Source organism: Oncorhynchus masou, chromosome 26, assembly GCF_036934945.1.
Source record: "Oncorhynchus masou masou isolate Uvic2021 chromosome 26, UVic_Omas_1.1, whole genome shotgun sequence".
Taxonomy (NCBI): domain Eukaryota; kingdom Metazoa; phylum Chordata; class Actinopteri; order Salmoniformes; family Salmonidae; genus Oncorhynchus; species Oncorhynchus masou.
In genome coordinates this window covers 22,779,049-22,839,996 of record NC_088237.1, presented here as the reverse complement: position 1 = coordinate 22,839,996, position 60,948 = coordinate 22,779,049, and the positions used below count along the sequence as shown (strand labels likewise).

The 60,948-nt window shown below is 42.6% G+C and overlaps 1 protein-coding gene, 1 pseudogene and 5 gene segments (V, D, J or C); 4 read left to right on the top strand and 3 right to left on the bottom strand.

Annotated features, from left to right (window-relative positions):
- Positions 1–19,773: 19,773 nt before the first annotated feature.
- LOC135515128 (Ig kappa chain V region K29-213-like) lies at positions 19,774–20,270 on the top strand. The segment is given in 2 exon segments: positions 19,774–19,822; positions 19,936–20,270. Coding segments are annotated over 2 exon segments (384 nt in total).
- A 2,224-nt stretch (positions 20,271–22,494) lies between these two features.
- LOC135515127 (Ig kappa-b4 chain C region-like) lies at positions 22,495–23,135 on the bottom strand. The segment is given in 2 exon segments: positions 22,495–22,823; positions 23,132–23,135. Coding segments are annotated over 2 exon segments (318 nt in total).
- A 1,330-nt stretch (positions 23,136–24,465) lies between these two features.
- Positions 24,466–24,962, top strand: LOC135515126 (Ig kappa chain V region K29-213-like). The segment is given in 2 exon segments: positions 24,466–24,514; positions 24,628–24,962. Coding segments are annotated over 2 exon segments (384 nt in total).
- Positions 24,963–26,840: 1,878 nt separating this feature from the next.
- LOC135515125 (Ig kappa-b4 chain C region-like) lies at positions 26,841–27,782 on the bottom strand. The segment is given in 2 exon segments: positions 26,841–27,528; positions 27,758–27,782. Coding segments are annotated over 2 exon segments (339 nt in total).
- Positions 27,783–29,172: 1,390 nt separating this feature from the next.
- LOC135515124 (Ig kappa chain V region K29-213-like) lies at positions 29,173–29,669 on the top strand. The segment is given in 2 exon segments: positions 29,173–29,221; positions 29,335–29,669. Coding segments are annotated over 2 exon segments (384 nt in total).
- A 1,592-nt stretch (positions 29,670–31,261) lies between these two features.
- Positions 31,262–32,477, bottom strand: LOC135515123 (Ig kappa-b4 chain C region-like; annotated as a pseudogene).
- A 19,744-nt stretch (positions 32,478–52,221) lies between these two features.
- On the top strand, positions 52,222–59,295 carry LOC135515056 (zinc finger protein ZFP2-like). Of its 2 annotated transcripts, none has more exons than XM_064938869.1 (9): positions 52,222–52,601; positions 53,088–53,154; positions 53,238–53,440; positions 53,536–53,640; positions 53,746–53,844; positions 54,027–54,137; positions 54,887–55,007; positions 55,118–55,387; positions 56,105–59,295. In XM_064938869.1, exons 1-9 carry the CDS (start codon positions 52,302–52,304, stop codon positions 56,992–56,994), a joined length of 2,166 nt encoding a protein of 721 aa, XP_064794941.1. In that variant the 5' UTR covers positions 52,222–52,301; the 3' UTR covers positions 56,995–59,295. The 2 variants fall into 2 exon arrangements, with proteins under 2 accessions (XP_064794941.1, XP_064794942.1); XM_064938870.1 differs by lacking the exon at positions 52,222–52,601 and adding an exon at positions 52,611–52,886.
- The last annotated feature ends 1,653 nt before the right edge of the window (positions 59,296–60,948 follow it).

The window sequence follows — 60,948 nt, the reverse complement described above, 5'->3', positions numbered from 1 at the left end:
TCCTAGGGTCCATTTGGACTCGACCGGGTTCCACTACAAATCCCAGGAATTGTACTCGGGATGAATGGAATTCACATTTTTCCGGCTTAACGTACAGATGGCTGTCTAGGAGGCGTTTGAGTACTTGTCTGACATGCTTAGTGTGTTCTTGAAGGGAGCTCGAAAAGATGAGGATGTCATCCAAGTAAACGAACACAAATATGTTAAGCATATCCCTAAGCACATCGTTTATGAGCGCTTGGAACACCGCTGGGGCGTTGGTCAGGCCGAAGGGCATCACCAAGTATTCATAGTGACCAGTAGGCGTGTTGAAAGCGGTCTTCCACTCGTCACCAGGTCTGATCCGCACAAGATGGTATGCGTTCCGCAGGTCAAGCTTAGTGAAAACAACTGCTTCCTGGAGCAGCTCGAAGGCTGTGGCCATAAGGGGTAGCGGGTAACGGTTACGGACGGTTATGTCATTGAGTCCCCGGTAGTCGATGCAAGGACGTAATCCACCGTCTTTCTTGGCCACAAAGAAAAACCCTGCTCCCGCCGGGAGGTGGATGGACGCATGAGGCCTGCTTCCAGAGCGTCCTTGATGTAGGTATCCATAGCAGCTCGTTCGGGTGGAGATAGGGAAAAGATCCGACCCCTGGGGGGGCAAGTGCCCGGAAACAGGTCGATGGGGCAATCGTAAGGTCTATGGGGTGGTAGCATGGTGACCCTCTGTTTGCTAAACACCAGTTTGAGGTCATGGTAACACTCGGGAACTCGGGTCAGGTCGATGGATTCTAAAGACTCGGGAGTAGAACTCGGGGAATTCTGGAAAATACAAGTAGCTTGGCACGTAGGACCCCACTGCTTGATAGTGCCCACAGACCAGTCGATGTGAGGGTTATGGCTGTGAAGCCAGGGGTATCCAAGGACGAGAGGGAACTCGGAACAGGAGATCAAATGAAAGTTCATCAATTCCTGGTGTTGTGAAACTGAAAGTCGCAAGGAGGTAGTGACATGAGTGACAAGTCCAGATCCCAAAGGGCTTCCATCCAATGTAGTAACCCTCATGGGGTCACTTAGAGGTTCAGAGGGAACGCCATTCTCCTTCGCCCAGACACCATCCATGAAGTTACCTGCGGCTCCAGAGTCTACCAAGGCTTGAAGGTGAAGCTTGTGGTTGTCCCAGGAGAGGGTGACTGGAATGAGCAGACGGGAGTTGGACGGATGGGAGGAGGTTATGTTTCCCGTTACAGTTCCCCCCGGTCTGTACGGGACAGAGCGTTTCCCTGGAGCCCGGGACACGTGGAACGGAAATGGCCCGGTTTGCCGCAATATAGACAGCGTCGCTCCCTCATCCGGCGGTCTCTCTCAGCCTGGGAGATGCGTCCAATCTGCATGGGTTCCGGTGGAGCCAGCGATGATAAAGGTGGGGACTCGGAGCTGGAACTGATAGGGGCTAGAGGTCTACGGTTGAGTTCTCTCTCTCTCAGACGCTGGTCAATGCGTGAGGCCAACTTGATCAGGGACTCGAGATTGTCCGGTGGTTCCCGAGTGGCCAGTTCATCTTGGATAGTGTCGGAAAGGCCTTTCAGAAAGCACACCGTGAGCGCCTCGTTGTTCCAGCCACTCGCTGCTGCCACCGTGCGGAACTGGATGGCATAGTCCGTCACGCTGCGCCAACCTTGATGGAGAGTCAGGAGCTGTTTGGCTGAGTCAGAACCACTGCTTGGGCCTTGAAACACTCGTTTGAATTCCTCAGCAAAGGCAGAGTAGCTGGCACACCAGGAACTATGGGCATCCCACACAGCAGTAGCCCAGGCCAGGGCTTTTTCCGACAGCAGGGTGATGATATATGCGATCTTAGACCGGTCGGTGGGAAACGACGAGGGTTGCAGCTCAAAGGAGAGAGAACATTGAGTGAGAAACCCTTTACAAGCACTTGGATCACCTGAGAACCGTTGGGGAGGTGGAAGACGAGGTTCAGCCAGGGGGTTAACTGCCATGGGTACGTGAACCTGAGGTACTGGGACGGGAACTGTTGCCGGGGTAAGTCGATCAGATATTTGCTTAATGGAAGTCAGCATCTCCGACAGAAGATGAGAATGTCTAGCCATTAAGGCCTCTTGCTGAACCAGGGCGGCTTCGTGGCGTTGGACAGTCTCCTGGTGGTGGGACAGCGTGGCAAAAGGTCCTGGGAACTGGCTGCCTCTGGGTTCATTTTGGCTCTGTGTTTCTGTCAGGACCCGGTTTACATTTACATTTAAGAACCTGGGTCTCCATCCAGTGGAACAGCCACTTTACAATAGATCTAAGTCAAACAGTCAAGAGGTGGGGTTTCTTAACCAACTGAGCCACTGAATAGTCAGCAGAACCCAGAAGATGAGGCAGACACAGCAGTACTTAAGACGGTGTATTTAATAAAGAAAAATCCTTAAATACAAAAAATGGCAAATCCAAAAGGTGGTAGGAAAAGCACAAAAAGGCCTCAAAAGAAACTCACAAAAAATAAACAAAAACAAAAAACAGAATACCACAAGAGCGTCACCCGGAATCGACAAGAGTACACAGAACACTAGGGCAGGGTGCTAACATACAAACACAGAGCACAGAACTGAGGGAAACTAAGGGTTTAAATACAATTAGAGGAAACGAGGCACAGGTGCAAATAATTAATGGGGATCAAGGGAAAAACATAAGGACAAAAAGCACAATGGGGGCATCTACTGACCAAAACCCGGAACAACCCTGGCCAAATCCTGACAGTAACAGTAACTGTTCAACTGCTGGACTGGTAGCTGTGGGAGTGAAACTGAGATTTACATAGACAGGGCTGGGTGGTTCTGCTTGTCCCAGAATAGAGCAGTACTGTCACCAGATGTTCAGCTTGTCCCCAGGAGGTTAGAGATAGTTCTCTCTATGACAATCTTGATTCTCTGATACTTGTAATATATGTGGATAACTTTTTTTAAATGTAGCTTAAGGTGTGATCATCACATTGTTGAGAGTCCAAGATATTGATATCGAGTTGAGGAGCTGACCTGGCTAGGCCTCAGAGATTTGGGAGAGGACAGGGAGTACTTCTCAAGGTCTCCCTAATCTCGGGGGAATGGAACTGTCGGATGGGTAGTGATACAAGTGGTGAGAACTGTGGAGAAGGATAAATCTCACCTACTGTTTGTGAGGAAATATGTGCGCAGCTATAAAATGTATGTTTTTGTATTCTTGACTTTAGAATAAACTGTACTAGCCTTTTGCATAAGCTGAGTATTTGACTAATTATTATTAAACCCATGGTCTTACAAACCTCAGAGATTGGTAAAAGCTATTGATTATCATTGGGATTGAAAATTCCTGGTGACACGAGTTTAACAACGTCTAGTACAGACAAGGATGACAGGGAGGGTAGTGGTTGTTCTGGGACAGGTTCAAGGAGACATGCCATTCCACTGAACCTGTCCTGGAGATGGTTCCCTAGCCACTGAAGATCCTCCTCTGTGGGCTCTTAGAACAGAGGTCTTCAGACGGGTGCAGGTCCTCCACTGAAAGCACCTGGTTGGGCATAACTGGCTTCCTCCACTCGCATTCCACATCCGTACGGCCGATATTGTGAACCGCCAACATATGCTGCGTGGCTACATTTTTGAGCTCCACGGAAGCATTCACATGTGGTTGAGAGAATCCCCTATTCCAGGGATTCTTCAACTTATCTGCCTGGGACTCAAATTAGAAATTCTGTGTTTTCCTGGGACCCAAGCTTATGAAAACATGCAACTATACGTAAATATCGTTACATTTCATTTCCCTTATGCCTAAAACAAATGCAATATAGAAAACAAAATAATTATGAAATACCAATAAATATCTTTTCATGTTTATTTTTCCCCATTAATAGCACTCTTACATAGCTTTCTAGGTTGGAACTGTTGCTGTTAAAATACAATAAATGATTTATATTCTTAACTGGAATATACTGATTGATCACATCACACAGATGTAGACCAGCACACACACATACTCCTAATGAGAGGTGTGGCTGGTTGAAGTTTAACAAGCAGGTCTATTCTGGGCTCAGTTTGACAGTGCAACCCTGAGGTCATGTTCAGCATTGAGTCTGTTTCTGTACTTGTTTTTAAAGTATGCCAGAGTTGAGAACCCTGACTCGCATAGGTATGTGGTGCCAAACTGGACCAGATCATCTACTGCTTTCTCAGACAGGCAGGAGACACCTTCCTGCTGTAGATGAGCAACCCAGGACTGTGTGAGTGTGTTTGCATCAAAAAGCATCTTGTAGTGTCACTAAAGCCTCCATCTCTGGCAGACTTAGTCAGAGAGACGTATGCCAGAGTGGCAGACGTATGCCAGAGTTGAGAACCCTGACTCGCATAGGTATGTGGTGCCAAACTGGACCAGAACATCTACTGCTTTCTCGGACAGGCAGGAGACACCTTCCTGCTGTAGATGAGCAACCCAGGACTGTGTGAGTGTGTTTGCATCAAAAAGCATCTTGTAGTGTCACTAAAGCCTCCATCTCTGGCAGACTTAGTCCTAGGTCTGATGAGGACACTGCTTGAAAGGGATACCTCACCCATTGAAGTTTGAGATCTCTGTGGGTTAGAAAAGTATGGGTCAAAGTTCTGCTGCAGGCTGGCCATGTGCTCAGCCATGTCCTTCTTCACAGCTTCACATAGGGGGGAATCTATCTGCTGCATGTGAGCTGACAGAACAGGGAACATGCCATATGCTCCAGCCTTCAGCTGTGACTGCCACAATCCCAGGGGTGCAGTGAATCCTCTGATGCCATCTTCAGGCTCCAAAATGGTTGATTCCTTGCCCTGGAGGCTTGTGTTTAACTCATTGAGCCATCTGAAAATGTCAACCAGGGAAGCCAGCCTAGCCAACCACAGTTTGTCACGGAAGAGGTCTGCAAGGTCGCTGTCCTCTTTCTCTAGATAGGCCAGAACCGCCTCTCTCAGTTCCAACAGCCTCTCCAGGACCCTCCCCCTGGACACAATGAAAGAGCAGGTGCTCATGGTCTGCTCTCATCTCCTTGCAAAGCTCTGTGAACAGCCTTGTTTGAAGAGGTCTCTTCTTGATCAGATTCACCATCTTTACGACTGAGTCGAAAACAGCCCCTTGGTTAGGTTGTAATGCTTTGCTGGCCAAAGACTCCCTGTGCAGAATACAATGTGTCAGTTTCACACCACTCTGCGGACATGAGCTATGAATCCGGAGTTGGACCCAGTCATGCATCTTGCACCATCAGTGCAAATCCCAACACAATTTGCCCAGTCAATTTGTAAGTCTTTCAAATGAGTGTCTACCACCCTAAAAATGTAATCTCCCCTTTTTGTTGTTTGTAGATGGTCACAGAAAATAAATTCCTCCTGGATATCATCATCAAAACGCATCTTGCATATACCACCAACTGTGGAATTTCAGCCACATCTACTGACTCATCTAATTGAAGAGAGAATTTCTTGTGCGGTTTCATCTTTTCTATCACAGATGCTGGTATGTCAACTGGCATCTCTTACTCTTTTGCCCACTGTGCCATTGGAAAGTGGGACTGAGTCCAATTTTTTTGCTGCCTCCTCACTCAGAGATACACAGACATCCCTCAGGCAGGGTTTGATGAGCTCCTCTCCTATAATGTGGGGCTTCGTTGCCTTGGCTATATTTAGGTTCACCTGGTATGAAGCTTTGAGGATAGCTCTGTTCCCTTTGAATGCCTGTTAGAGGGGCAGAGAAAGCCTCGTCAAAAATCACCTACAACAAACTATTTACATTTTTTTTAAATCTAAATATGAACTACTCTTGATTTATCTTATCAGCTGTGTGTGTGTTATGGTCTACATCTGTGTGATAATTTTTCATCTTCATCTGTACTGTTACTTAGGGTTGCACTATCAGTATCTTGCTAGCTTGCTTTGGGTAATGTTAGATATTAGCTGAGTATGAGTGGATCGTTTGAAAGACAAACTCACATCTACTTCTATGAGAGATGGTGCTCCCTTATTTCTGCTTATCATCACCTGTTATTAAATGACAACAATGCCTTGCAAGTTGACTTACTCTTCCACTGTCGAAGCACTGTTTCTTGAAGCATTCTACCCTGTTCTGAAAGAACTCCCTGGGTTTACCGTCGTACTGTGGATGTTTGGTCAAGACGTGTCGTTTTAATTTGTTCGTTTTGAAAGACTCATTACTTAGGCACTTCCCCGCAGAAAACACATTGCGGGCAATCCTCGTTATTTCTCAAAGCTTGTACAAAACCAAGCGAGAAACTTATCACTGTATTTGCGTTTCATGACGATTGAGCTCAGTCAGAACTTGCAGCTAGCTTGAGTCAATTTGATGACAGAGGTAAGTGATGGCGAGTGAGAATGACAAGTCAGCACAGTGTTGCCAACTCCTCAGTAAGGAAAATAGCTATTGGCTGTCCTAAAAGTCGCTAAATGACGTCATCACCTAGTTTGCACAATTGGCCATGTGCATGTAATTGTGATGGACGCTGTAGGAGAGAGTAATCAAGTTGTGGGAGAGACAAAAAGTGAGTAAAAAACACCCTAAATATGTTTAGAACTACAAATGAACTTTCTGTCGATTCTTGGTTTTTTTAATGTCACAATTCCAATCCTCCTCCTTTATCCGGGCTTGGGACCGGCAAAAGCAACACAAAAGAGACACTCTGGCAGAGTTTTTTTACAGTTCAGTTTTCTTAATTTTGTTTGGTTTTTAACCTTATGGTCCACTTAGGAGCCTACAACAGGTCACAGTAAAACATGAACATTTTTAACCATTACATTTTATTTTATTTTTTGTATACAATCTATATTAACAATCTAAATGGACCAAAAAGAGACAATAGAAAAAACTGTCAATGGCAATGTGAGAATTATGGTAACTAGTCTGGCCCTAATTCAGGTTAATAGATTTTTTTTCCAGACCCCCCTCCACACACACACAGGCTGTGCTGGCTCACAGAAAGAGTGGGTCATCGTCATTTTGGTCAGGGCTCTCAATGGCAGGTTCAGCAACTGAGGGAGCTGACTTAAATAAGTAAGCAGCTGATGTGCCAAAAAGCTGCAAAACATTATCAGGCAGCTGGTGCTCATAGCAAGCCTCACCAGACAGCTTCAGTCCATATCAAATGTACAGGATGGAGTTAAGGGTCTGCAAGGACATCCGATTTCTAAGTTCGCTTTTTACCACACTCATCTGGCTGAATACACTCTCGACTTCAGCATTCGAGTTTGGCAAGGACAACACAGATACAGCAGCCATGGCAAGTTCTTGAAACGGGTTGATATCAGCTGCATCCCTGAACTTCCAAATCTCACTCCAGAAGCCCAGTGTATTTTTGGTTTCATTCCATTTACTAAGATGGATGGCACGCCATTGCTGGACAATCTTGTCTATCTCTGCAGGGGAGTAGCCAAGGAGCTTGGCTATGTTTTCTATTTCTCCAGGGTTCTTCTTGTGCTTTAGAGTTTCCTCCACATTGAAAACTGACATGTACTGCAATGCTTTGATGTTGTCCAGCAGTCTCACCCTCAACTCATTAGTGAGGGAGATGGTGAAGGCTATACACCGCTTTCTGACATTGTTTTTATCCTCGGGTGCAAGGTGGAACTCAGCTGCCTTTGACTCAAAAAGGTAACCAAGGTACGGTTTGGGATGGATGTATCCATCTATTGGCCCTTTGAGTACATAAACATTTGCCAGTGGATTCACCATCCTGCTGCTCACAGACTTGATCAGGCGAACCAAGCTGTCAAGTAGCTTAAGAGGATCTACTTGCTCTCCTCTTTGAGGATCACTGTACATAAAGTAGAAAACCTCAGCCATGGTGACTGTGAAATGCAGCCTAAGCTCCTCCCACTGGTCCAAAATGCGTGAAACCGCGAATTCAATGGAGAGCCAATGTGTGGCACACACCTTGGTTATCTGTAAAGATTTCTCCCCACAGTTGATGGTCTCATATATGGACTTGTAGGCCTCCCTGCGCTCTGGAGACACTGAAAACCAGTTAGAAGTTCTCCACACTACGGGGGATGGTGTCATTGGAAGCATGACTTACAGCAAGCTGCAGAGAGTGGAACACACAGCGAATAAGAAACAGATATTTGAGGCCATACTCCTCCTTCAGCACTTTATGGACCCCATTGTTAATCCCCGTCAGAACAGAGGCATTGTCAGTCCCTATCCCCAGGAGTTTCTCTTTAAGACAACACTTCTCGAGGAAAGCCACAACAGCACAGGCTATAGATTTGGCATCTCCTCCTTCCAACACAACAAGCCCCAGAAATGTTGATACAGTTGTCTGCTTGGTGTCACTAAAGTACCTTATCACAACCCCCAGGTACGTAGAAACACTTGCATGCATGCACTCATCGAGGAGGCTGAAACGCTGGTCACCCACATCTGTGACCAACTTTTTCAGAAAGTATGGTGCTGGAACACCGTTAATCATTTCTGTGCACTTTGTCCTGTGCATTTTGAAGTGGATAGCAGAAGTGGAGTCTGAGAAAGCAGCTCTACATGCTTCTCCAATGTGATCACATGCCAGCATGGAACAGTGTTCAGCGATAGCTAATGCCATGGTGGCCTCAGCCTTTTTTGCAGAGTCAATTTTTTAACCATAAATGGCAGCTTGTTTTGGGTGGACCCGTTATAAGGATTTGCCTTTTGAGTATGTTTTTTACATCACTAAGTTTGGCGTAGAAGTCAGCCTTACAATACAGGCAGTATGCCTGTGTATCATCTACAATAAATGGGTTCAAACAGCCTTTGAATTCAGGGTTTGATTCCCACTCCTTTCTGTATTTTTGTCACGACTTCCGCCAAAGTCGGTCCCTCTCCTTGTTCGGGCGGTCGACGTCACCGGCTTTCTAGCCATCGCCGATCCACTTTTCATTTTCCATTTGTTTTGTCTTTGTCTTACACACCTGGTTTCAATCCCCCAATTACTTGTTCATTATTTAACCCTCTGTTCCCCCATGTATGTTTGTGAGTGATTATTGTATTGCAGTCCATTATTGTGGCCTTGGTTTATTTACGTTTATTATGATTATTTTGTTGGAGTAGAATTGTGTACATTACTCATATCTGCTGTCCTACGCCTGACTCATCTACACACAGATGCATTACAATTTGAGTGTACAGTTTAGACTGATGTTAGAGGTATGTAAATTCGAATCTGGTATCAGGATAAATATAACCGATTTTATACTATGTATTTTTTATTAGCTAAGTAATAAATGGCAAATGCAACTTTCGTATATACGGGCTCACTGTAATACCACGCAGGGCAGAACAGGGAACTGACAAGATGTATGTGAACAGTATTCTTTATACTGTGATAGGCCAACAGACGGGTTGGAACTGTCTATCACAGTAGAGACTGGGCGTGGTTTAAACTTGCTCAGCCTATTGCAGGCGCTCAGGCAGATCCCCGCCTCTTGGCGCTTCTGTTGATAGATGTAACTGTTGCTGTGAAGAACATCCATGCGCTCATGCTCCATACCGTTATCTCACACCTGGCTCCTCTTATCTAACAAAAGACCGCTTGTTCTGCAACCCCACGCTCTGAATGTGCCACCCTCCAACTCATTGCACAGTTCCTGTCTTTTTTCCATCATGAGAAAGGCCCATGGCGCTGAAGCTTTTAACAATGTTTCAAGTCAGCTATGTTGCATAACACATACATCCACACAAGCCAACACCAGATTATATTCAATCATATAAATGGTAATGGCTATAATGTAAAACACAGGATCCAACAATCCCCCCTTTTTCACACCCCCAAGGGTGTGAACAAAAATTCAGCAATGAATCATATAACAGTTAAAGTTTAAAATACCTTTATGTCCTCCATTCGATCCCACTATGTACTTGATTGGCTACCAGCCACCTAAGAACTTACAACTCTCATGTCAAAAGAGAACAGCTCAGTTAAAAACAGAACAAAAGAAAATGGTGTGAAATTTAAGTCCCCCTTTTGACACCCGCTAGGGTGTCACTCATTGTCCTTTATTTCAGCGTTCCCAACACAGTAATATGTTAATAGCATTTCATGAAAATAACAAAGTTTATTATTAATAAAACAATTACTTTTTTTTAAACAAAAACAAAATCAACCAAGAAAAAATACGATATGCTTTTGTGTCTTCCCCTACTGACAAAAACAGGATAAGACATTGTTTATTGACATGTAAGATGTAGGATAAAACTTTGGTAATGGAAAACAGAGCAAAGCATTATTATAAACCATCTGGTCCTCTCAGCTACTTCTATCCTGCACCAGGTAGGCACCATGCCACCCAGGGACTCCAAACCTTCACAACAGGGAAAAACAAACATACTGGAAAGAAAACCTATCATAGAAAATGTAAAACAAGGAACCGTGGTGGTGTAATATTTATTCTACTACCTCACCCACAGCATACCATGAGTCATCCTCAGTCAGTCTCATCCTCCCCTGAAAGCTTGATTCAGTATCAGCATCTCCAACTGGAGCATCAAGCAAAGACATCATGCCTGAAGCCTTCACCACATCTGTAACAGACTTCTTAAAACACGGTATGATGCAAGCAGCACAACACATCAATAACAAAACTACAAGAATTAGGGTCAGAAATCCAGTAACCACCATACCAGTGTTCTTACCAAACCAGGCTCCCAACCAAGAGAACAGTCCAGACTCCTCCACCCCCGCCATGGTCCTCATCTCAGCAGATAGTGCATCAAGCCCATTAAGGGCCTTACATATACTACCATCTGGACTGGTGTTATTAGGAATATACGTGCAACATTGTTCACCGAACATCTTGCAGACACCCGACTGGCAAGAAGCATATACAAAGCAAGTCTATACTGGATACCCTAGATGTGGCCTCCAGCTGTTCAGACATAGCAGTGAGTGCATCACGGGAGTAATTCACAAAACGCTGTTGATTATAGTAGATCTAATTAATCCATGCAGTCTGTCTTGCATCCACTATGGCTGGACCTATAATAGGTAGTAAGTGCCAGAGTCCATCATTCCTACCCAAGGCCTGAAACTCATGAGGAACCCACTGGCACTCCCAACAGGTTAGTGTGTATGTCAACTACATCCTCTGTCCATGGAGCACTACGTCTATGTCTCCCATGGGATGGAATGTTTTCAGGTCCCCTGGATACAGAACCCAACAGCTGCTCAGCAGTAACATCAACAATGGTCAGTGGAATTATCAAACTGGTCAGAGCACACGTACCTTGCCAGTCACCTCTAAGAATGGGTCTCAGCACTCTTTTGGGTCCACAGATCCACCACACATCAGCCAGACCACTAGTTTGGTTTAGGCCTGTAACTGGCCAAGTGGAATTAATGGTTATGTTACTACTGGCAATCAGCTTCAGACAATCTCCCATAATCAATGCCATTACCTGTACCCGTGATGCAACTGTAATTGCCCCCATATGCCTTAACACCCCAAGGGGCCCGATGAGGGGGTACTGTAGGAAACACAAGGCTCAAAGAGGAACAGAGTTGAATTGGGCTGAACCTGGTAAAAACCTCTCAGAATACACAACCACCCCTCTCCTTCTCCTATAGCAAATGGGTGTGTAGCCAGAACAGGTCTAGCATGACCAATGTTTCATGTAACTCATGCAGTCCTTTCTTTTCAGGGTCTTAGCTGTATACCTCATAAGACAGCCACAAATTGTCCCTACCATCTAAACCAGTCTCCGTGCCTAATTGATCAATAGCTGAATAGTCTCTAACGTTAATTACCTGAATGAGATTTGACACAATGGTGGCAGGTTCGACCCAGGGGTGGTAGAGGAGTGTGTCTGGCTCTGGTTCATCTGGGACCTCTGTGGTTTTGGCAGCACCTTAATAGAAAACACTCCCATCGTGTCTGTCCTGGTCCTTTGTAGTCCGAGGGTGTGAGTGCCTGCATCAGAGAGCTTAATAGTTGGTTAGTAGGATGTCATCACCTTTACAGAGTTCAACTGTGCTCCCAGGTTTCCCCCATATCATGGAAAACCTATCCACCTTTTGGGATCCCCCATGCTATAAGGATACCCTCTTCTCCAATCCTAGAACTGTCCCAAGTTGGTTATCATGTAATCCCCATACGGACACCCTCCCCCATTACACAGGTACACTGGCACTCCTGTACACAGGTGTTTAAACCAAACACAAATATCTCAATGTCTTCCCTGTCCTGTTGGCTCAAAATATGTCCCAAATACTTAACATGAGTCTACCATAATACAAACTTATCCTAGCTAATTTTCACACCACGTTCAGAGAAAATATGACAGTAAAATGTAAATTTCACTGCCTTTTTGTATTAAATTACCTTAATATCAGTATTACAAATGACCCTAGATTCTCCATCCAAATGGCTTTCCAATGAGGCTGATCAGACCACAAAGGAAAGTTACAATGGAGGTTGTTGTGGAATAATCAGAATTTGTTTAACATATGTAAGATGTTTTATATTCATCATATGTTTGTAAGTTACTTCTCATCAAGAATGGTATTCTTGTATAATACTGTGGCGAGGTAGCAGTTCTGTTCTATGTCAAGACTAAGTTGCATGGGCCGCAGAGAGGGGAGAGGTCAAAGTGTCATCATGTGTAAACATATCTTTTGCTCCACAATGTCTGTGTGCCTCTGATCTTGTTCAGGATTGGTTGTATCTAATGACAATTTGATATATGCATGTTGATATGGAGGATTGGTTTATGGTTCTGAGTTTGAGAAAGGAGACAAAACTGAACGATAATTTATAGCCAACTCTGTCTGGCTAGGGGATACTCAACTCTGAAGTAAAGTCTTTCTTTGTGTAAGTTCCTGGGACCTGTGGATTGTCATGTCATCTAGGGGGGGGTGGATCTTCGCTATAAAGGATCCCATTTGCCATTGTGTGGGGGCTCTCAACTTTTCAGTAGAGATACTGAACTGTTGAGAGTCGCAGAAAATGCTATAGAGCTCATATAATTAAAGATGGACTTTGATAACTAACTCTGACTTGTGTGTGTGGTTTGCTCCCATGATTTGGTAAATAGAGGAAATTTCCACGACAAGGTCATAAGTCATACCACCCCTCCAAAGAAGTGTTTCTTACTATATTAAAACATTCCTTTATCAAAAGATTTCACCTATTTAATTAAGACTCATAATATTCCATATGTGAGTGTACCCCTTTAAGAGATCATGTCTCTGGGAACATGGGAATCCCCTTAACCCAAAAACAAAACCTAATAATAATCCCCTCAAACAATTAGTCTCGATGTTTCATGTCATACATTCCTGTTTCTCCAAATTGTCTCCCCAAAATACCCTGCCATTAGACACGCACCTGTGACAAACGTACACTGTCCCTTTTAACAAAATAAAATCAGCCTGCAATCCACTCTGCGGGCCTTTCATTGTTCCCCATAATGAAAACAGATTCTAATGTTACTATACCTTAACCTCCTGTTTAATTTCAATGGTGTTATCTGAACAATCAAACCAAAATCAATAACCGGGAAGTACTTGTGTAAATTAATTAAAATAAAATAAATCTACCTTATTTCTCAGCACTTGGTTAGAACACCACTCCCTTCTTTCATCAACCACACCCTACACCCCGTCTCCCGTACCTAGTGTATATCTTATCTATTACTCAGTGGCTCAATTAATGTTTAACGTAAGTATGTTCAGATGTTGATTATGTAATTCTACAATATTAGTATAGTTCAAACCTCATGACATGAATCTACACACAGAATTTTACGTTAATAGAGTTGAACACTTTTTCCAACAGTCATGCACACCCCCTCAATATTCAATGATATAACTCTGTGCAAACGTCTCATTTGCAAGTCCGCAACTTTTTAAACATTTTCCCCGGTACCAGCTCCAACTGTAATACCTAATGTACCACACTCGCTTGGTCCCCGCCCTCATTCATACCGATATCAAGCGTATTTCATGCACACGATTTGAGTCTCACAAATCTTCATTCACGCCAGTAAGCTTCAACTTACACCATACACACAAATCTTCATTCACTCCAGTAAGCAGACCAGTAGGAGACGCAATGGCCCCGCCTTCTATCCATTCTCTGTACAGCTTCTCCCCCCGTCTCTTCCACTCCTTACCCTCTCTGCCTTCATTCACTTCTAGAGTGGACTTCAGCGTTTAACACCTTTTCTATTTCCAACAACATGTTATATACACTACAATACTGTCAACAACCTACGCCTTTACTCAAACCCAAGTGGTACCCTTTCCATACTGCTAAATCGGCCCCCAATTAGGTCTAAAGTAAGAACTCAATTATGCACTGTGGGTCCCCGAGGGTATTAAGTAGTCTAGTGTCCCCCGGATTATCACCTTTACTTCAATACCAAATGTACAAAATAAAAAATGCAATCACTCTGTATGACTAATGTGTCAACCAGATCACGTTTCTAGAACAACTTAATGTCTCACTCAAACTTGGTAGTCAGTGTGCCGACTTTACTCCCCGATGTACTCCACACACACCTATGCTTTGTTGGGACCTTAGAGAGACCCTCTCCATAGTGCTAAATCGGTCTCAAGTCCAAGTAATCCATTTAATTATCCGTCATTCACACTTGGCCCTGCCTAGTACATCACATTCGCATCATATGGCTTTCCATCTCAGTTAAACCACGTGATGACCACCCCTCCCTATCACAACTTTGTAAGATACAGCAAGTCACACCATGTGCTCAATATTGTTACATACAAACACAAGGACAAAGCATCTGCTGGGCTGTTATCTACCGTTTTGCTACATGCAGGTCACACCATGTTACTCAGTTCTTGTCACACACAAACAGGCAAGTAGCAAGCAGTTGTTTAATCTCATAATGATGCTCCAGTGCACAAATGCAGACACCTCACACAACCATCAGATAATAATCATATCTAATGGCTATAATGTAAAATACAGGATCCAACAGTGTGTGTTTGTACACAAGTAGAAAAAAACATGTTGACTCACCCTACTCTGGGACTCCATCCTCCTCTTTCATGTTGCATAAACGGTCTATGACTCTGTCATCATACAGTACACAGTTTTAGTTTGTTGTTCTAGGCTACCTGGTTAAAATGCCAGGCCAGCTAGTTCAAATTAGCCTACTACATCTAGCAACATGTGGATCTTCCATCCTTTCAGTCCAGGGGCACAATGTATGAATTTATAGTTGGATCAGAATTGCAATTATCATTGGCCAGTACGGAGAATTAAGTAAAACTACAAGTCCAAATCCCTAATTCCATTTATGGCTTATTAAATTAGGAAATTGACTATTTTAGCTAGCTAGCAAACCACCGGAAGACAACACAACGAGATGCAACAATTCAAGTTTTCTGTAAATTACTTTTGGGTTTTGGGGTGATGTGATTGGTCTGAAGCCAAATCCAAACTGGTTTCTCTTTACACTTTATTTTGGTGCACCAGGACCATTCACTGAGCTCAATTCTGATTGGCAATTTGAATCAATTTTTTTAATCAAGTGAGATCAAATGCTTGCTGGCTTCTCTTGTATTCAATGTTACGGGCTGCAACAATGTCATATGTTACTGACCAGACCGCTTCAGATTGATGTGCTTCACAGAGAGGCAATGTTTCTCTCACGAGGTTGCTTTCTCCACTCTATTTTCTGGTCAATGTTTTGGGGAAGCCTGGCTTCCTTTGGCATCCATGAATACATTCACCTAAGAAACTACATCAAGTAAAGTTACAGTAAGAGCTTATCTTCAGCAAAGTACACAAAAATAAAGTGACTTGGAAATGCCTTCCAGTGAACATTAAAATTTCATTGGTCAAAGTAGTAAAAAAACACTAAACGTAATATGATACAGTACAAAGCAGATTTATGAACCAAACAAGTATAAAGTGGTAAAATAAGAGTTACTAATCATATGGTGGCAGTTATACATGTTATACAGATATTGTTTAGGAATGGATCTGATCAGAATAGCCTACTTGTCACGATCATCGTAATAACATTCGGACTAAAGCGCAGCGTGATATGGGTTCCAGATGTTTATTGAATGAAACGCACAAAAACAATAAAGAACGAACAAAACATGAAGTACACAGAAACAAGATCCCACAAAACACAGTGGGGAAATGGCTGCCTAAATATGATCCCCAATCAGAGACAATGAAAAACAGCTGCCTCTGATAGGGAACCATACCAGGCCAACATAGAAATAAACAACCTATAGATTACCCACCCTAGTCACACCCCGACCTAACCAAAATAGAGAATAAAAAGGCTCTCTATGGTCAGGGTGTGACAGTACCCCCTCAAAGGTGTGGATTCCGGCCGCAAAAACTGACTCTATAGGGGAGGGTCCGGGTGGGCATCTAGGGTCGATGGCGGCTCCGGTGCGGGACGAAGAACCCACTCAGTTCACGGATCTAGCCATGGACCCGGGCTGGCCAGCGTGCCTGGACTGGGCATCGGCGCAGAGGAAAGCTCCTGCCATGGAGCGGGACTGGACGCCGTGCCTGGACTAGGCAGCGGCGCAGAGGAAGGCTCCTGCCATGGAGCGGGACTGGACGCCGTGCCTGGACTAGGCACCGGCGCAGAGGAAAGCTCCTGCCATGGAGAGGGACTGGACGCCGTGCCTGGACTAGGCAGCGGCACAGAGGAAAGCTCCTGCCATGGAGCGGGACTGGACGCCGTGCCTGGACTATGCAGCGGCGCAGAGGAAGGCTCCTGCCATGGAGCCGGACTGGACGCCGTGCCTGGACTAGGCAGCGGCACAGAGGAAAGCTCCTGCCATGGAGCGGGACTGGACGCCGTGCCTGGACTAGGCAGCGGCGCAGAGGAAGGCTCCTGCCATGGAGCGGGACTGGACGCCGTGCCTGGACTAGGCAGCGGCACAGAGGAAGGCTCCTGCCATGGAGCGGGACTGGACGCCGTGCCTGGACTAGGCAGCGGCGCAGAGGAAGGCTCCTGCCCTAGAGCTGGACTGGACGCCTCTCCTGGAAACCCTCGCTGGGGTTTCTGGACCGTGGACCGTCGCCAGAAGCTCTGACACTACTTATATTTATAGTATTTGCAGAATATAAACATAAATTACTTTTAATCACGTCAACCATGTTCGATCATGAGGTTGGTTACGAACATAAATTACTTGGTACATTCAACAGCTCACTAAAATATTTCAACTTAATTAAGCTGGGCTTTTTATTAAGGAACAAGTCTTGTTTTTAATTTCAAAACTAGAAAAGTCCTTGTTGCAGCTACTTTCTAGCCTTTGTTGGACTATAGTGATATTTTGGAATGTTCCAGGATCTTACCTGCACACGCTAGACACGCTACAATGCTGTTAGAGTAGTAACCAACACAAACCCTCTAACACATCACTGTACCTTAAATCAGTTAGCAGGATGGCCATCCTATAAAGACCAATGCTGGAGATGAGAAGCAGGTATGGGAACAGACTGGTAACAAGACAGGAACAGCGTCAGCACACGGGTAACGACATACGAACATTAATGCAACAGCAAGAAACAGAGATGGGGAACTGACAAATATAGGGGAGGTAATGAACAGGTGATTGAGTCCAGGTGAGTCCAATAATACGCTGATGCACGTGACGGGGAAAGGCAGGGCTTTTAGATTTTCTGCCCCATCATCATTTTAAATCCTAGATTGGAGGACTACTGACCAATGACTGCATATGTTTTTTCATTTTCTCTTTCAAACTCTGATGCATTTTGCATTGTTTTAACTTCCATTCTTTGTTATGTTTTATGTGGTGTTGTGTCTCACATGTATACTGTATGCTGCTCTCTTGACCAGGGCTCACTTGAAAAATATAGAAATATCAATGTGATTTCTCTGGTTAGATAAAGGATAAATAAATACAATGAATTCTTAAGATGTAGAGGAGATGCTGGTTTTCATGTATTGTAATGATTGCCTGCAGAGCCCCAGTGTGTCTGATCAGAGAAGAAGTAGGGAGCTGATTCAGTCAGGAACAGAGTAGCAGTCCTGCACAGTGGAGCCCCTCTTCTCTCAGTGACAGTCCAATAGTCCAGTAGTACCCCCTTCCATACCAGCAGCATACCCCCCTGCATACCACTGCTGCCTTGCTTCTGATACTAAGCAGGGTGGGTCCTGGTCAGTCCCTGGATGGGAGACCAGATGCTGCTGGAAGTGGTGTTGGAGGGCCAGTAGGAGGCACTTGTTCCTCTGGTCTCAGCTCATGCTTTTTCTAGTCTGGAAATGCCCTCTAAACAGGAATGTAGACGTTAGATAGTTTAAAAGATGTGGAGAAAACACTGAAGTAATATGATACAAAGCAGATTTATGAACCAAACAAGTATAAAGTAGTTAAGTAACTAGAGCTACTAGTCATGCGGTAGCAGTTATACATGTCATACAGATATTGTTTATGAATGGATCTGATCAGAATAGCCTACTCATATTCATATTATTTACAAAATCTGAGCATAGATGAGTTTTAATCACATATCAACCATGGTAGATCATGAAGTCTGTTGCAAACATTACTGAGACCTGTCTCTGTCCAAACTTAGATCTAACAACATTCTCCATCAGGGGGGGCTAACGTTCCGTTTTTGACAGGGGAGAGTACAGAAAAGGAACGTTTGCGACCCCTGACTGAGAATTCGGCTACCTATTGACCAAAAGTTGTATCTTTAGATGAAACGAAGAATTTGGTCATCTCCTCATCAAGCTTTTTTCACATTCACCTCAAACACTTTAATTGAAGGGAAAGTGCAAGTGGCCTTGGTATTCTTGTGTCGTCATTTCTGCGATTGGAGCTCTTGGTACGATGATACCACTGCTGCCTTGCTTTTGATGCTAAGCAGGGTTGGTCCTGGTCAGTCCCTGGATGGGAGACCAGATGCTGCAGGAAGTGGTGTTGGAGGGCCAGTAGGAGGCACTTGTTCCTCTGGTCTAAAAAATATCCCAAATCCCAGGGCAGTGATTGGGGATACTGCCCTGTGTAAGGTGCTGTCTTTCAGATGGGATGTTAAATGGGGGTCCCGACTCTCTGAGGACATTAAAGATCCCATGGGACTTATTGTAAGAGTAGCGGTGTTAACCCTGGTGTCCTGGCTAAATTCCCTATCTGGCCCTCAAACTGTCACAATCACCTAATAATCCCCAGTTTACAATTGGTTGGCTCGTTCATCCTTCTCCCCTGTAACTTTTCCCCAGGTTGTTGCTGTAAATGTGTTCTCAGTCAACATACCTGGTAAAATAACAAATACATAAAAAACATTATTCAATCCACACAGCTCACTGCACTAACACTACTCTCCCTGCAGGGGGTGACACATTAGCAATAATCACTGGGAGGTGGAAAATGAATGATATTCCTCTTTTCCATAGATATGTTACCATTATTCATTAAGATTTTGTCTTGTTAAACAGTAATAGTGATCATATGTGATAGCCCTTAAACCAATAATATCCATTCTATTCATACACTTTTATTCACTAAACTTATTTACATATTAATATGGACCTTTATGATTATTTGGTGACAATTGTTGGCGCAAGATCAGATTGCAATGGAATCTCAGTTCTAATCTGATGGATCCTTAGAGGTCTAAATTTACTGACTAGCGGTGGATGGGGAGAAGACCAGAAGATGATTTGCATAGTGATGATGCTCTGCATCGACAGCACATGCTTCAGTGGTCTGGGAGTGTTTATATCCCTATGAGTTTAACACTTCATGACTGAGAGCCGTCCTTCATGACAACAGAACACACAACAACCATGACTTTTATCACCATCTTCATCTGGACACTTGCTTTCTGCTTCAAGGGTAAAGAAAATGAAGTTCCATGTTTGTATAATGAAAAGTCAATGAGTGAACTTAAAGGTTGTTAACTTAAGAATGTTTTATTAATACTTGGTGATATTTGTTCTCTGTTGCAGAATCTAGAGGACAAATCACTGTGACTCAGACACCTACAGTGAAAACTGTTCTCCCCGGACAGCCAGTCTCTATGAACTGTAAAGCCAGCAGTGATGTGTATCCTGACTGTTGGAGTACAGGTAAACCATGTTTAGCCTGGTATCAACAGAAACCTGGAGAAACTCCTAAACTACTGGTCTACTATGGAAGCACCCTCTTCTCTGGGACTCCATCTAGATTCAGTGGCAGTGGATCTGGGAGTGACTTCACTCTGACCATCAGTGGAGTCCAGGCTGAAGATGCAGGAGATTACTACTGTCAGAGTTTACACAGTGGTAATGTGTTCACACAGTGATACAGAGTCGTACAAAAACCTCCCTCAGTCAGACTGCACAGTGACTGTACTGCTACAGCTGGGACCTACTGCAGGTGATGAGGGGAAGAGACAGTGACATGGAACACTGATCAGTAGATGCGGTCAACTGTGGCATGACAATATGGTTAGAAAGCAATCATTCTATCAAGGCACAAGGCGAGACCCAGATGTAGACACAAGAGGCAGATGGTTGGAGTCTTACAATGTTTATTAATCCAAAAAGGGGTAGGCAAGAGAATGGTTATGTACAGGCAAAAGGTCAAAACCAGTTCAGAGTCCAATAGGTACTGAAGGGCAGACCGATTCAAGGTCAGGGCAGGGAGGATGATCAGGCAGGCGGGAAAGTAGTCCAGAGTCAGGCAGGGGTCAAAACCAGGAAGACTAGCAAAAGAGAATCAAAAAGGAGTACGGGGGAAAAACACGCTGGTTGACTTGACTAAACATACAAGACGACTTGGCATAGAGAGACAGGAAACACAGGGATAAATACACTGGGGGAAATAAGCGACACCTGGAGGGGGTGGAGACAATCACAGGGACAGGTGAAACAGATCAGGGCGAGACACATTCAGATCACATGACCCTCATCATCATCATGGTTATGACTTATAGTATTTGTTATCATGACCTATAAAAGTTATTTGATGTTTTGAAACACAATACCTGTCCATTTGCAAAGCAAGATCTCCAGAAGTAAAACAAAGGTTGTTATGGCCTCAACATTAGTTCAAAGTTACATTCACTTTAGGCCCCAAAACAAGTCCTCATATGAACCTCAACCAAATGTCTGATTTAAATGGATGTGATCTTCTAACATTATATTAACTAATTTAATGAGCGGGTTAGTGACTGTTAGATCTGTGAATGAGACATGATGCTGGGCTCAACCATCACTACACTACTGGTGGGAGGAGCTATATGTAACGGATGTGAAATAGCTAGCTAGTTAGCGGTGGTGCGCGCTAAATAGCGTTTCAATCGGTGATGTCATTTGCTCTGAGACCTTGAAGTAGTGGTTCCCCTTGCTCTGCAAGGGACGTGGATTTTGTGGAGCGATGGGTAATGATGCTTTGTGGGTGACTGTTGTTGATGTGTGCAGAGGGTCCCTGGTTTGCGCCCGGGCAAGGGAATGGTCTAAAGTGATACTGTTACATATATACAGTATCTACATAAAGTATAATAACAATTGTTTCTGTCATTAATTGCATGGTGGCATATCATTTATGTCTTCCTCCCTGAGTCCACCATAAAGGTTCAAACCAGTCCACTCCCTCATCTGGCCCAGTCCAGGGTATTACAGATAGTGGTCTACTGCTAGACTGGTAGCTGTGGGAGTGAAACTGAGATTTACATAGACAGGGCTGGGTGGTTCTGCTTGTCCCAGAATAGAGCAGCACTGTCACCAGGGGGTTGGAGTGAGAGAAGACTCTATCTTGAAGATGTGATACTTGTAATATTATTTTGACAACTTTTTAGATAAATATAGGAGTGGTCACAAGATATTGATCAAAAGTCTAATTTTTGAAAAAGACAAGAAAAATATTTGCTCCAAAGGGAAACCTTTATTTTCATCCATTAATCAAAGCATCAAAGCAAACATTCCTGTAGTATCTAATAGTAATAAAACAGAACACATCACATCTCACACTGATACTGTCACATCCTGATCTGTTTCACCTGTCTTTGTGATTGTCTCCACCACCCTCCAGGTGTCGCCCTTCTTCCCCATTATACCCTGTGTATTTATACCTGTGTTCTCTGTTGGTCTGTTGCCAGTTCATCTTGTTTGTTTGAGTCAACCAGTGTTTTGTGTCTCAGCTCATGCTTTTTCTAGTCTCTCTTTTCTTGCCCTCCTGGTTTTGACCCTTGCCTGTCCTGACTCTGAGCCCGCCTGCCTCTGCCTTACCCAGACCCTGAGTCCACCTGCTATCCTGTACCGTTGCCGACCTCTGGTTTTCTGACCCCTGCCTGCATTGACCTGTCTACTGCCTGCCCCTGTTGGAGCACTGAACTATTGTTTATTCAACATGGTCTGCATCTGGGTCTTCTCTTCATACCTGATAGATACAACCTCAGTCTACAGAGAGGAATGACACATGAACTCAAGAAAAGCCCACTGTTAGTCTACATATCAGTGATCAATAAGACAGAGAACATCTGAACTCAGAACAGAGTCAAAGCAGAGGAACTCTCCACAGGGGTGTGTGACTGGTGGGTCCTACCCAGAACAGTCAGCCTTCCTCAGGGTCTTGGTGACTGGAGTCTGGGATTTCTGCTGGGCTTCACAGGTCACCTCTCCTGCCTTGGTCCACTCCTGGGCAGTGAGAGTCAGGGTGCTGCTCCAGCTGTACAGGCCGGCCTTCTCCAGGACCCCGGGATTGGCCTCCTGCTTCTGGCTGGTCCCGTCCACATTCCAGCTCATGATCCAGTCTGAGGGGAAGCCCTTGTTGGCCAGACACGTCAGTGTGGCTGTTGTACTGGACAGCTCCTCGCTAGAGGGGGGCAGGACGGTGAGGGTGGGGGCACTGTTACCTGGAACAAACAGAACATATCATCAACTAAGTAACTACATCAAATACAACTACAGTAAGAGATTATCTTCAGCAAAGTACACATCAAAATAAAGTAACTGGAAATGCCCTCTAAACAGGAATGTAGAAGTTAGATAGTTTAAAAGATGTGGAGAAAACACTGAAGTAATATGATACAAAGCAGATTTATGAACCAAACAAGTATAAAGTAGTTAAGTAACTGAGCTACTAGTCATACGGTGTCAGTTATACATGTTCTACATGTCATACAGATATTGTTTATGAATGGATCTGATCAGAATAGCCTACTCATATTCATAGTATTTGCAAAATCTGAGCATAGATGAGTTTTAATCACATATCAACCATGGTAGATCATGAAGTCTGTTGCAAACATTACTGAGACCTGTCTCTGTCCAAACTTAGATCTAACAACATTCTCCATCAGGGGGGGCTAACGTTCCGTTTTTGTCAGGGGAGAGAACAGAAAAGAAACGTTTGCGACCCCTGACTGAGAATTCGGCTACCTATTGACCAAAAGTTGTATCTTTAGATGAAACAAAGAATTTGGTCATCTCCTCATCAAGCTTTTTTCACATTCACCTCAAACACTTTAATTGAAGGGAAAGTGCAAGTGGCCTTGGTATTCTTGTGTCGTCATTACTGCGATTGGAGCTCTTGGTACGATGATACCACTGCTGCCTTGCTTTTGATGCTAAGCAGGGTTGGTCCTGGTCAGTCCCTGGATGGGGAGACCAGATGCTGCAGGAAGTGGTGTTGGAGGGCCAGTAGGAGGCACTTGTTCCTCTGGTCTAAAAATATCCCAAATCCCCAGGGCAGTGATTGGGGACACAGCCCTGTGTAAGGTGCTGTCTTTCAGATGGGATGTTAAATGGGTGTTCTGACTCTCTGAGGACATTAAAGATCCCATGGGACTTATTGTAAGAGTAGCGGTGTTAACCCTGGTGTCCTGGCTAAATTCCCTATCTGGCCCTCAAACTGTCACAATCACCTAATAATCCCCAGTTTACAATTGGTTGGCTCGTTCATCCTTCTCCCCTGTAACTTTTCCCCAGGTTGTTGCTGTAAATGTGTTCTCAGTCAACATACCTGGTAAAATAACAAATACATAAAAAAACATTATTCAATCCACACAGCTCACTGCACTAACACTACTCTCCCTGCAGGGGTGACACATTAGCAATAATCACTGGGAGGTGGAAAATGAATGATATTCCTCTTTTCCATAGATATGTTACCATTATTCATTATGATTTTGTCTTGTTAAACAGTAATAGTGATCATATGTGATAGCCCTTAAACCAATAATATCCATTCTATTCATACACTTTTATTCACTAAACTTATTTACATATTAATATGGACCTCTATGATTATTTGGTGACAATTGTTGGCGCAAGATCAGATTGCAATGGAATCTCAGTTCTAATCTGATGGATCCTTAGAGGTCTAAATTTACTGACTAACGGTGGATGGGGAGAAGACCAGAAGATGATTTGCATAGTGATGATGCTCTGCATCGACAGCACATGCTTCAGTGGTCTGGGAGTGTTTATATCCCTGTGAGTTTAACACTTCATGACTGAGAGCCGTCCTTCATGACAACAGAACACACAACAACCATGACTTTTATCACCATCTTCATCTGGACACTTGCTTTCTGCTTCAAGGGTAAAGAAAATGAAGTTCCATGTTTGTATAATGAAAAGTCAATGAGTGAACTTAAAGGTTGTTAACTTAAGAATGTTTTATTAATACTTGGTGATATTTGTTCTCTGTTGCAGAATCTAGAGGACAAATCACTGTGACTCAGACACCTACAGTGAAAACTGTTCTCCCCGGACAGCCAGTCTCTATGAACTGTAAAGCCAGCAGTGATGTGTATCCTGACTGTTGGAGTACAGGTAAACCATGTTTAGCCTGGTATCAACAGAAACCTGGAGAAACTCCTAAACTACTGGTCTACTATGGAAGCACCCTCTTCTCTGGGACTCCATCTAGATTCAGTGGCAGTGGATCTGGGAGTGACTTCACTCTGACCATCAGTGGAGTCCAGGCTGAAGATGCAGGAGATTACTACTGTCAGAGTTACCACAGTGGTAATGTGTTCACACAGTGATACAGAGTCATACAAAAACCTCCCTCAGTCAGACTGCACAGTGACTGTACTGCTACAGCTGGGACCTACTGCAGGTGATGAGGGGAAGAGACAGTGACATGGAACACTGATCAGTAGATGCGGTCAACTGTGGCATGACAATATGGTTAGAAAGCAATCATTCTATCAAGGCACAAGGCGAGACCCAGATGTAGACACAAGAGGCAGATGGTTGGAGTCTTACAATGTTTATTAATCCAAAAAGGGGTAGGCAAGAGAATGGTTATGTACAGGCAAAAGGTCAAAACCAGTTCAGAGTCCAATAGGTACTGAAGGGCAGACCGATTCAAGGTCAGGGCAGGGAGGATGATCAGGCAGGCGGGAAAGTAGTCCAGAGTCAGGCAGGGGTCAAAACTAGGAAGACTAGCAAAAGAGAATCAAAAAGGAGTACGGGGGAAACACACGCTGGTTGACTTTACTAAACATACAAGACGACTTGGCATAGAGAGACAGGAAACACAGGGATAAATACACTGGGGGAAATAAGCAACACCTGGAGGGGGTGGAGACAATCACAGGGACAGGTGAAACAGATCAGGGCGAGACACATTCAGATCACATGACCCTCATCATCATCATGGTTATGACTTATAGTATTTGTTATCATGACCTATAAAAGTTATTTGATGTTTTGAAACACAATACCTGTCCATTTGCAAAGCAAGATCTCCAGAAGTAAAACAAAGATTGTTATGGCCTCAACATTAGTTCAAAGTTACATTCACTTCAGGCCCCAAAACAAGTCCTCATATGAACTCAACCAAATGTCTGATTTAAATGGATGTGATCTTCTAACATTATATTAACTATTTTAATGAGCGGGATAGTGACTGTTAGATCTGTGAATGAGACATGATGCTGGGCTCAACCATCACTACACTACTGGTGGGAGGAGCTATATGTAACGGATGTGAAATAGCTAGCTAGTTAGCGGTGGTGCGCGCTAAATAGCGTTTCAATCGGTGATGTCACTTGCTCTGAGACCTTGAAGTAGTGGTTCCCCTTGCTCTGCAAGGGCTGTGGATTTTGTGGAGCGATGGGTAATGATGCTTTGTGGGTAACTGTTGATGATGTGTGCAGAGGATCCCTGGTTCACGCCCGGGCAAGGGAATGGTCTAAAGTGATACTGTTACATATATACATTATCTACATAAAGTATAATAACAATCGTATCTGTCATTAATTGCATGGTGGCATATCATTTATGTCTTCCTCCCTGAGTCCACCATAAAGGTTCAAACCAGTCCACTCCCTCATCTGGCCCAGTCCAGGGTATTACAGATAGTGGTCAACTGCTAGACTGGTAGCTGTGGGAGTGAAACTGAGATTTACATAGACAGGGCTGGGTGGTTCTGCTTGTCCCAGAATAGAGCAGCACTGTCACCAGGGGGTTGGAGTGAGAGAAGACTCTATCTTGAAGATGTGATACTTGTAATATTATTTTGACAACTTTTTAGATAAATACAGGAGTGGTCACATTGGTGAGTCCAAGATATTGATCAAAAGTCTAATTTTTGAAAAAGACAAGAAAAATATTTGTTCCAAAGGGAAACCTTTATTTTCATCCATTAATCAAAGCAAACATTCCAGTAGTATCTAATAGTAATAAAACAGAACACATCACATCTCACACTGATACTGTCACATCCTGATCTGTTTCACCTGTCTTTGTGATTGTCTCCACCCCCCTCCAGGTGTCGCCCTTCTTCCCCATTATACCCTGTGTATTTATACCTGTGTTCTCTGTTGGTCTGTTGCCAGTTCGTCTTGTTTGTTTGAGTCAACCAGTGTTTTGTGTCTCAGCTCATGCTTTTTCTAGTCTCTCTTTTCTTGCCCTCCTGGTTTTGACCCTTGCCTGTCCTGACTCTGAGCCCGCCTGCCTCTGCCTTACCCAGACCCTGAGTCCACCTGCTATCCTGTACCGTTGCCGACCTCTGGTTTTCTGACCCCTGCCTGCATTGACCTGTCTACTGCCTGCCCCTGTTGGAGCACTGAACTATTGTTTATTCAACATGGTCTGCATCTGGGTCTTCTCTTCATACCTGATAGATACAACCTCAGTCTACAGAGAGGAATGACACATGAACTCAAGAAAAGCCCACTGTTAGTCTACATATCAGTGATCAATAAGACAGAGAACATCTGATCTCAGAACAGAGTCAAAGCAGAGGAACCAGCAGCCTCTCTCCACAGGAGTGTGTGACTGGTGGGTCCTACCCAGAACAGTCAGCCTTCCTCAGGGTCTTGGTGACTGGAGTCTGGGATTTCTGCTGGGCTTCACAGGTCACCTCTCCTGCCTTGGTCCACTCCTGGGAAGTGAGAGTCAGGGTGCTGCTCCAGCTGTACAGGCCGGCCTTCTCCAGGACCCCAGGATTGGCCTCCTGCTTCTGGCTGGTCCCGTCCACATTCCAGCTCATGATCCAGTCTGAGGGGAAGCCCTTGTTGGCCAGACACGTCAGTGTGGCTGTTGTACTGGACAGCTCCTCGCTAGAGGGGGGCAGGACGGTGAGGGTGGGGGCACTGTTACCTGGAACAAACAGAACATATCATCAACTAAGTAACTACATCAAATACAACTACAGTAAGAGATTATCTTCAGCAAAGTACACATCAAAATAAAGTAACTGGAAATGCCCTCTAAACAGGAATGTAGAAGTTAGATAGTTTAAAAGATGTGGAGAAAACACTGAAGTAATATGATACAAAGCAGATTTATGAACCAAACAAGTATAAAGTAGTTAAGTAACTAGAGCTACTAGTCATGCGGTAGCAGTTATACATGTTCTACATGTCATACAGATATTGTTTATGAATGGATCTGATCAGAATAGCCTACTCATATTCATAGTATTTGCAAAATCTGAGCATAGATGAGTTTTAATCACATATCAACCATGGTAGATCATGAAGTCTGTTGCAAACATTACTGAGACCTGTCTCTGTCCAAACTTAGATCTAACAACATTCTCCATCAGGGGGGGCTAACGTTCCGTTTTTGTCAGGGGAGAGAACAGAAAAGAAACGTTTGCGACCCCTGACTGAGAATTCGGCTACCTATTGACCAAAAGTTGTATCTTTAGATGAAACGAAGAATTTGGTCATCTCCTCATCGAGCTTTTTTCACATTCACCTCAAACACTTTAATTGAAGGGAAAGTGCAAGTGGCCTTGGTATTCTTGTGTCGTCATTTCTGCGATTGGAGCTCTTGGTGCGATGATACCACTGCTGCCTTGCTTTTGATGCTAAGCAGGGTTGGTCCTGGTCAGTCCCTGGATGGGAGACCAGATGCTGCAGGAAGTGGTGTTGGAGGGCCAGTAGGAGGCACTTGTTCCTCTGGTCTAAAAAATATCCCAAATCTTCAGGGCAGTGATTGGAGACACAGCCCTGTGTAAGGTGCTGTCTTTCAGATGGGATGTTAAATGGGTGTCCTGCCTCTCTGAGGACATTAAAGATCCCATGGGACTTATTGTAAGAGTAGCGGTGTTAACCCTGGTGTCCTGGCTAAATTCCCTATCTGGCCCTCAAACTGTCACAATCACCTAATAATCCCCAGTTTACAATTGGTTGGCTCGTTCATCCTTCTCCCCTGTAACTTTTCCACAGGTTGTTGCTGTAAATGTGTTCTCAGTCAACATACCTGGTAAAATAACAAATACATAAAAAAACATTATTCAATCCACACAGCTCACTGCACTAACACTACTCTCCCTGCAGGGGGTGACACATTAGCAATAATCACTGGGAGGTGGAAAATGAATGATATTCCTCTTTTCCATAGATATGTTACCATTATTCATTATGATTTTGTCTTGTTAAACAGTAATAGTGATCATATGTGATAGCCCTTAAACCAATAATATCCATTCTATTCATACACTTTTATTCACTAAACTTATTTACATATTAATATGGACCTCTATGATTATTTGGTGACAATTGTTGGCGCAAGATCAGATTGCAATGGAATCTCAGTTCTAATCTGATGGATCCTTAGAGGTCTAAATTTACTGACTAACGGTGGATGGGGAGAAGACCAGAAGATGATTTGCATAGTGATGATGCTCTGCATCGACAGCACATGCTTCAGTGGTCTGGGAGTGTTTATATCCCTGTGAGTTTAACACTTCATGACTGAGAGCCGTCCTTCATGACAACAGAACACACAACAACCATGACTTTTATCACCATCTTCATCTGGACACTTGCTTTCTGCTTCAAGGGTAAAGAAAATGAAGTTCCATGTTTGTATAATGAAAAGTCAATGAGTGAACTTAAAGGTTGTTAACTTAAGAATGTTTTATTAATACTTGGTGATATTTGTTCTCTGTTGCAGAATCTAGAGGACAAATCACTGTGACTCAGACACCTACAGTGAAAACTGTTCTCCCCGGACAGCCAGTCTCTATGAACTGTAAAGCCAGCAGTGATGTGTATCCTGACTGTTGGAGTACAGGTAAACCATGTTTAGCCTGGTATCAACAGAAACCTGGAGAAACTCCTAAACTACTGGTCTACTATGGAAGCACCCTCTTCTCTGGGACTCCATCTAGATTCAGTGGCAGTGGATCTGGGAGTGACTTCACTCTGACCATCAGTGGAGTCCAGGCTGAAGATGCAGGAGATTACTACTGTCAGAGTTTCCACAGTGGTAATGTGTTCACACAGTGATACAGAGTCGTACAAAAACCTCCCTCAGTCAGACTGCACAGTGACTGTACTGCTACAGCTGGGACCTACTGCAGGTTCTGAGGGGAAGAGACAGTGACATGGAACACTGATCAGTAGATGCGGTCAACTGTGGCATGACAATATGGTTAGAAAGCAATCATTCTATCAAGGCACAAGGCGAGACCCAGATGTAGACACAAGAGGCAGATGGTTGGAGTCTTACAATGTTTATTAATCCAAAAAGGGGTAGGCAAGAGAATGGTTATGTACAGGCAAAAGGTCAAAACCAGTTCAGAGTCCAATAGGTACTGAAGGGCAGACCGATTCAAGGTCAGGGCAGGGAGGATGATCAGGCAGGCGGGAAAGTAGTCCAGAGTCAGGCAGGGGTCAAAACTAGGAAGACTAGCAAAAGAGAATCAAAAAGGAGTACGGGGGAAACACACACTGGTTGACTTTACTAAACATACAAGACGACTTGGCATAGAGAGACAGGAAACACAGGGATAAATACACTGGGGGAAATAAGCAACACCTGGAGGGGGTGGAGACAATCACAGGGACAGGTGAAACAGATCAGGGCGAGACACATTCAGATCACATGACCCTCATCATCATCATGGTTATGACTTATAGTATTTGTTATCATGACCTATAAAAGTTATTTGATGTTTTGAAACACAATACCTGTCCATTTGCAAAGCAAGATCTCCAGAAGTAAAACAAAGGTTGTTATGGCCTCAACATTAGTTCAAAGTTACATTCACTTTAGGCCCCAAAACAAGTCCTCATATGAACCTCAACCAAATGTCTGATTTAAATGGATGTGATCTTCTAACATTATATTAACTAATTTAATGAGCGGGTTAGTGACTGTTAGATCTGTGAATGAGACATGATGCTGGGCTCAACCATCACTACACTACTGGTGGGAGGAGCTATATGTAACGGATGTGAAATAGCTAGCTAGTTAGCGGTGGTGCGCGCTAAATAGCGTTTCAATCGGTGATGTCACTTGCTCTGAGACCTTGAAGTAGTGGTTCCCCTTGCTCTGCAAGGGCTGTGGATTTTGTGGAGCGATGGGTAATGATGCTTTGTGGGTGACTGTTGTTGATGTGTGCAGAGGGTCCCTGGTTCACGCCCGGGCAAGGGAATGGTCTAAAGTGATACTGTTACATATATACAGTATCTACATAAAGTATAATAACAATTGAATCTGTCATTAATTGCATGGTGGCATATCATTTATGTCTTCCTCCCTGAGTCCACCATAAAGGTTCAAACCAGTCCACTCCCTCATCTGGCCCAGTCCAGGGTATTACAGATAGTGGTCAACTGCTAGACTGGTAGCTGTGGGAGTGAAACTGAGATTTACATAGACAGGGCTGGGTGGTTCTGCTTGTCCCAGAATAGAGCAGCACTGTCACCAGGGGGTTGGAGTGAGAGAAGACTCTATCTTGAAGATGTGATACTTGTAATATTATTTTGACAACTGTTTAGATAAATATAGGAGTGGTCACAAGATATTGATCAAAAGTCTAATTTTTGAAAAAGACAAGAAAAATATTTGCTCCAAAGGGAAACCTTTATTTTCATCCATTAATCAAAGCATCAAAGCAAACATTCCTGTAGTATCTAATAGTAATAAAACAGAACACATCACATCTCACACTGATACTGTCACATCCTGATCTGTTTCACCTGTCTTTGTGATTGTCTCCACCCCCCTCCAGGTGTCGCCCTTCTTCCCCATTATACCCTGTGTATTTATACCTGTGTTCTCTGTTGGTCTGTTGCCAGTTCATCTTGTTTGTTTGAGTCAACCAGTGTTTTGTGTCTCAGCTCATGCTTTTTCTAGTCTCTCTTTTCTTGACCTCCTGGTTTTGACCCTTGCCTGTCCTGACTCTGAGCCCGCCTGCCTCTGCCTTACCCAGACCCTGAGTCCACCTGCTATCCTGTACCGTTGCCGACCTCTGGTTTTCTGACCCCTGCCTGCATTGACCTGTCTACTGCCTGCCCCTGTTGGAGCACTGAACTATTGTTTATTCAACATGGTCTGCATCTGGGTCTTCTCTTCATACCTGATAGATACAACCTCAGTCTACAGAGAGGAATGACACATGAACTCAAGAAAAGCCCACTGTTAGTCTACATATCAGTGATCAATAAGACAGAGAACATCTGATCTCAGAACAGAGTCAAAGCAGAGGGACCAGCAGCCTCTCTCTGCTGGAGTGTGACTGAGGGGTCCTACCCAGAACAGTCAGCCTTCCTCAGGGTCTTGGTCACTGGAGTCTGGGATTTCTGCTGGGCTTCACAGGTCACCTCTCCTGCCTTGGTCCACTCCTGGGCAGTGAGAGTCAGGGTGCTGCTCCAGCTGTACAGGCCGGCCTTCTCCAGGACCCCGGGATTGGCCTCCTGCTTCTGGCTGGTCCCGTCCACATTCCAGCTCATGATCCAGTCTGAGGGGAAGCCCTTGTTGGCCAGACACGTCAGTGTGGCTGTTGTACTGGACAGCTCCTCGCTAGAGGGACGGTGAGGGTGGGGGCACTGTTACCTGGAACAAACAGAACATATCATCAACTAAGTAACTACATCAAATACAACTACAGTAAGAGATTATCTTCAGCAAAGTACACATCAAAATAAAGTAACTGGAAATGCCCTCTAAACAGGAATGTAGAAGTTAGATAGTTTAAAAGATGTGGAGAAAACACTGAAGTAATATGATACAAAGCAGATTTATGAACCAAACAAGTATAAAGTAGTTAAGTAACTAGAGCTACTAGTCATGCGGTAGCAGTTATACATGTCATACAGATATTGTTTATGAATGGATCTGATCAGAATAGCCTACTCATATTCATATTATCTACAAAATCTGAGCATAGATGAGTTTTAATCACATATCAACCATGGTAGATCATGAAGTCTGTTGCAAACATTACTGAGACCTGTCTCTGTCCAAACTTAGATCTAACAACATTCTCCATCAGGGGGGGCTAACGTTCCGTTTTTGTCAGGGGAGAGAACAGAAAAGGAACGTTTGCGACCCCTGACTGAGAATTCGGCTACCTATTGACCAAAAGTTGTATCTTTAGATGAAACGAAGAATTTGGTCATCTCCTCGTCGAGCTTTTTTTCACATTCACCTCAAACACTTTAATTGAAGGGAAAGTGCAAGTGGCCTTGGTATTCTTGTGTCGTCATTTCTGCGATTGGAGCTCTTGGTACGATGATATTTACGTCACTTCCGTCTATAGCTGTTCTTGATCTAGCCACAGCAAGAACAATGAGACAGATATTTCACCGGGTGTTTAAATGTGAAGCATTCGCTTGGCGTTTCCACTTACTACCAAATATGGTAGTGAGAACAAGCCCAGTGACCGTTAGGGGGAGAAGATGGAACGAGATGGATTTTGGCCCAAATTCTGCACATTTTCTCATCGATAAAAACATTTGATCTCAATACAACTTTCAGTTCCCAAAACTGTAATCTGTTACGAACAGAGTGGACCAAGATTTGTAGACTTGTACTCCATTTCTAAAACGTGTGTTGTTTCGCAGGAGTGACAATAACGAAATTAGTTAATACATACGCATTTCACAGAGAAGGCGTTCCCTAACGGAAATATGCAACGTTGCTAGAATGCGCCAATAGGATCTCGCTAGTTCGTGATTGGCTCTGCCTCATCTCCTTGCTTGTTCTGCCCACTATGACTAATTTGTTCCCATTGGAAACGACAGGGTGTGGTCTGTCTCAGTTATAAAAAAAATCTTTGATCTTAGCTACAACACGGGAGACCTTTATTTTGAAGACTCGTGATTTGTGGTCACAACAAACATTACTGACACCTACCCATGAGCCCACTCTTTTTCCATTTACTATAACAAGCATCCTCAACCACTGAGCACCGACCAACACTGGATGTCCCTGGACGTTGAAAAGTAGTTGATATTTGGTCAGTCCACCCAGGCCTTGATGTTAACGTCCACAGACGTACTGGATTGAAACAAATGGATAGCGCAGTACAGTGTGTAGAGCACAGTACAGTACAATACAGTACTGTGAGTAAAGCAGTACAGTAAGTAGAGCACAGTACAATACTACTGTGATTAAAGCAGTACAGTGAGTAGAGCACAGTACAATATTGTACAGTAAAGAAAAGTAGAGTACAGTATATTGTACTGTACTGAAATATACTCTACTATACTGCACTGTACTGAACTCTATTCTACTCTGTTGTGCTGTATTGTACTGCGCTCTCCAGTGCTGCGCTGTGATGTCAACTTGTAAAAGGAGAATGACATTAATATCCATAATTACACATTTCTGTGTAGTACAGTAATTCTGTACAGCGGAATCGCCCTTCATTTTCAGTCATTTTAAATTAATTATCTGTATGCCCATTTCTTCTTGAACAATATAACTTATACATGCCTCATTAGCTTAGTTCAACTTAGCTGCAGATTGTTACACCAGATAATGTAATTTAACCAAATATTTTTGATATCTATTACTAGGAGTTACAGGATAGGTACTGTTGGTGTTGCACAGAGAATTTCCGACCAACCTTAGCCTGGCTATACGGTCTTCGTCCTGGATTCGTGGAAACAGGAGTCTCATAAAATGCCTGTCTAGTTGCAGGGGTCCGTATTAATTTGATGGTTGTAAGTTATGTTAACAAATTCCTCACTTTCGTTTTCATGACAGGTCTCAATCTCGCTCTATCCTCCTTGTGTCTCCTGGTTCCACCAATACGCTTAATGTCAGCATCCATGTGACACGTGGCTGAGCAGCGTAATGTGATGCAGTATGGGAAGCTGGAGGAATTTGTTACTTTGGTGACAGAGATGGTTCCAGAGCTGTTAAGCTCCAGGCAGAGGACCAAACTCATTTTAGGACTGAGAGCAAGGGTGAGAGAGGTGGAAATGTTGAAGGTTGGGAGGATGTAAAAGTGACCAATGTGGGGTGAGATTCAGAACTTAGTTCCTCATAAGCCCCTGGATCTTGAAGGCCAGGGATTTGGACCAAAGATTGTTCTCGTCACATTTTCATGATCAACTTCTGTTGTCATTGACTTCTTAGTTTGTGTCCCCTTTGTCTTAAATGGTCAGCCCCCCCCCCCCCCTTATGAACATTTCTCCCCACCCCTCCAATGGTCCCTTAACTTACCTGCTGCTCCTCCTGTGGATATTTCACCCACCCACCCCCTCAAATGACTTTTACTCTGTGCCCATCCCAATTATACTGACCAAAAATATGTGTGCAACATGCAACGATTTTAAATATTTCAGTCAATTGAAATAAATTCATTATGCCGTAGTCTATAGATTTCACATGACTGGGCAGGGGCGTAGCCATGGGTGGACCTGGGAGGGCAAAGACCCACCCACTGGGGAGCCAGTCCCAGCCAATCAGAATTAGTTTCCCCCACAAAAGGGCTTTATTACATACATAAATACTCCTCAGTTTCATCAGCTGACCGGGTGATTGGTCTCAGATGATCCCACTGGCGTGGTTACACGTGATCTGTTGTTCTGAGGCCAGTTTAATGTACTTCCAAATTCTCTAAATCAATGTTGGAGGTGGATTATGGTAGAGAAATGAACATTCAATTCTCTGGCAACAGCTTTGTTGTCAATTTCTACAGTCTGCAGCCAATTGCGCGCTCCCACAAAACATGAGACATCTGTGGCATTTTGTTGTGTGACAAAACTGCACATTTTAGAGTGGCCTTTTATTGTCCCCAGCACAAGATTAAACAACGTGTAATGATCATGCTGTTTAATCAGCTTCTTGATATGCCACACCTGTCAGGTGGATAGATTATCTTGGCAAAGGAGAAATGCTCTAACGGGATGTAAACAAATTTGTGCACAAAATTTGAAAGAAATAAGCTTTTTGTGCATATGGAACATTTCTGGGTTCTTTTATCTCAGCTCATGGAACATGGGACCAAGACTTTACATGTGTTTATATTTTTAATCAGTATATACTCATCACTGTTACAGTTGTTAATATGTATATTATTACCTTTTTATTATAATTGTTATCGTTTTTATTTCACTTGGTCCCCACACCTGCTCAATGGTAATTTAGTCTGCCTGCTGCTCCCCTATGGTCATTCCCCCTTTCCCCTCTACAGTCTTTACTCTGCCTCCACCCCAATGGACACTTATTAATTCATCTCTGCTACAGTTGTTATTGTGTATATAGTTCTATTTCTATTGTTTTTCCATTACCATTTTCATTATTTTATTTCACTTTCTGCATGTTGGAGCACGGAGCCTAAGATTTTCACTGAACCCTGCAATCACACCTGCTACCCTGTACATTAAACACTCTGACTCTGAATCTATAATGTTTCCATTCCTGCTTATTAAAGTGTGCCTGCTATTTCAGCTGGGTCTTGAGTTGTGCTGTGGTAAAGAGGACATGGTGGACCATCAAACCATCCAACGCCACTTGGATAGAATCCAGTCATGCACAGTAAAGCACAAAGTGGTAAGTTGTGTGCAATACACCACCACAGAGTATGTGGATTGTTACATTTTTTTTATTTTTTTTATTTTAGTTCTTAACTTAAACAGTTCTTAAAGAGGGAGCACTTTCTTCAAGTGAGGTAATATCAAACATCTAACTTTTCACAATTGGGTAGTTCTGTGTCATAATCAAGCAAAAGTTTTGGATAAACCTGAAGAAAAAGCAGGCAGGCATGTACCTGAAAAGGAATATAATGCTCCCAAGCATGTGATGTTTGTGTTGTGTGTCAAGTTGGGTACTGTGACAAATATAAAGAATATTCATGCAAATGGATGAAACAAGTATTTTATTAAACTAATGCATATTGACTGTAACAAGTGTTATAGGCAAGACCATTCACCTCACTGTGTAATGGCTCTCTACATTTTCATTAAAGGAGGTGTTCCCAGTGCTGTACGGCACTAAGTATGACACAGCACTGCAGATTCTGGTGTGGGAGTTCTTCTCCAGACTGGAGGAGTTGCTGCTGGTACCCAGCTTTACACAGGTACTGATATGACTGCATCTTCATCCTATCAATTCAAATGTGAAAAATGTTGCGTTTACAGTTATGAATGAATGAACCCCCTTTAATAAATGAATCAATGGATTGAACATTCACACATTTCCAGTGGGTAGGGGCTCGGGGTTGATTTTGGTATTGGACTGCACTCTCCTTTTCCATTTTAACTTTTAAGTTTGCCTCTCTCACCATCAGACAGCATCTTGTCTCAGCCTTGCCTTCTCTGACCTGGAGGAGTGTGTTCAGTCTGTCTCTGACCCTGAGCACCTGAAGACACTGCTACAGCATCAAAGACACCTTGGACACCTAAACAGAGGTAGGTAGCATTCAGGTTATCTATTTCTGTTGGGGTAAATTCTTTGAAGTTCTTTAGATTTGATTGCATTTTCCACCAATGAAATGTGCCTTGTTTTGTTAAAGATGTCTTCACCTTCAATGTTGCACAAACTGTAGTCACCTCCAAGGTATTAGTAAATAAAGTTGGTTTGGATTCTCCCTCTTTTCCAGATCATATGTTCTACGACTCTGACACCATCCTGTCCGCTCTGACCCTCACTTCCTTGGTAAACTCGAAACAAACTTCAGTGGAGGCTCGAGGTCGTGACACTAGTTCTGGAGAGCAGAAACCAGGATCATCACTACACGCGCGCCCAATGGCCGTCGACGGTAAGGACATTCTGAGCAGAGTACATTACATACCTCTGTGCACTGTTCATGGCGATTGCCAAACTGTGTTATTGATAACTGGTTGTTATTACTAGTTGGAACAGTATTAAGTTAAGCGACAGTGCTTTTTCCATTAGACTAGTCAGGCTACTTTTATCTGCTGTTTCCATTGTGGCTGTAGCTTGTCCACCAACAGAGCTTTAGTTTTCCCAGATCCGGTACCTCTTGTGGCATGAAACATAATTTTCACTGTTTGCAATGTAGAAATTCTAATAAGAGCAGTCAGTGTTAAATATGTTGACTATTCCCCAAAAGTGAAGTCTGTTTTTCTATTTGGGGGGGGATATTGGTACCCTAAAGCCAAGGATTTAATGGTTGAATTCAGTAAGACATTAATTCATATGACATGGATTCTATTTTAGCTCTAATTATAGGTTACCAATGGGCAACTAAGATTCCAAATTGTAGATTTTAACAAGTTACACAATTCAGTATTTCATAATATATTCCCTTCAGACCTGTGTTCAAATACTATTTGAAATCTCTGAAATGTGTTTAGCGTTTGCTTTCACTTGCCTAGAGTGCCAGATGGGTGGGGTTTGCAGTTTTGTGACTACTCTATTGGTTCCATTGTGAAATTATTTCAAATAGTAGACTATTTGAAGTTGAAACCAGGTCTACTTCTATAGCTGGTGAGGTAGTGGTTACTGCTGTTAGCACAATTCCTAGAAGCCGACATGTTTCAAAATGTTACCACCACATTGTTGGGAAGTTGATGTGATGTAACAATGAGTTGACCTCCTAGAAAAACCCATCTGCTTGAGCTGCTCTTTGTTGAGTTCTTCTATGGGGGTGTACAGAGGAATCGTCAAAAAAAAAAAGAAGAAAAAGGTCAAGGAGGAAGAGGGAGATTAATCTGGTTGGGGAGTAACTGTATTATATTAGGACTTTTAGTTGTCGTTGTATCTACCAGGGCCAGACTGACTCGTGTATCAGCCTGACTGTCACGCCTTGGTCTTAGTATTTTGTGTTTTAGTTAATTAGTTGGTCAGGCCAGGGTGTGACATGGGTTTATGTTATTATGTTGTCGTATTGGGGTTTTTGTAGGTATTGGGATTGTAGTTGATTAGGGGGTGTGTTTAGTTTAGGTTTGGCTGCCTGAGGCGGTTCTCAATTAGAGTCAGGTGATTCTTGTTGTCTCTGATGGGGAACCGTATTTAGGTAGCCTGCGTTTCACTGTGTATTTCGTGGGTGATTGTTCCTGTCTCTGTGTAGTTTCACCAGATAGGCTGTATATAGGTTTCACGTTCCGTTTGTTGTTTTTTTGTATTTATTAGTTATTTCATGTATCGTTCTGTTTTTCCTTCATTAAAGACATGAGTAACCACCACGCTGCATTTCGGTCCGACTCTCTTTCAACAAACGAAGAACGCCGTTACACTGACTGAACTGGAGACGGAGGTTATTTCAGAATGACCACCAGCTGATCTGTTTGGATGACTTGACCGTGGTCTGGCCATTGCATGCTGAAAATACCTATTATAATTGTGTCAGTCACCAGCTGAAATAGAGAACCACCTGGGAAGATGCTATGTAATCAGTCACCACAATAGTTTGAGTACATTTACAATAATAATTTGCTAGCTAGCCAGGGTTATGACAGTTGTTTGACAATATACTGTAACAGTTGACCGTGGTCCAGGGCCAGCTTGCCCTATATGCAGACCATGCACTACGCATTGCTGACTTTAAAAAATAAGGAAAACACTGTTGAGAGTTTGAATAGTAGAATTTCTGCATATTTCTTCCATGCCTTCTTCACCCTCTATGGGACAGAAGGCCACAATCCAACATGATGACCAATATTCAGTTTATCTTAAATTGCTTGTTCAGCTGAGGCACTATACTGTACATACTGTACATGTAGCAGACATGAGTCAAGCTCGTGGTCTCTTGATGAGGTAGCCCTGCCTCACCCTTGGCCTTAGAGAGAGTATCCTCTTGGTCTCACTGTCAAGGTGTTTTTCTCCTGTGGGAGACCCGGGTTCAGATCCTGCCCGTGACTAGTAGCCGTACTCTATTTACCATGCTGTAAAATCAACATGCCCTTCCTGGTGTTCTCCTGCCCCTACCAACGAGTTCAAACAGGAAAAGGGCATTATGTTTGCTCACCTTGTGGGGTTTAGAACATCACAAATCTTAAAATCACATTTACACATTCATATTGTGTGCTTGGCACAATCCGACTTGGAGTGTGTCTTCAAGGAAAAGCGTAGTAAACATACAAATTAACAAAAAAAAGCTAAACAGCACATAGGACTTTTGAAAACAATAGTGATTTCTTTGGGATTTTGATTGCAGGAAATATACTAAAGCATTCTGAATACATTGGTGAATAGTTCACTGTGTGAATTAGGGTTTGTTCTTCTAGGAGTTATCACGGTAGTGGTTAGAGGAGGGATGTCTGTCAAACCCATTTTGCCTTGGGAATGTCTTCATAGAGACTCCAAATTTGTTAATGTGTTACATTTTTGTAAAATGATCCCAATCTTAATGATTTTTGTTTCGTTTTTTACCTTGAAAGAAGTTGTCTGTCTTACAATTTTTGTACAAACACGACGGAGAGGCCTGTGAAGTAAATGTGTAAACATTTCCTAAGATATCTCACACACTGCAATCCAACTTCTATTGCGCCAATATCACTTGAGATAAGATCTGGGTTTGACTTAAAACATTTAGGAACATATTGCATGCGTTATTTACTTAACAGGGCTGTTCATAGAGCGTGTACTAAAACTCTACTCGACCACAACTACATTTCAAAATTGACCACTCTTTCATTTGAGGGGGCAAGTAAGCCTAGTGGTTAGAGCATTGGGCCAGTAACCGAAAGATTGCTAGATCAAATTCCCAAGCTGACAAGTTATAAATCTGTCATTCTGCCCCATATCAAGGCAGTTAACCCACTGTTCCTAGGTTGTCATTGTAAATAAACATTTGTTGTTATTTAGTTAAACAAAGGTCATAAAATTGTAATGAGATTTTTGACAAGGAAATACTCTATACATATCGACAGCAATCTGGGGAGGAAAAGTTTAAAATAGCAGGACTGATTATATACTGAACAAAAATATAAAGGCAACATGCAATAATTGTCTTGATTGTACTGAGTTACAGGAAATCAGTCAATTGAAATAAATTCATTGAGTCCTAAATCTATGGATTTCATATGACTAGGAATACAGATATGCATCTGTTCATCATAGTTTACCTTTAAAATAAATGGGCCTCAGGAAATTCATTAGGCCCTTATCTATGGATTTCACATGACTACGAATACAAATATGCATCTGTTGGTCACAGATATTAAAATTGCAATTGATAAAATGCAATTGTGTTCATTGTCCATAGCATATGCCTGCCCATACCATAACTCTACCACCACCATGGGACCTCTGTTCACAAAGTTGACATCAGCAAACTGCCCGCCCACACGATGCCATACACGTGGTCTGTGGTTGTGAGACCGGTTGGACGTACTGCCAAATTCTCTAAAATGACATTGGAGGCGGCTAATGGTAGCGAAATGAACATTAAATTTTCTGGCCACAGCTCTGGTGGACATTCCTGCAATCAGCATGTCAATTGCACGCTCCCTCAACCTGAGACATCTGAGGCATTGTGTTGTGTGACAAAACTGCACATTTTAGAGTGGCCTATTCTTGTCCCCGGCACAAGGTGCACCTGTGTAGTGATCATGCTATTTAATCAGCTTCTTATATGTCACCCCTGCCAGGTGGTTGGATTATCTTGGCAAAGGATAATTGCTCACTAACAGGGATGCAAACAAACATTTGAAAGAAATAAGCGATTTGTGCGTACGGAAAATGTCTGGGGTCTTTTATTTCAGCTCATGAAAGATGGTACCAACACTTTACATGTTGCATTTATATTTTTGTTCAGTGTACTTCCATGTGCTTTTTACAGGCAGAACCGGATAGTGACATGCCCTCCCAGGTCTTCTCCTGCACCCTGTGCCCATTCTCCCACAGGAGAGAGGTGAACATTCAGCAGCACATCAGAAAGGAACATCTAACAGAGGAGGACAGCAGGAGCCTGGACTCTGGAGGAGCTGAGAACTCACTGCCATCCAGTCAAACAATAGAGACCCTTAATCAAGACAACCAAGAAGTACATCTGCTATAAATGTGGAAAGGGTTTCAGAAGCCCATCGGACCTGAAACGACATAAGGGTGTTCACACAGACATGCAGCCGTTCCATTGCAACCAGTGTGATAAAAGATTCAAAGCGAAGGGTAGTGTAAAACAGCACCAATGAGTTCACTCAGGAGAAAGGCCTTATGATTGCTCACATTGTGGGGAGAGACCTTATGGGTGTACAATATGTGGGAAGAGATTTATTCAACGGCAAGTACTAACAAGACACATCAGGATGCACAGTGGAGAGAAACCATACTTGTGTAGCATTTGTGGAAAGACCTTCGCTTGCTCAGGGGAACTGATGTTACACTCAAGGATCCACACACGGGAATGACCGTATCATTGTGAACAATGTGGGAATACTTTGTCTAGCAAGTAAACTGAAAGTGCATCAACAAAGTCATACAGGCGAACGCCCATACCCCTGTACACAGTGCCCCAAAGGCTTCTCCACCTCAACCAGACTAGTGAAACACATGAGAATTCATACTGGGGAGAGACCTTACCCATGTGTAAAGTGTGGCAAAAGATTCTCTGAAAGGGGAAACATGAGAATACATCAATGAATGCATGAAAAAGGGAGAAAAGGGCGACAAATGTATTGATAAACCAACACCAAGCTGTTGAAATGTTATTTGGAGATTTTGCTCTATATAGTTCTCTGCTACATTTTCAGGTGACATGTTTGTAGATCTTCTAATTTGTCATAATACCAGGCGGTGTAACTTACTTCAGAGATGATTGGCAAAATTTGTGCTCTAATTATTGTAACCATTCTGTAAGTGAGTGAGTTCAATGCTACCCGGTTGGAAAACTAACAATGGGCAAAAACACTATTATAAACCACATTTCTAATATAGCAGGACATCTTAAACAATACCCTAAAAAAAGTGTTTACACACCTGGCACCACCTTGTACAGTGGGGAGAACAAGTATTTGATACACTGCTGATTTTGCAGGTTTTCCCACTTACAAAGCATGTAGAGGTCTGTAATTTTATCATAGGTACACTTAAACTGTGAGAGACAGAATCTAAAACAAAAATCCAGAAAATCACATTGTATGATTTTTAAGTAATTAATTTGCATTTTATTGCATGACATAAGTATTTGATACATCAGAAAAGCAGAACTTAATATTTGGTACAGAACCTTTGTTTGCAATTACAGAGATCATACGTTTCCTGTAGTTCTTGACCAGGTTTGCACACAATGCAGCAGGGATTTTGGCCCACTCCTCCATACAGACCTTCTCCAGATCCTTCAGGTTTCGGGGCTGTCGCTGGGCAATACGGACTTTCAGCTCCCTCCAAAGATTTTCTATTGGGTTCAGGTCTGGAGACTGGATAGGACACTCCAGGACCATGAGATGCTTCTTACGGAGCCACTCCTTAGTTGCCCTGGCTGTGTGTTTCGGGTTGTTGTCAGGCTGGAAGACCCAGCCACGACCCATCTTCAATGCTCTTTTCTGAGGGAAGGAGGTTGTTGGCCAAGATCTCGCGATACATGGACCCATCCATCCTCCCCTCAATACGGTGCAGTCGTCCTATCCCCTTTGCAGAAAAGCATCCCCAAAGAATGATGTTTCCACCTCCATGCTTCATGGTTGGGATGGTGTACTTGGGGTTGTACTCATCCTTCTTCTTCCTCCAAACACGGCGAGTGGAGTTTAGACCAAAAAGCTATATTTGTCTTATCAGACCACATGACCTTCTCCCATTCCTCCTCTGGATCATCCAGATGGTCAGTGGCAAACTTCAGACGGGCCTGGACATGCGCTGGCTTGAGCCGGGGGACCTTGCGTGTGCTGCAGGATTTTAATCCATGAAGGCGTAGTGTGTTACTAATGGTTTTCTTTGAGACTCTGGTCCCAGCTCTCTTCAGGTCATTGACCAGGTCCTGCCGTGTAGTTCTGGGCTGATCCCTCACCTTCCTCATGATCATTGATGCCCCACGAGGTGAGATCTTGCATGGAGCAATGTGATTTTCTGGATTTTTGTTTTAGATTCCGTCTCTCTTTGATAAAAACTCTCTACATGCTTTGTAAGTAGGAACACTGACGATTTTGCAGGTTATCAAATACCTGTTCTCCCCACTGTATCTGTTGTGTTGTTTCCTATAGACCCTAAATATATTTAGAATATTTCAAAGTAATTGAACAATTGCTCAAATCTTAGCCTTTTTCCATTGTTGCTCACTCCACTCGTTAACTTCACTATATACAGTGCCTTCGGAAAGTATTCAGACCCCTTTGACTTTTTCCACATTTTGTTAGGTTACAGCCTTATTCTAAACTGGATTAAATGGTTATTTTTCCTTATCTGTTTACGCTTTGTCATTATGGGGTATTGTGCGTAGATTGCTGAGGAAAAAAAAATGTGTATCCATTTTAGAATAAGGCTGTAATGTAACAAAATGTGGAAAAAGTAGAGTGGTCTGAATACTTTCTGAATGCACTGTAAATGATTTTGTGATAAACACAGATTCAATAAAATGACCATTATTGTACTAACAAAGCTGGCTAGTGGTGTGTAGGGTCAAGTGATTTGTGGACATCTATCAGCTTTGCCTTTCTCCCAGTGGCATTTAATTCCTCCATGGAATTTACGGTGAGTTCCAAAAGTATTGGGACAGTGACACATTTTGTGTTGTTTTAGGTACGTACTCCAGCACTTTCAATTTGAAATGATACAATGACTAAGAGGTTAAAGTGCAGACTGTCAGCTTTAATTTGAGGGTATTTACAGTTGAAGTCGGAAGTTTACATGAACTGAGTTTAATGCATTTGGATAAGGTGTTTAACAGGTGTTCCTGACATTTAATCGTAGTAAAAATTCCCTGTCTTAGGTCAGTTAGGATCACCATTTTATTTTAAGAATGTGCAATGTCAGAATAATAGTGTAGAGTGATTTATTTCAGCTTTTATTTCTTTCATCACATTCCCAGTGGGTCAGAAGTTTACATACAATCAATTAGTATTTGGTAGCATTGCCTTTAAATTGTTTAACTTGGGTCAAATGCTTCAGGTAGCCTTCCACAAGCTTCCCACAATAAGTTGGGTGAATTTTGTCCCATTACTCCTGTGTAGGCCTCCTTGCTTGCACAAGCTTTTTCAGTTCTGCCCACACATTTTCTATTGGATTGAGGTCAGGGCTTTGTGATGGCCACTCCAATACCTTGACTTTGTTGTCCTTAAGCCATTTTGCCACAACTTTGGAAGTATGCTTGCGGTCATTGTCCATTTGGAAGACCCATTTGCGACCAAGCTTTAACTTCCTGACTGATGTCTGGAGATGTTGCTTCAATATATCCACATAATTTTCCTTCCCTCATGATGCCATCTATTTTGTGAAGTGCACCAGTCCCTCCTGCAGCAAAGCACCCCCACAACATGATTGCTGCCACCCCCGTGCTTCATGGTTGGGATGGTGTTCTTCAGCTTGCAAGCGTCCCCCTTTTCCTCCAAACATAATGGTCATTATTGCCAAACAGTTCTATGTTTCATCAGACCAGAGGACATTTCTCCAAGAAGTACAATCTTTGTCCCCATGTGCAGTTGCAAACCGTAGTCTGTCTTTTTTTATGGCGGTTTTGGAGCAGGGGCTTCTTCCTTGCTGAGCGGCCTTTCAGGTTATGTCGATTATAAGACTCGTTTTACTGTGGAAATAGATACTTTTGTACCTGTATCCTCCAGCATCTTCACACGGCCCTTTGCTGTTGTTCTGGGATTGATTTGCACTTTTCACACCAAAGTACATTCATCTCTAGGAGACAGAATGCGTCTCTTTCCTGAGTGGTATGATGGCTGCGTGGTCCCATGGTGTTTGTACGTGCATACAGATGAATGTGGTACCGTCGGGCGTTTGGAAATTGCTCCCAATGACGAACCAGACTTGTGGAAGTCTCAACAACAAAAATTCTGAGGTCTTGGCTGATTACTTTTGATTATCCCATGATGTCAAGCAAAGAGGCACTGAGTTTGAAGGTAGGCCATGAAATACATCCAAAGGCACACCTACAATTGACTCTCATTATGTCAATTAGCCTATCAGAAGCTTCTAAAGCCATGACATAATTTTCTGGAATTTTACAAGCTTTTTAAAGGCACAGTCAATTTAGTGTATGTAAACTTCTGACCCACTGGAATTATGATACAGTGAGTTATAATTGAAATAATCTGTCTGTAAACAATTGTTGGAAAAATGACTTGTGTCATGCGCAAAGTAGATATCCTAACCGACTTGCCAAAACTATAGTTTGTTAACAAGAAATGTGTGGAGTGGTTGAAAAACGAGTTTTAATGACTCCAACCTAAGTGTATGTAAACTTCTGACTTCAACTGTACATCCATATCGGGTGAACCTTTTAGACATTACAGCACGTTTTGTACATAGTACCCCCATTTAGGGGACCAAATGTATTGGGACAAATTCACTTACACTGAGTGTATAAAACATGAAGGACCCGTTCCTAATATTGAGTTGCTCTGAACTCTGGATGAGCTGAGAACTCACTGCCATCCAATGAAACAGTAAAGAACTCCTCAGCCAAGACGACGAAGAGGTACATCTGCAAACTGTTCCACCGAAGCGCACATGATAGAACGTAAACACAGAGGAAAAGCTGTTTCAGTGTGAGAAGAAATTCAAAAATCAAAGGGGACTTTAATACTGCACCAATGTGTCCACACAGGAGAAAGACCATATCTTTGCGCACATTTTGGCAGGGGGTTTATGACATCTGGGACCTTTAGCTTCCCATATACTTACTCATACTGGGGAGAGACCATTCACCTGTTCTATATGTGGGAGGAGATTTATCCAACAGCAATTACTAACACACCACTTCAGGATGCATACAGGGGAGAAATCATGCTTACTGTATGTAGCGTTTGTGGAAATACATTTTATTCCTCAAGGGCCTTGTTGGTACACTCATGAACACACACGGGTAAATGCCCCCACAGATGACAACTTTGTGGGAAGATGTTTAGAATGTCTTGGATGCTCATGTTGCAACGAAGGACTCACACAGGTGAGCTCCCATTCCCCTGCTCTCATTGTGAGAAACACATCATCTCAAAAGCGCCCTTACATGACATGCTTATTCATACTGGAGAGAAACCTCATCCGTGTCTATGTGGGAGGCGGTTTAATTGGAGAATCCATAAATAAAACTCATAGGCCATAGTTCAGGTAGTTGTCTTGTTCGAACACAACATTTCTTCATAGATGTTCATTTTCATACTCTGTTTGACTCTCAAAGCCTTTTTTAAGTTATTGGTTGTTTTTCATTTAAATATGGACTCAACCACAATCTTGTTTTTTTTTAAACTTTGATGTGTCCGTTGTTGAAAACTCTGGCCTGGAGAAATGGTCCACACAATCCAGGATCCTTGGGATGTCCCAAATCTGACGTTACCCCATTGAAGTTTAAATTTAAAATGGTTAAGGTTAGGGTTATGTAGGGGGTAGGGATGTCCCAAGTATCCCAGATAGCACTTATGCTGGAAAAATGTGTATGTGAAGGCAGATATTTGTATGAATGAGTCTTTATTTTAACTTTCATTGTTAGGCATTTGAACATTCTAGATAGCGTAGTGCCAATAGATAGTTGTATCAATATGCTTGTGTAAACTTCCAGTGATACTCACACGCTCTTCCTAAAGGTGTGCATACACGTGAAATAGCGGCCTCCCTGTCTTTCTATTCTGGTTAGAGACCGTTTGCGCAGTTCTGTGAGGAGAGTAGTACACAGCGTTGTTTGAGATCTTCAGTTTCTTGGCATTTTCTCACATGGAATAGCCTTCATTACTCAGAACAAGAATAGACTGACAAGTTTCAAAAGAAAGTTATTTGTTTCTGGCCATTTTGAGCCTGTAATCAAATCCACAAATGCTGATACTTCAGATAAACAACCAGTTTAAAGAATACCAGTTTTATTGCTTCTTTAACCTGTTGATACTCCCCATCCCGTATCCGGGATCGTGAATAAAGCCTCAGGCTCATTAGCATAACGCAACGTTAACGATTTCTGAAAATCGCAAATAAAATGAAAATAATGTGCCTGCTCTCAAGCTTAGCCTTTTCTTAACAACACTGTCATCTCAGATTTTCAAAATATGCTTTTGAACCATAGCAATTCACTAATTTGTGTAAGAGTATGCTAAGCTAGCTTAGCATTTTGAGTAGCATTTAGCACGCAACATTTACACAAAAACCAGATAACCAAATAAATAAAATAATTTACCTTTGAAGAGCTTCGGATGTTTTCAATGAGGAGACTCTCAGTTACATAGCAAATGTTCAGTTTTTCCTGAAAGAATCTTTGTGTAGGAGAAATCGCTCCGTTTTGTACATCACATTTGGCTACCGAAACGAACCGAAAATTCAGTCACCAACTACATCAAACTTTTTCCGAATTAACTCCATAATATCGACCGAAACATGGCAAACGCTGTTTGGAATCAATCCTCAAGGTGTTTTTTCACATATCTCTTCATTGATATATCGTTCGTGGAAGCCTGCTTTCTTCTCTGAATTCCATGGAAAAATACTTGCAGCTGAGGTTTGCGCACCAATTTCGGCGCAGGACACCGGGGCGGACACCTGGTAAATGTGGTCTCTTATGGTCAATCTTCCAATGATATGCCTACAAATACGTCACAATGCTGCAGACACCTTGGGGAAACGACAGAAAGGGCAGGCTCATTCCTCTCGCATTCACAGCCATATAAGGAGACAATGGAAAATGGAGCCTCAAATATCCTGCTGATTTCCTGGATGCCATTTCATCTTGGTTTTGCCTGTAGCTCACGTTCAAGGGCACGCACAGAGAATATCTTTGCAGTTCTGGAAACGTCAGAGTGTTTTCTTTCCAAAGCTATCAATTATATGCATAGTCGAGCATCTTTTTGTGACAAAATATTGCGCTTAAAACGGGAACGTCTTTTTATCCAAAAATGAAATAGCGCCCCCAGAGTTTCAACATCAAAACAACAGTTTTCAGCTGTGCTAACATAATTGCAAAAGGGTTTTATAAGGATCAATTAGCCTTTTAAAATGATAAACTTGGATTAGCTAACACAACGTGCCATTGGAACACAAGAGTGATGATTGCTGATAATGGGCCTCCGTATAAATGCACCTGCACTGTGATAGTCTCAGAGGTCCGTTAAAAGCGCAGAGAGCATCATGAAGAACAAGGAACACACCAGGCAGGTCCGAGATACTGTTGTGAAGAAGTTTAAAGCCGGATTTGGATACAAAAAGATTTCCCAAGCTTTAAACATCCCAAGGAGCACTGTGCAAGCGATAATATTGAAATGGAAGGAGTATCAGACCACTGCAAATCTACCAAGACCTGGCCGTCCCTCTAAACTTTCAGCTCAAACAAGGAGAAGACTGATCAGAGATGCAGCCGAGAGGCCCATGATCACTCTGGATGAACTGCAGAGATCTACAGCTGAGGTGGGAGACTCTGTCCATAGGACAACAATCAGTCGTATATTGCACAAATCTGGCCTTTATGGAAGAGTGGCAAGAAGAAAGCCATTTCTTAAAGATATCCATAAAAAGTGTTGTTTAAAGTTTGCCACAAGCCACCTGGGAGACACACCAAACATGTGTAAGAAGGTGCTCTGGTCAGATGAAACCAAAATTGAACTTTTTGGCAACAATGCAAAACGTTATGTTTGGCGTAAAAGCAACACAGCTCATCACCCTGCCCACTCATACCCACTGTCAAACATGGTGGTGGCATCATCATGGTTTGGGCCTGCTTTTCTTCAGCAGGGACAGGGAAGATGGTTAAAATTGATGGGAAGATGGATGGAGCCAAATACAGGACCATTCTGGAAGAAAACCTGATGGAGTCTGCAAAAGACCTGAGACTGGGACGGAGATTTGTCTTCCAACAAGACAATGATCCAAAACATAAAGCAAAATCTACAATGGAATGGTTCAAAAATAAACATATCCAGGTGTTAGAATGGCCAAGTCAAAGTCCAGACCTGAATCCAATCGAGAATCTGTGGAAAGAACTGAAAACTGCTGTTCACAAATGCTCTCCATCCAACCTCATTGAGCTCGAGCTGTTTTGCATGGAGGAATGGGAAAGAATTTCAGTCTCTCGATGTGCAAAACTGATAGAGACATACCCCAAGCGACTTACAGCTGTAATCGCAGCAAAAGGTGGCGCTACAAAGTATTAACTTTTGATTTGTTAAAAAAGTTTGAAATATCCAATAAATGTCGTTCCACTTCATGATTGTGTCCCACTTGTTGTTGATTCTTCACAAAAAAATATAGTTTTATATCTTTATGTTTGAAGCCTGAAATGTGGCAAAAGGTTGCAAAGTTCAAGGGGGCCGAATACTTTCGCAAGGCACTGTATGTGTGTGTGTGTGTGTGTGTGTGTGTATATATAGGTGCATATATGTGTGTGTGTATATATATATATATGTGTGTGTGTGTATGTATATTTATGTGTATATATATGTTTGTATATGTGTGTATATATGTGTATATATGTGTGTGTGTATATATATGTGTATATATGTGTGTATATGTGAACATATATGTGTGTGTATATATATATGTGTGTATATATGTGTATATATGTGTGTGTATATATATATGTGTACATATATATGTGTATATATGTGTACATATATATGTGTATATATGTGTGTATATATATGTGTATATGTATATGTGAACATATATGTATGTGTATATATATATGTGTGTGTATATGTGTATTAATATGTATATGTGTGTGTATATATATGTATATGTGTATATATATATATGTGTGTATATATATGTGTGCATGTATGTATGTATATATGTGTATGTGTATATATAGATATGTGTGTGTGTGTATATGTGTGTGTATATATATATACAGTACCAGTCAAAAGTTTGGACACACCTGCTCATTCCAGGGTTTTTCTTTATTTATAAAATGTTCTACATTGTATAATAATAGTGAAGGCATCAAAACAATGACGTAACAGATATGGAATCATGTAGTAACCAAAAAGGTGTTAAACAAATGAAAATGTGTTATATTTGAGATTCTTCAAAGTAGCCACCCTTTGCCTTGATGACAGTTTTGCATACTCTTGGCATTCTCTCAACCAGCTTCGCTTGGAATGCATTTCAATTAACAGGTGTGCCTTGTTAAAAGTTCATTTGTGGAATTTTTTCGTTTGAGCCAGTCAGTTGTTGTGACAAGGTAATGCTGGTATACAGAACATAGACCTATTTGGTAAAAGACCAAGTACATATTATGGCAAGAACAGCTCAAATAAGCAAAGAGAAATGACAGTCCATCATTACTTTAAGACATGAAGGTCAGTCAATCTGTAAAATTTCAAGTTTCTTCAAGAGCAGTCGTAAAAACCATCAAGCGCTATGATGAAACTGGCTCTCATGAGGACCGCCACAGGAAAGGAAGACCCAGAGTTACCCCTGCTGCAGGGGATAGGTTCATTAGAGTTCACTGCACCTCAGATTGCAGCCCAAATAAATGCTTCACAGAGTTTGAGCAACAGACACATCTCAACATCAACTGTTCAGAGGAGACTGAGTGAATCAGGTCTTCATTGTCAATTTGCTGCAAAGAAACTACTACTAAAGGACACCAATAAGAAAAAGAGACTTGCTTCGGCCAAGAAACATGAGCAATGGACATGAGACTGGTGGAAATCTTTCTTTTGGTCTGATGAGTGCAAATATGAGATTTTTGCTTCCAACCGCCATGTCTTTGTGAGACGCAGAGTAGGTGAACGGATGATCTCCGCATGTGTGGTTCCCACCATGAATCATGGAGGAGGAGGTGTGGTGGTGCTTTGCTGGTGACAGTCTGTGATTTATTGAGAATTCAAGGCGCACTTAACCAGCATGGCTACCACAACATTCTGCAGCGATAAGCCATCCCATCTGGTTTGCGCTTAGTGGGACTATTTTTGTTTTTCAACAGGACAATGACCCAAACCCACCTCCAGGCTGTGTAAAGGCTATTAGAACACGAAGGAGAGTGATGGAATGTTGCATCAGATGACCTGGCCTCCACAATCACCCGACCTCAACCCAATTGAGATGGTTTGGGATGAGTTGGACCGCAGAGTGAAGGAAAAGCAGGCAACAAGTGTTCAGCATATGTGGGAACTCCTTCAAGACTGTTGGAAAAGCATTCCAGGTGAAGCTGGTTGAGCGAATGCCAAGAGTGTGCAAAGCTGTCATCAAGGCAAAGGGCGGCTACTTTGAAGAATCAAAAATCTTAAATATATTTTATTATATTTGTTTAACACTTTTTTGTTTATGACATGATTCCATATGTGTTATTTCATAGTTGTGATGTCTTCAATATTATTCTACAATGTAGAAAATAGTCCAAATTAAGAAAAACTCTTGAATGAGTAGGTGTGTCCAAACTTTTGACTGGGACTGTATATATTTTTATTTTATTTACATTTTGTAGTAAAGTATAATTAATTTATATTATAGTCCAGTTCTGGCCGTTAATGGAACATATTGCATGCCAACCGCTGTTAAACTCAGAAATATGTTGATACCGGAAGTGAACGTTTTTGGCCTAAAACGTCATATATAAACGACGACCGTGAATGTTCGGTTATTTTGCTTCTCATCTAGCTAGCTAGATAGCTAACCAGCTTGTGAATTTTGGGAAAATGGCTGAATCGTTTGAAGAACGTCTCGTAAAAGCTGTCAAAGAGCATACACACTTGTATGATACCTCAATGCGTTTACATTTCGACAAAGAGGCTCTCGAACACAGTTGGCGCGAAATTGCTACATATTTAAACTCCGATCCAGATACTTGCAGGAAGAAATGGAGACTTGCAAGGGACCGTCATGTGAGAGCACTGAAAAAGTCTAAGGACATGCCAGAGGGTGTACCGAGGCCTGGAAGCCTGAGTTGGCTCACCATTTTTATAAAACATCGGCAAACCAGCCCAAACTTTCCCGAGGTAGCTAGTTAGCGAAGATACAGAAAATGTGTGGTTACAGTCACTTACCTAGTTGCCAGACCTGTGTAATTCACAGCCAGCTAGATACTGCTAGCATGACTAGCTATGTGTGTAATACCATAGACTTCTAGACCGGTAATTATCGGTATTGTCAAAGAAGATTATCTAATAGTTCAACTGAAGAAACCACTATTTTTGGCACTGGGTTCGCAGTTCAAATACGTGCAATATCAACACCAGCACCAGAGGACGCACATACATCAATACGAGATTGCGGAGATTAATGTAACATTTTCTTTTTCAAAAATTAAAACACTGAGTCAACTGTTTTTGGCAATCCGGCTTTAATAAGAACATAAGACAGAGACTGATTAATTTAGTCATAAAATGAGAACGTACTGTTTTATTGTTTGCAACATGCTAGCCTTAGTGTTAATATTTTAAATATGTGCAATTATTACCTCTTGTTTTTGTTGGTTTCCATAGATCTCAGCAGACAGAGTTGAGAGTGATGACAACCTGGATCAGACTCCCTTGTTTTCAGACCAGGCAGGTAAGCCAATATTAGAGGTGTGTAGTTGGCTACAGACACAATCCTTATGTTTCCATACTGGCTCCTTTTTTATTTTACTGTAGGTCCACTGTTCCCTTTATCATCGTTCCGTCTCCTGGTTCCACCTCTACGACTAATGTCAGCTTTCATGTGGCAAGTGGCTCAAGAGCGTAATGTGATGCACTATGGGAAGCTGGAGGAGTTTGTGACTTTGGTGACAGAGATGGTTCCAGAGCTGCTGGGCTCCAGGCAGAAGACCCAACTCATCCTGGGTCTGAGAGCAAGGGTGAGAAGTGGGAAGGTGGAGAAGGCGTGGAGGCATGGATGTTCAGAAAGGATCTTTAGTCCAATGACTATTATTCTCATAAAATCTACTTTCAGATGGTTTTAGAGTTGTTTCGTAATGAAAACCCACCGGACCCCCAGACCATCCAACTTAATTTGGACAGAATCAAAACTTCTTCAGTACATGCTGTGCACAAGGATGTATGTAACTTTCAGTGTCTAAAGTATTCAATAGCATCCAGACTAGAGGGAGCTTATATTGTCTTTCTTTTGAAGCTGATTGTATTATTGGTTTTACATGCCCAGTCACAGAGTAGAAATGAGTTGGAGTCTTCAGAGTCTAACTTCGTGGAGCTGGTCAAAACCCTCCTCGAAGACCCTTCTGAGAAGAAGCACTTCTTCCAGGTGGGAAATATCCTAATGAATCATAGTTGTTGCTTTCAGAGTCAATAGGACAGCATGTTCCAGCAATGTAAAACTCAGTAGAGAAATGTTGCTTGTTTTACTGTAACTGATGAAAGGCCATACAAAATGAATAATCCAGCAAGGTGTTGGTTTCAACAACGTTTGTTTTATTTTTCTCTCAGGTGGTGTTCCCAATACGTTATGGCCCTCGGTATGACACAGCACTGCAGATACTGATGTGGGAGTTTCTCTCCCGACTGGAGGAGCTGCTGCCTGTACCAGACCTCACAGAGGTACAGGCTCAATATCTTAATAGCATGAAATCTTTAGATGGTCAGGCTTGTCATGTTATTTCTTCAATATCACATGCTTAGGGGTGTCACTGTTTTTGTAATGGCACTATATAAGATCCAGTCTTTGGGAACAGAGTTTCTTGTTCATGACGGTCCTTTTTGTCAACTAAAGTTGAATCCTATATGATTAATGTAGAGACACAGGAGAGGAGTGCTTCTTTGATTGAAGACCATGGTGCTTGCCTACGAAGCGGCAAAGGGAGCTACACCTCCTTACCTTCAGGCTATGCTGAAACCCTACACCCTAACCCAAGCACTCTGTTCTGCCACCTCTGGTCTCTTGGCCCCTCGCACCCCTACGGGTGGGCAGCTCCCGCTCAGCCCAGTCAAAGCTCTTCTCTGTCCTGGCATCCCAAATAACCCCCCCCCCCCCACTAACTGTATGTCACTCTGGATAAGAACGTCTGCTAAATGACTGAAATATACCATCCATGAGGTGCTCTATGATTATGGAATGAAATATTATAGAACAAAAATAAGTTGATGCTGGATAGTAAACAATGCTGTAAAAGCCTTTGTGAAAACAAACTTCCAGAAGTAATCAAGCCACTCTCATGTAGTGGAAACATGTAAAAGCCTTTGTTTTACGGCTTATGCATGGCAAGAAATAAAGAAACACCCACCGAATATGAATGTTCTGTGAGAGACAGCTGCAGAAACCTTTCTAATGTTCCTTTTCATCCTTTCAGACAGCATCTTGCCTCAGCCTTGCCCCCTCTGACCTGGAGGAGTTCTGGCATTCTGTCTCTGACCCCGAGCACCTGAAGACACTGCTGCAGCATCATAGACATCTGGGTCACTTGAGCAAAAGTGAGTCTTATGAAGAGGATATCAACCATGTTAGCCATGTGCTCTTCTGTAAATTAGCGGAGTTGCATTTTTCCGTTTCCTTTCCTGAGATAAATTCTCTCTCCCTTCAGATGAATTCTCCAACCAGGTCGCAGACAACATCTTGTCCACATTGTCAATTCCTCAAATTCATGGCCTGAAGTCAAGCCTTGATGGACATGAAGGCATGAAAGGAAGCACAGAGGGGTGGAAGATCAACAGTGAGGAAGGAGGAGAGTTGCATTTTGAAAAGAACTTGGAGGATGATGGAAGTGAGAGAAATGAAGACACTGAGAGGGGATTGAAGGATGAGGATGACGCAAAGTGGACCTCCCCTCTGAGTGAACCAGAGGACTCGGATGGTAAGGAGATTCAGAATGATAGTCCATTTCCACCATGTATTTTTAAGTGATTTGTAAAAGCCTGACTTGTTACATTACCTAGAGATATTATTTGCAACAAAAAAAAATACGTTCCTTGACATTCAGGTGAAAAATCAGGAATTGCTTCACACCACTGTCAAATGTTATACTTATGATAATGAATTAGAGGTTGAAATCAGTTCCTACGTATAAAACCATCAAATATAGAGGCGCTTTGTATATTGTTCTGGAGGAGGATGTTTTTGTGCTTTTGAGAGCACTGCACTGAAGGCTGTTTCCAACAATGGCTGCCACTGCTAACGGAACCATTAATTTCAATGGGATGTTGGTTGGCGAGCGACGTTAACTGGAAGATGCTGAAACTTGCTAAATAATAAGCTAATGTACTTAAAAAATGTCTGGCTGAATCAACAATATACCTGTCCCTAAATCAGGTACATTCAGCATGATGGCAGTGTGCCAGCTCATTTACAGCTGGCAGAAATGTGATTGCATTTGCTGCATCACAATACATGCTGTTCTGGTCCAAGATCTTGGACCCGCCACTCTGGTAGGTCCAGGATTCATTTGGGTCAGACTTTGTTTTGTTCGCATTGTTTTGTAACGCTGATCATGGTACCAAGCACTCCAGGATCTGGGTCATAGAAGGTCATGTAAAAGTGTCTGAATTGTTCTATGTCTGCTTTCTGCCTACAGAACCGGCTAGTGACATGCCCTCCCAGGTCTTCTCCTGCCCCCAGTGCCCATTCTCCCACAGGGAAATGGTGGACCTTCATCAGCACATCAGGAAGGAACATCTAACAGAGGAGGACAGCAGGAGCCTGGACTCTGGAGGAGCTGAGAACTCACTGCCATCCAGTCAAACAGCCAAGAGCTCCTCAGCCAAGAGCTCCTCAGCCAAGAGAATCAATAACAACACCTGCAAACAGTGTGGGAAGGGTTTCAGATGCACAACTGACCTGAAACGACACCAAAGTGTTCACACTAGTGTGCAGCCGTTCCGGTGCAATCAGTGTGAGAAGAGATTCAAATCGGAGAGATATCTACAACTGCACAAGAAAAGTCACGATGTAGAACCGATGCACAGGCCAATTTGCCAACACTGTGGCAAGAGTTACACTAGTGCAGCTGTCCTCAAAATACACATACGCACCCACACCGGAGAGCGGCCTTACTCCTGCTCAGTCTGTGGGAAGAAGTTCAATCAAAAGCACACATTAGTTAGACACCTCCGGATGCACAAAGGAGATAGACCATACCTGTGTAGCGTATGCGGGAAGGCTTTCTTTGTTTCCGGGGAACTCTTAGTGCACATGCGGTTTCACACAGGGGAACGACCTTACCGCTGTAAACCGTGTGGAAAGGCTTTCAGCACGTCATGCGCTCTCACGTCGCATAAGCGATGGCACTCAAACGAGCGCCCGTTCACCTGCTCCCTATGTTCAAAGGGCTTTGCGGAAACTGGTGGCCTTAAAAGACACATGTTTATTCATACTGAGGAGAAGCCCCATTACTGCCACACGTGTGGGAAAGGATTTAGTCAGTTGAGCAACATGAGAATACATTTGAAAACTCATAAAAAATAATGTAATTGGCTCTTTGTCAGACTTAAGGAATTTTTAACTAGTGTAATGTTTATTTCTCCTTGAGCTCAAAGCCAAAAGTAAGGAAAAAATGAAATTGTATTATAGGTAATGTACATCGTCCTGACAAAGTATCCATTCTGTTATTTTCCCCTTGGTAATGTGATCTGTTGTTAAGGAACTTTGGGCGCAGACAATGACACTGAGGTTTTACTTAGTGCACTGCCAACTGCACTGTACTCTGTGAGCACAGTAGGGTTAACATGGTGTAAGGATCACACGTAGTTCGTGTAGGCCGTTCTGTACCTGAAGTAATGAAAAGTTTTGACTGCAACTATCAAGTTGTCTTTTTAATAATCATTCATGTGTTTTGGGGCAAGCTCCTGATGCATGTTGGAACAGAGTCCTCCCTTTTCTCCTGCATAGTCACCTGTTCACGTGTCCTTGTCTGAGACATTTTTATTTTTATTCGGGCACCTGATTCCCTTCTGGTTCGTGCTGAAGTGCAATTAGGTACACTTTGTTTCCATTGTAATCAGACCTGGGTTCAAATACCATTTAAAATATCTCAACATTCACCTACAGTGGGGAAAAAGTATTTAGTCAGCCACCAATTGTGCAAGTTCTCCCACTTAAAAAAGATGAGTGAGGCCTGTAATTTTCATCATAGGTACACTTCAACTATGACAGACAAAATGAGAGCGAGAAAATCCAGAAAATCACATTTTAGGATTTTTTTAATGAATTTATTTGCAAATTATGGTGGAAAATAAGTATTTGGTCACCTACAAACAAGCAAGATTTCTGGCTCTCACAGACCTGTAACTTCTTCTTTAAGAGGCTCCTCTGTCCTCCACTCGTTACCTGTATTAATGGCACCTGTTTGAACTGGTTGTCAGTATAAAAGACACCTGTCCACAACCTCAAACAGTAACACTCCAAACTCCACTATGGCCAAGACCAAAGAGCTGTCAAAGGACACCAGAAGCAAAATTGTAGACCTGCACCAGGCTGGGATTACTAAATCTGCAATAGGTAAGCAGCTTTGTTTGAAGAAATTAACTGTGGGAGAAATGATTAGGGAATGGAAGACATACAAGACCACTTATAATCTCCCTCGATCTGGGGCTCCACGCAAGATCTCACCCCGTGGGGTCAAAATGATCACAAGAACGGTGAGCAAAAATCCCAGAACCACACGGGGGGACCTAGTGAATGACCTGCAGAGTGCTGGGACCAAAGTAACAAAGCCTACCATCAGCAAGGGCATTGAAGATGAAACATGGCTGGGTCTTTCAGCATGACAAAGATCCCAAACACACCGCCAGGGCAACGAAGGAGTGGCTTCGTAAGAAGCATTTCAAGGTCCTGGAGTGGCCTAACCATTCTCCAGATCTCAACCCCATAGAACATCTTTGGAGGGAGTTGAAAGTCCGTGTTGCCCAGCAACAGCCCCAAAACATCACTGCTCTAGAGGAGATCTGCATGGAGGAATGGGCCAAAATACCAGCAACAGTGTGTGAAAACCTTGTGAAGACAGAAAACGTTTGACCTCTGTCATTGCCAACAAAGGGTATATAACAAAGTATTGAGATAAACTTTTGTTATTGACCAAATACTTATTTCCCACCATAATTTGCAAATAGAGTAATTAAAAATCCTACAATGTGATTTTCTGGATTTTTTTTCTCATTTTGTCTGTCATAGTCGAAGTGTACCTATGATGAAAATTACAGGCCTCGTCTTTTTAAGTGGGAGAACTTGCACAATTGGTGGCTGACTAAATACTTTTTTCCCCCACTGTACATTGTCCAAGTAAGTATTCAGATATATTTTATTTCAAAAGACAAGTTGAATATTTTTATGTATTTGAAAATACGCAAATACACTCCCATGCATTTAACCAAGGTTTTTGAAAATAATATTTAAAATAAGTGTTTGAAAATACATGTACTACTTCGTTTTTAGAAATAGCCATTCAAATAGAAGTACTTGTTTGGGGCTTGTATTTGAACATTCTCAAATACACTGAAAAATGTACTTTAAATACCAGATATCCGAATGCATATTTGAACCCAGGTCTGATTGTAATACATAATCACTCAGTAATTGTCTGTTGTGACTCAATCATTTGTAAATTAACTAATACTACAGCATGTGTATGATATATGTATATTATTATGTACATGATGCTACATTTATTATCTGTCAAACGCTGTTGCTAAGTGTGGGAAAGGAATTACTCGGATGAGCAACATGAGACTATGTTTGAAAACTTGTAAGAAATAAACTCATTGGATCTTTGTCAGACTATAAGTGATTTTTACATTCGTGTTCTGTGTTTCTCCTTGAGCTCATTGTATTACAGGTCATGTACAATGAACAAAAATATAAACTCAACAAGTGTTGGTTTCATGAGCAGAAATAAAAGATCCCAGAAATCTTCCATATCCACAAAAGCTTATTTCTCTGAAATTTGGTGCACACATTTGTTTACATCCCTGTAAGTGAGCATTTCTCCTTTGCCAAGATAATCCATTCACCTTATATGTGTAGTTGATTAAACAGCACAATCATTGTGCTGGGGACATTAAATGGTCACTCTAAAATGTGTTGTCACAACACAATGTCACAGATGTCTCAAGTTTTGAGGGATCATGCAATTGGCATGCAGGAATGTCCACCAGAGCTGTTGTCAGATAATTGAATGTTCATTTCTCTACCATAAGCTGCCTCCAATGCCTTTTGGAGATTTTGGCCATACGTACAAACGCAGACCAGGTCTATGGCGTTGTGTGGGCAAGTGGTTTGCTGATGTCAACGTTGTGAACATGGTGGCTGTCGGGTTATGGTATGGGCAGGCATAAGCTACGAACAATGAACACAATTGCATTTTATCGATGGCAATTTGAATGCACAGAAATACTGTGACAAAATCCTGAGGCCCATTGTCATGCTATTCTTCCACCACCATTACCTCATGTTTCAGCATGATAATGCACTGCCCCATTTTACAAGGATCTGTACACAATTCCTGGAAGCTGAAAATGTCCCAGTTCTTCCATTTCCTGCATAGTAAACAGACATGTCATCCATTGAGCATGTTTGGGATGCTCTGGATCAAAGTTTATGACAGGGTGGTCCAGCTCCCGACAATATCCAGCAATTTCACACAGCCATTGATGAGGAGTGGGACAACATTCCAAGGGCCACAATCAACAGCCTGCTCAAATCTATGCAAAGAAGATGTGTCACGCTGCCTGAGGGAAATGATGGTCACACCAGATACTGACTGGCTTTCTGATCTACGCCCCTACCTTTTTTTTAACAAGATATCTGTGACCAACAGATGCATATCTGTATTCCCAGTCATGTGAAATTCCTACATTAGTCTCTAAATCATTTTTTAAAATTGACTGATTTCTATACATGAACTGTAACTCCTCAAAATCTTAAAAATCTTGCAAGCTGCGTTTATATTTTTGTTCAGTATAATTAACAATGAAAAGCTGAAATGTCTTGAGTCAATAAGTATTCAACCCCTTTGTTATGGCTAGCATAAATAAGTTCAGGAGTAAAAATGTGCTTAACAAGTCACATAAGTTGCATGGACTCACTCTGTGTTTAATAATAGTGTTTAACATGATTTACGAAAGACTACCTCATCTCTGTACCTCACACATACAATTATCTGTAAGGTCCCTCAGTCGAGCAGTGAATTTCAACAACAGAATCAACCACCAAGACCAGGGAGGTTTTCCAATGCCTCGCAAAGAAGGGCACCTATTGGTAGATGGGTAGAAATGTAATAAAAAACAGACAGTGAATAGCCCTTTGAGCATAGTGAAGTAATTACACTTTGGATGGTGTATCAATACACCCAGCCATTACAAAGACACAGGTGTCCGACTCACGTCCCGGAGAGGAAGTTAACTGCTCAGGGATTTCACCATGAGC

What these genes read in the sequence shown, in the direction of transcription:
- LOC135515056 (XM_064938869.1), top strand. Translation starts at nt 52,302, where the DNA reads ATGGCTGAATCGTTTGAAGAACGTCTCGTAAAAGCTGTCAAAGAGCAT. An exon ending in CCAGCCCAAACTTTCCCGAG is followed by an intron (nt 52,602 to 53,087) that starts GTAGCTAGTTAG and finishes TGGTTTCCATAG; the next exon opens with ATCTCAGCAGACAGAGTTGA. An exon ending in TACATGCTGTGCACAAGGAT is followed by an intron (nt 53,641 to 53,745) that starts GTATGTAACTTT and finishes TTACATGCCCAG; the next exon opens with TCACAGAGTAGAAATGAGTT.